Here is a 72,089-nt window from a genome sequence, read left to right as displayed (position 1 = left end):
CCTAGTTATCTTGGGGTTTACTGGCTAGATTTCTTTCTCAAAGATCAAGCCTTAAAGCCTAAAATCAAGCTCACTCTAGATCTCATGGATTGGACAGTATGTCTCTGCCTAGGCACCATTTAAAGGTTATTTTTTGGTCCCTCTTGGCTCACAATGAATGTAAATAATAACTGTTTCTCTTTTGGCCAGCAACCCTGAGGGTCTTCCCCTCCCAGTTTGATTTTTTTAACATAAGGGGACATCCCTTGACTTACTTTTTAAAGAGGTCTACTCACTGAATGGGGGTTGCCTCACTCCAAATGAGACCTGAAAAGACCTTAACTTAAAAGGGCCAAGGTCTCCCAGTGCATCCTGGGCCATCTCTAGTCATCCTGCTGGATATCTGGCAGTGGACCCAGATGACTCTGGGGGAGAAAGTGAGGCTGGTGATTTTGCACTGCCCTCACTCATGCAAATCAAAGTCAATTGCAAGTCATGTTATCATCTTCCTGAGGTCATGGTCCTCTTCAAGAACAAAAGACAAACCAAAAACCACAACCCACAAGTATCTAAAGCTGAGTTAAACAGAATGATGACATTTCAAGTGATCAGTCACCAATACATCAGCAGCAGCCAGTCCCATCTCTTCTTTGACTCTCCATATAGATAAAAAGGAAACATAAACCCTTATATTTGTCATTGATCACCCTTTCTAGCCTCAGCTCATTCTTAGCTTTAGAACTCCTTATTGTACTCTTAAAGCATCTTCCCATGCTTTTATATAATCCTTTCTTACAAGCCTTTATCATTCATTGGGCACCTCTGCTTATTCTGGGCTTAAGATTTCCTAAAACTATTCTTACAGAATCATGTGGTACTTTTAAAAAAAATTATCCTTCATTATCTGACTTTGCTTCAAAATTCTATGCATGTCTTTTTGAAATGAAAACTGGTTGATAAGTTCCTTATACAGCTATGAAATCTCTTTAAAAAGTTTTCTATTATGTCCGACATTAAAATTGTTTCTATCCATGTCATTTCACTAATATTAGTTGGCAATTACATAGCACTTTAAGGTTTTCAAAGTACTTAACATATATTATTTCATTTCATCCTCACAACAACCCTGATAAGTGAGTGCTATTATCATCCTCATTTCATAGATGAGGAAACTGAACCTGAAAAGGCTTAAGTGACTTGCCCAGGGTCACACAAATAGTAAATGTCTGTGACCTCACAAGTTCAATTTGACTTTAGGTTTCTTGACTCAAATCTGGAAACTCACTTTGCTACCTAGCTGCCTAGATCAATCCTGATTCTTTTTTGTTGTTGGTGTTTGTTTTTGTTTTGTTTTGTCTAGGCAATGGGGTTAAGTGACTTACCCAGGGTCTCACAATTAGTAAGTGTTATGTGTCTGAGGCTGGATTTGAACTCAGGTCCTCCTGAATCCAGAGCCAGTGCTCTATCCACTGCACTACCTAACTTCCCCCTGATCAACCCTGATTCTTGAGAGATCCTCAACTTACCTGTGCAGACTTTCCTTATAGAATTGTAGACCATAAGATACTACCTATCCTTTCTCTTAACTTTTGTAATTTACTCTCCCAATGTATTTATGAAGTGCCTACTATGTGTTAGCCCCAGTATTAAATTCTGTGAATACAAATATAAAAGATAAAACAATTCTAATGGGAGAAATAAGTATATACAAATTTATATACATATAAGGATATATATATATACAAGTATATACAAAAGTGAATAAACATAAATATTAAATGAGTAAAATCAAAGTACTCTGGAAAGAGGGTACTAGCAATTGAGGAGATCAGAAAAGGCTTCCTACAAAATATGGGTCCTCTGCAGTATATTAAAGTTATGATGCAAAGGTAGGGAGGGAGTGCATTCCAGGCTTGTGTGAGAGAAAAGACATAGAGGCAAGAGATTAAGTGGTTATGAGGATTAGAAAGAACAGTTTGACTGGAGTAAGGAGGATAGGAGAAGAGTAATACCTGATAAGACTGAAAAATAGGTTGGGACCAGATTACCTAGGGCTAAACAGGAAAGTTTATATCATATTTAATTCTAGATTAATAAGTGGCCATAGAAGTTGATTGAGTCACACATCAGATATATGCTTAACGAAAATTACTTTGGTAACAATGTGTAATATAACCTGGAGTTGGGAGAGGAGATCACTTAAGGAATGGAGACACATGAGGAAGCTGTTAAAATAGTTTAGGTGAAAGTGATGAAGGCCTGAACTGAATGGTGGCTGTGTGACAAGAGACATGATGAAATGGCAAGATTTGGCAACTGATTGACCATATGGAGTATGGGAGAGTGAGGAGTGTACATGAAACTTCAAATCTACTATGCACAACTTGCTATTCCTTTCAAATATACAACAAAATTATTATGCAAATTTCTTTTTTCCCCTTTTTCCCTCCACCACCCCTGCCCTAGAGTTGGCTACCATTAGACACAAATAGGTATTATATATATTATATATAAATATATGTAAAATTGTTCTATACATATTTCTGTTTATCAGTTCTTTCTCTGTATGTGGATAGTGTCTTTCTTCATATGTTCTTTATAGTTCACTTGAGTATTTATAATAGTCAAAATAACTTATTCTCTCAAAGTTGTTCTCAATTTCTATTGCTGTATACAATGTTCTTTTGGTTCTGCTCATTTCACTCTCCATTATTTTGTGCAAATCTTTCCATGTTTTTCTAAAATCATTGAACTCATCATTTCTTATACCATATACAAAGTATATTTGATTATATTTTGTATATATACATACTTTTAAAACATATGTGTGTATACACACACTTATACACACATGTTCTCAATACTTCACCACATACATTGTGGCATCTAACTATGCTTAAAAAGAGAGGCAAAACTTATTAAAATGGTATCACTGGTGAAGCAGAGAACACTTTTTTTTTTCTTTAAGAATACTGTCCCACATTTGGAGAGGCAAGGGTAGGGTTCAGAGATGCAGTTTTAAAGTTTTCAATTGTGCTAAAGGTACATACATACATACATATATATATATATATATATATATATATATATATAATGTATTTCATTTCTTTCTCACTTTAAGCAATTGCTTTTGGCCTCTCTGTGACTGACTTCCCTTAACAAAGTTTCCCTTTCAGCCTGTATTTAGACCTATTTTGTGAAGTATGAGCTCAGTCTCCCTCCAAGGCTATTACATTTCACCATTCTTGTGAATCCCTTATGTCTATGCAAATCAGGCCACAAGCAATTAAAGGAGGTATGACTAGGCAGTCATCCAAAAGCTGCTCTAGCCATATTCACTACCCTAGGTACTTCATTTACTGCTGGCATCATTAACCCGGATCTATTATAAATAAAACTACCCTGTGGAATTATTTTTGATGTTCAAGTTTAACATCAGGTCCTATTTGAGTACATTTTTCTATACAGCATATTTTCCCAAAGGTGTTAGTGTTATTGGCAACATGTAAGGGGTTACTGGACACAAGAATGGGAGAACCAATGTCCTCAGCATAATTTTTAGTACACTGCTTCAAACCCCAGAGATTGTTTATTTGGAAGATTTTGAAATGAAAGGATGACTTGTTTACTGGCTGCTAGTAACCTATCAGCACACGTCACATCCTTTGGTCATGTGGTTATCTTCCAAGCAGAATCCGAATGGACACCAATATCATTTGATAGTCTGTGTGAGTCCCTTGTTAGTCATTAAGTGTGAATGACTTCCAGCAGCTCCCAACCTTATCTGGACTCAAACCAGCTACTGTCCTCTGAGTTGAAAGGATATCTTTTCCTATTACCCAATCACTTGAGGCATCCAGTCCCCCACTTCCTACTCATTGTCACAGTCGGCATACAGCACGTACTGTTCTAGCAGGTGTCTAAAACTAGATCAGATTACTGATCACAGAGAATTTCACTTTCAAGCCACTCACCAAATACCAGTGGGAGGAAGCTATTCATGCTTGGACTTGAACTTCAAGCTTTTGAGCCTTCTGGTTCTCTAGCTTTCATAGATTAATTCATATTGATGTGAAATTCCATTCTCTAAGAGCACACATCCCTCTGCATAAGTGGATTTTAAGGCTAGCTCAAGAGAGAGAGTGGGAGGGAAAGTTATATTTATAACTCTAGCATAAACCTTCAGGTTTCCAGTCTATTCAAATAGATAATAAAGATTTAGCTTTTCCCTATTTTGTTTATGAAAATAATTTTTGGATGCTGTTTGTTTCCCCTTATAGACAAAAAAAAATTAAAATAAAACTTCTCAGGGTAACAATGGCAGAAAATGTTCACCAGGATTGCTTCATTTGCTCATCAGTTTTGTAGAATGTGAGTGAACTAATGAGTATAGAAGAAGCAGAATAAGAGAATTTAAAAGAAGATCATGCCATCAAATATCATCATTAGGGTCACATTTTATGCTTTGAAGTTCTCAGAGTTCAACATTTCTTATAACAAGCAGTAATAATACCTCATATCATATAGTGCTTCAAAATTTGCAAAGACACACACATACATACATATGCACACAATCATGCATATATATATATCCACATATCTGTGTGTGTACATATAAAAATATATATATATAGATTTCCATACCTGTATATTTTAAATATATAAAATAATTGTGTATAGATATATATGCCTACATAAGAATATATGTCACATATACATTATATATGCATATATTGCATGTAAAATTGTATTTGATTCTGAAAACAATCTCATGAAGTAGTAGCTATTATTTTGCTCATTTTAAAATTAAGTAACTGAGGCCAAGAGATGTGAGATGATTTGCCCTGGATCTCACTTGTAACATCTAAGGTAGCAAACAAAGCCATGCTTTCCTCATTCCAAATCTAGCACCCCTATCTACTATGTCACACTTCCATAGTGAATAAGCATTTATTAATCATCTATTATATGTAAACAGCCTTTGCAGTGTTAAATATTACACAGAAGGCAATGAAGAAGTAGATGGTGGTTATGAGCAGACTGAAGCATATAACCAAAGAAAAACTTGGAAGAACAGAAATAAAAGATGGCACCAAGGAAGTGTATGAGAGCAAGAGAAGGTGGGCTGTTTCATTGTTAAGAAAGAGGCAGAACAGATGAGCAGTCATAGTTCCACTGGTACCCTTGGGCCATCTGGAGAAAGCAAGGAAAACCTAGTTGAGCATATTAGGTGGGACCCCAGTGGAAAAGTTGTAAGAATTGCACAGGCTGGGCAAACAAGCATGTATGATTTGCAGTCTTCACCATCATAAGGAACTTTCAAACCACTGAGATCACAAATCCACTGAATAGATGGATATTCCGATATGAAGCACACTGTGCTAGAGCCTTAGGGAGAGGCAAAATTTAGATCATCTGCTCCTGTATGGAAACTATTGGCCAACATAGATAGCCAAAGGTAGCATAGATAGATTATAGTAGATAGAATGATAGACTCAGAGTCCAAACCTGAATTCAAACCCAGGGTCAGACATTTACTGGCTGTGTGATCATGGGCAAGTCACTTAATCTCTACTTACCTCAGTCTCTTCATCTGTAAAATGGGGATGATATCAGCAGCTACCTCCCAAGGTTGATGTGAGGATCCAATGAGATAATAATTGTAAAGTGCTCAGAACAGTGCCTGGCACATAGTAAGTGCTATAAAAATGTTAGTGATTGATACTAACAATAAATAAAATGGATATAACACTATTCTCTATTTCACTGGGCTATTGTGCAGCTCAAAAAAGATAATATATGTAAAACCTTTTTTCTGTTGACAGCTAGGAAACATAGTAGATGGAGTATAGTACCTAGAGTCAGGAAGACCTGAATCGTGTCTCAGGAACTTTCTATCTGTGTAACCCTGGGCAGATCACCTAACTTTTCTTGTCCTCATTTTAGTCATACAGTATCTGCCTCACAGCACTCTGATGAGGATCTAGCCTTTTGCAAACTTGAAAACACTCTATAAATTCTAGTTATATTACTATAATAATAGTAATATGATGAAAAAAATGACATATCTTGGAAACAAGATTTTGTTTTTTTAAAGAGAAAGTTGCTGCAAAGATTTTTCCCTGGTAACTCTTTTCCTTAGAATTTTAGCTTCATTGGTTTTGTGTGTCTAAAAGCTTGTTATAATGTTATGTAATCAAAATTCTTTATATTTAATTCTAGAGCCACCAGAATTGGGAGTAGCTAGATGGTGTGGTGAATAGAGTGCTGAACCTGAAGTCATGAAGGCATATCTTCTGAATTCAAATCAGGCTTCAGACACTTACTAGCTGTGTGACACTGGGCAAATCACTTAACCCTGTTTGCCTCAGTTTCTCATCTGTAAAATGAGCTGGAGAAGGAAATGCCAAACTACTCCAATAAGAAAGCCCCAAATAAGGTCATGAAGAGTTGGACACCACTGAGCAACCATAGCAGAAGAGTTGATTCGGTAGGAGATTCACATGATTAGATCTTTGTTTAAGGAAAATTACTTTGGAAAATGTCTTCTATGATATTTTCTATTTCTTGTTTGGCCTTGAGCTCTTCTACGTCAATAGACCTGAAAGATAGAGTAGGATGTTGGACCAAAGTCAGGAAGATCTAAATCCTGTCTTACTATCTTACTGTCTTACTATCGCACTTACTATCTGTGTGACTCTGGGCAAGTCAATTAACTTCTCTTATTCTCATTTTAGTCATATAATACCTACCTCATAGAGTTGTGATGAAAATCCTTGTGTTTTTAACTTGTTTATGATGTCACTTTTTATATCATCATATATCCACTCAAATTTATAATAATAAGAACTATTCCCCAATTAATAAATTTTTAAAGGAAAAGAACCAGACATTTTGAAAAGAATGTAAGATATCAGTAGCCATATAAAGAAAAATCCAAATCACTTAAAATTAGAGAAATGCAAATTAAAGTAACTTTTAGATTCCATATCACCCCCATAAAATGGGTAAAGCTGACAGAAAAAGGAAAAAAAAAAAGGCAATTGTTTGTGATGCCTTAATGCATTGTTGGTGAAGCTTTGAATTGGACCAGCCATTTTGGAGAGGAAATTAAACCTTTGCTCTTCCACCACCCATTTACTCAACTGTGATCATTTGACTCAGCAATATCCAAAGACATCACAAATGGCAAAAAAGGATCCATATTTACAGAATTATTTTTTGTAAGATCAATGAAATAGAAATGAAGTGGTCATACAATAATTAGGGAATGGCTGAAGTATATGAACATAATGCAATACTATTGTACTATAAGAAATGATGAAAGGTACAGGTTAAGAGAAACCTAGTAAAAACTTCTACATATTGACACAGAGTAAAATGAGCAGAAAGAACCAGTAGAACTATTTACATAGTAAGAACATTAACAATAAAAATGTGGGATACTTGACAACTTTAATTAATGCAATGATCACAAAGATTCTAGTGCATTCTTTATCTAATGTCTTTATCTACCTATTTATTAACAGAGAAGTGATGAACTAAAGGAGAGAAAGCATACATTTTCAGAAATAACCAATGGGAGGATTTGTTTTGCCTGACTATATTTGTGATAATGGCTTTCTTTTTCTTTTTCTTTTTTTCTCACAGTTAGAAGTTTAGGCAGGCAAGGTGAGGAGGCATAGGGTTAAGGTATCAGAAAAAATAAAAGGAGAAAAAGACAATAGGGTCATAGAGATATCTCTACTAAAAATTCAGAGAAGGGAACAGAAAGAAGGCCAGAAAAAAAAAACATAACAACTTTGAAAAAGGTTGAACTTCATATATATTTATTATACACAGAATAGCAAGCTGTATACAATAGAGAGCTGTGAAAATCTAACAAATTCAATGAGGAACTATTATTCCACAGGACTGATGAAGAAGAGTGTTCCCCTCACTCCTATTAGAGAGATCAAGTACAGAAAGTGACATGAATTTTTGGACATGATTATTATCATTTGGGCTCAGGAAGAGGAAACTTCCTGACTTCAAGTTCAACACTCTATCCACTGTGCTACCTAGCTACAAAATCAATTAAATTTGGAAGTGTATAGTGTGGGAGGCATTATTATAGAGCAAATATCCTGAAAAAAAATTCTGGGATTTTTAGTTGAAAGATATCAGAAGGTGATTGATAAGCTGGAAAGTATCCATAGAGGAAAAATCAAGGTAGTAAATGCCTTAACTTCATGTCATATAAGGAACAGTCAAAGAAACTAGAAATGTTTAGTTTGGAGAAAAGAAGATGTGGGGAGAACATGATAGCTATCTTCAAATGTTTGAATGGTTACCTTGTGGAAGAGTGATTAGACTTGCTATTTTTGTTCCCAGAAGGCAGAACCAAGAGCAGGGGATGGAAGCTACAAAGGGGTAAATTGAGGCCAGATGTCAGGAAAAACTTACTAATGATTAGAACTTTCCTGAAGTGGAATGTGTTGTTTCAGAGGATGAGTTTTCCCTCCTTGGAGGCTTTCAGGCAAAGGCCAGATGACTACCTGTTTGGTATATATAGTGGATATTCCTTTCTTGTCTGTATTGGACTAGATGACCACTTCCAAATACCGAGGTTCTATTATAGGGAACAATGTTGGGAAAGATGTAAAGGTGGAATGGAAAAGTTCAGGGCATAGAGTATATGGAGGGTAGTAGGGTGAGTTTGCAGTGGGAAAGAAGATGGTATTAGTTTGTGGGAGGTCTTGAAAACTTGGCTAAATAGTTTATTTAATAAACACTAGGTAATCACTTGAGTGTTTGGGGCAGAGAGAGGTCATGACCAGATATCTACATAAGGGAGATTATACTAGCAATGGCTTGAAGAGTAGATTGGAGTAGGTGGAAAGAACAAGTCGGAAGGCATGTAAGAAGGTGATGGTAATCATCTAATTAGGTGGTGATCAGGACCTACAATGGTGGTGCCAATGTGAAGAGAGAAGGGATTATGGAAATATAAAACTTAATCTAAACTACAGCAGCCCCAAACTTATACTGAAATAAGAGTAGGAAATAAAACATAATTAGCAGAAAACAAAACAAAAACAATCTACTACAAGTTTAAAAACAAAAAGCATGCAATGAGTTCTATTATTTCAAGTTTTTCTGATAATTAATCAAAAAGATTTAAAAAAATCTAGCTTGTTATTGAGAATTTGCAGCTACAAATTAAATAGTATTTATGCACATATACATTTGAATTAAGTAATATTCATTTTAAAAATCTGAAACACTAGATTTGTTTAATTGTGGTGTAAGCCTTTTTCTTTCATAGTTTAAACCAATCTTTTCCATTTCTCTTTACATATAAAGATTGAACAAATATCTGTGAATGAATAATGAATAAATACAAAAGCATTCTCTCTTTGGAATTGGAAAAGATGTCCAAAATGTGTCTTTCCTGACATTTATATTTCAATACTTGAAGAATGTATGATTTTGTCAGAGTGGGTTCTCCCTCCACCAAGGCAGATCATGAAACTTTTTCACATACAGTCACAGACTTAGTATTCTTAAAGCTGACATAATGCTTCAGTCTTTGTTGGGGCTTCTGGTGATAAGCTTCTCCCGACCAACCTAACAAGGCTTTTTCTTGGAGGACATAAACAGTCCTTCACAGGGGCCACACTTGAAGGTTTTCCAGCTTCTATGAGTCTGCCAGAGCTTGGTTTCACTGACATATCCTTTAAGAACTAAGAGTAACCCTCACAGCACAATGAAATATTGGGAGAAAGATTTCAATGCAAGTTCTCATTCTTGCCAAGATTTTAATAAGGCCTGTTTGAAAAAAAATGACAACCAAATTACTTAAGTATTATCAGGTTAAGAAAAAAGAAAAGACCTGACAGATAAATCTCAGGGCTTACAGAGTTATTTCAAAAATATTTTTTGGAAGTTTCTGTGTTCCATGCCTGGATTTTATTCCATTACAAATAGCATTATCAAAGAAACACTATAAATTTTCCTCTTCAAAGGTGAATCTGGAATTCTGAGTGAAGTCTGAAAGACACATGCTTATGATTTCCATATAATTTAGTACGTGTGATAAGAACACACTGGCTTGTCATCAAAACTGGCTTCTTTCTACCCTTTATTTAGAGTTTTCATTTGTTAACTCTAAATTTATGTCTCTCTCTCTCTCTCTCTCTCTCTCTCTCTCTCTCTCTCTCTCTGTCTCTGTCTCTCTTTTCCCACATCCCTGTCTTAACTGGTTAAACTGTCTATTTATTACATTCAAGCTCTGTATATAACCACCCCTTTTGTTGTACACTACAGGCTGCATCCAACTTCTTGCCTTCAAGATCTTTTCCACTGATTCTTTTAAGTTTGTGATGTTCAATGATTTGTAACTAGATAACATCATGAGAATACTGGTGTCAGAAAGAAGGACTCTGGTATTTGTAAGCAATATGAAATCCTGTAATATGCTGTGCAATTTTCTAAAGTAATCCAGACCAATGTCATCCTTTTATTCAAAGCTGGGTTCTTCATTGTCCCTATTTAATACCCGCCCACAACAGAGATACTGACGAGTTGCACAACCAACTGTACTTAGTCTGGTGAATTGGCATTTTTCATCTACTTCATTTTTCTTGTATGGATGCCTAGGCCAATCTCTTTCCAGTAAATATGGTTCTTACAGATTCTGATTGATATTGATTCAATTAGTATGATGCTATCCACAAGTGAGCACATCTGTAGAATCTCACCATTGATGAGAAATTACTCTCCATGACATATCCTCTAGGAAAAAGGAGAATACCCTAGGTGATCATATATCTTGCTGTTTGATTCCTCCCTGGTTTTGGATACAGGTTGTATCATTGAACAAGCTCATATCTATAGGTATCACTGAAGAAATTTTATATAAACTTAATAACTAGATGGAACACACATTGCTGGGGATGAGTCTTCAAGACTGCATTTTGCTTTAGAGTGGAGTCATTTTTTGTATGCCTCTGTGCAAAAGTGTGTGTGGGGGGGGATTAATAAATAATGGACAGCAGGCTCTTATAGTCAATAAACCTTTTGGTCAGTTGTATGATTGTGAAGGTGTGACCTGTTATCAAAAATCACATGCAATTTTACTTCATCTAATAAACTCCTCAAAGAAAGAATCAACATTTTTCATTTGAAGAAGGGCAGGTTTTTTTGTAGTATAGTTTAGAATTTCAATATTGTTTCTTCCCAGTATATTGCCATCCCAGTATAAAAGCTTGCTTTTTAGTTTCATTTACTCCAAAGAGAAATATTAATCCTTTGACAAAGTTATGGACTAAGAAGAGAAGAAAACAAAACAGGGTAATCAAGTGACTTTTTCCATCAGAACCTGAGTTCCCCTTCTTAGAGTAAGCAAGCAAACTTCAATTCTTAGTCACCATGTTGCATCCCTCCAGCAGAACTTAAACTCCCTCAATGGGAGTTCTGTATCATTTCTGTCTTTGTGTTCCCAGTGACTTGCATGGAGGAAGAGAGAGAATAAGCATTTATTAAGCACATACTACATTCTAGGCACTATGCTAAGAACTTTACAAATATTATCCTCTCAACAACTTTGTAATGTAGTTGATATTACTATCTCCATTTTACAGTAAAGAAAATTGAAGCAAATAGAGGTAAAGGGACTTGCCCAGGGTCCCACAGCTAGTAAGTGTCTGGGGCTGGATTTGATTTCTGATTTCAGATCCTGTGCTTTATCCACTATACCACCTAGCTTTCTAAGCACATTGTAGATTAAATTCTAAAAATGGATTGACTAAATAAATTTAACATGGTACAAAAGACAGAACACTAGATTTGAAGTAAAAAAAAACATTCATATTGAGACTTATACTTACTAGATGTTTTACCTTGTGCAAATCATTTAACTTCTTCAGTTTTCTCATTTATAAAATTATATATTATATATAAAATTATAAATTATAACATTTATGAAATTAGAGGGCTGGATTAGATGAGTTTTAAGGTTTTAGATCTAGATCTACAATCTTGGAAACAGGTAATTCAGAACTTTTTTTGTAGCTTCTTTCACTTGATCTTTTTATGTTTTATTATTGCTGTATTAAAATGTTCTTTTTTTTGTTACTTTAACCTTCCAAAGTTTGGACTCAAGCATCTAATCAGCTTTAAAACATATCACAGCTAGGTACGGGCAAGGCTGGGCCAGCAAAAGATGGTGTCCCCAAGGATGCTTGGGCAAGTGTACTCGATCTTCTTCTGCAGGACGTCTACATTTGCACTCATCATCGCTATGGACTTCTTGTTCTTCCAGTGGGCCTTTGACTAGGGCAGCAACACCATCTAAGACAATATTCATCATAGGAAGCAGAAGAAGCACATAAAGCACAAATATGAGGGAGATCAGCTGCTGGCTCCAGACCTGAGCTTGAGGCAAAGGGGAACTGATCCATGCTCCAGGGACAATAGCTCTCGGTGCAGAGAAGGCCCAGTCAAATGCTCCAGGTGACATGCTCATGGCATTCCATACTTAACTTCTGTTACGTCTGTTCTGAGAACCTACAAATAAATAGAATGTGAGTTATCTGTGGGAAAATATTGTATATGTACACATATACATATATATACATATATGTATATATACATATATATATATCTCACAAATTTATCTACCTGTATTTGACAAATAGCAATATATGTATGCAGTGGTACATATTATGAGTTCATTATGGAAAATTTTTTAATGACCTGGACCCTTTTCAATAATCTATGTACTCCTCCTTGATTCCCCTGTGTATAGATTAGAAGCCTCAATTCTGAAATATATTCCTTATGTAGAAGGCTCTTTTCTAGGCATTACCAATCAATTTTTTGAAGGCAGCAATGACATAAAACTTACCTTCAACAAGTTGATCATCCAAAAGTGGACACACATCCTTAATACTAATACATAGTAATATACATAATATAGACAGGGTAATTTTAGAGAAACCTGGGAATGCTTGTATGATTGGATACAGAGTGAATTGAGTAAAACCAAGGGAACAACAACAACATTATAAAGATAAACCAAAAGACTTAAGAAGACTGATCAGCACATTGACCAGCAATGATCCCAAGGGATGCATGATGGAAGATGTTACCTATCTCCTGATCAAGAGGTAATGCATTCAGAGTTCAAATGGAGACATGAATGTCTTTTTTGTACATAGCCAGTGTACGAATTTGATTTCCTCAACTATGCATATTTATTACAAGGGTTTTGTTTTTCTTTCTATTTCAATGGGGGGGGAGAAGACAGATTTTGCTAATTGAAAAATATAATCTTAAAAATACTAATTTGATAAACCTCACAATGGGTAATTGATATGATCCTGAAAATTTTGTGTGCTAATTCCAACTTTTGCAAATCAGGTATTATTAATTAATGTAGAAAATTTACAACCTATAATTATGAGGAATATAAACTTTTTGAGGGCAAGGACCCCCAAAATCATTTATCACTGCTCTTCCACTTTATTATCTTACTGACTTAATGACCTTGGGAAAGTCACTTAAGCCCTGAGCTTCACTTTCCTTATTTATAAAATGAAAACTAGGTAAATTAGATGACTTCTAAGCTCCCTTCCATCTCTAAGTCCAAGATCCTGTTCAAACTCTCCTTTTATGCATGAGGAAACAAAATCCCATAGAGGTTATTGACTTGCCCAATGTCACAGAGGTAATTAGTGGCAGAATGAAGATTTAGACTCAGACCCAACCCTGGGTCTCAATGCAGCCCGTTTTATGCTTCCCTTTATGTCCTAGGTACATTATTATCTATGTAGCAGCCTTTCAGTTTCATATAATGCAAGTTATCTTTTTTTATCTTTTGTATTTGCCTCTATCCATTATTTGGTTAAGATTAAATCTCCCACCCATAACTATGAGAAATTTATGATCTGTATTTCTTTTAATTTTCTTTCTATAGTATAATCTTTAATGTTAAGATCATGCATATATTAAGGCTATATTGTGGAACATATAAGGTGTTTATTTAATCCTAATTTCTGCCAGATTCCTTTCCAATTTTCCTAGCAGTTTTAATTAAATAAGAATTTTCCCTAAATAATTTACGTTTTTCACTTTATCAAACACTAGGCTATTGAGTTCCATTGCTTTGGATTCTCCTTTGTCTAGTCTGTTTCATTAATCTACCTATTTTTAAACCAATACCAGCTGGTTTTAATGACTGATATTTTTCATATGATTTGAGGTTATCCCTATCTCTTTATATTATTTCTCTTATTTTTCCCAATGAATTTTGTTATTATTTTATCAAGTTCAATAAAATATCCCTTTGATAATTTGATAAGTATAGCATTAAAAGTGTCTATTAACTTTGATTGTGTTGTCATTTTTATCATATTGGCCCAGCCATAAGCACTCAATATTTCTCCAGTTATTTAAGTTTTTCTGTATTTCTTTGAGCCCTTTGTAACTTAATCTATACTAGCCTTTTGTGTATTTTACTAGGTTGATCCCCAGACACTTTATACATTTTGTACTCAAATTAGGATTTTCCTTTCTATTATTACCTCTTGAATTTTATTATTATTCCATGCAAATGTTGTTGATTTTAAGAGTTTATTTTATAGCCTGGAAGTTTGCTGAAACTATTGTCTTAGTAACTTGGGTGATTCTCTTGGATTGTACCAGGAAATTTTCTTAACATCAATAAATAGAGATCGTTTTGCCTATCCTCTTTACCTATCTCAATGCCTTTAATTTTGTTCTCTTGTTTCATTGCTATTGCTAGCATTTCCAGAACTATATAAAATAATAGTGGGGAGAGTGGGAATCTTTGATTTACTTCTATATTTACTGGAAAAGGTTCTAATGTATCCTCATTGCATGATTTTTTTTTTGTTTTTGTTTTTGATGAATACTTTTCATGATATAGAAAGGTCCCTCTATGCCTATAGTTTTTAGGGTTGTTTACCATGAGTGTTGTATTTTGTCATTTTTCCCCTTATCCATTAAGATAACTATGTGATTTTGGCCGTTCTTGTTTATAATGTTATTAATTATGTTGATTTCCCCCCTAATATTGAGTCATCCTAACATCGTATATCCAATTTGGTTATAATGAATGATTTCTTGGATAACACACACTAGTCTGCTTGACAGGATTATATTTAAAACTTTTGAATTGATATTCATTAATGATATTGATCTATAGTTCTTATAATTTTGTATTCTTCCTTGGGTTAACTATAAGGACTATATTAGTCTCATGAATCAATTCTGGTAGGATGTCTTCTTCAAATTTTTGAAATAATTTGTGTCTATGGGTTGTTTGATAGAATTCTCCCATAAATCTATGAGGAGGGAGAAATTTTTTCTTTGGTAGTTCCTATGCAGATAATGATTTTTTTTTTCCTTTTCTGAGATTGGATTATTCAATGTCTATATTTGGTGTTCCTTTAGTTTTTTTTAAAGATATTTTTTCTATTTCTTTTGTGTACTCAATTTTATTTACGTGTAACTCTGTGTGATAGGTTCTGGTTATTCTTTTTATTTCTCCTGATTTTGTCGGGATTACACCTTGGATATTTGCTATTTTGTGATTTGATTTTTGTTTCTTTTTTAATAGGATTGGCTAAAAATCTATCAATTTTGTTAGTTTTTTCAAAGCACAAGATTTTAGTTGTATAGTTTTACAGATTTGTTTTTCCAGTTTATCTATTTTCATTTAGTTTTAAAAATCTTTCCTTTTGCACTTATTTTAGATTTATTTATTTGTTGACTTTCTGATTTTTAAAATTAATTCAGTTAACTAATCTTCTGTTTTGTTAATTTATGTTTTTAGGCATGTAATGTTCCCCCTGAGAACTAGCTGCATCCCAGGAATTTTATGATGGTGTCTTTTTCATTATAATTTTCTTTCACATAATCATTCATTGTTTCTATGATTTTTTGACCCACTCATTATTTAGGGTTTCATTGTTAAGTCTCCATTTGAGTTTTTGTCTTTGTTATAGTCCTTGAACTTAGTTCAATTTTTATTGTGCTATGGTCTGTAAGAAAGTATTTACTATTTCTTTCTTTCCCTGCTGAGATGTATAAATCTTCTTTAGTGACCCAATTTTGAAGACATCAGATGAGGAAACTGAGGCATACAGATCAACTGACTTGCCTAGGGTCAAATTGCTAGTAAATGTATGTGATCAGATTTGAACTCAGTTCTTCCTGACTCTAAGCCCTTAGCACTTACCTGCAAAGAGATTAATACCTGCAAACTGAAGTGCTCTATTGATTTAGGATACTGTACAAAGGATTATGGGTGACATAGCACAAGTATGCCCTCACCATTGAGCAATTTAAAATGGAAGTCCAGAACTAGTTGTCTAGTTTTCCCCATTTATACTCCATCTGAAAAGAACTACTGCTTCCACAGATGCTGATACCTTTGGTGCAAAACGCTTTAAATACAACCCAAAATGATGCTGTAGGAAGGCAGGGCAGGGAAGGAAGGAAAATAAGGAAAGAAGAAAGAAAGGAAGGAAGAAAAAAGGAAGGAAAAAGGAAGAAAGGAAGGGAGGAAGGAAGGAAGGGCCCTTGTCCCCAAGGAGGTTACTTTCTGTCAGGGGAGACAAGCATGAAAATAAGTACAATATAAAATAAAAACAATGTGTGTGTGTATGTGTGTGTGTGTGTGTGTGTGTGTGTGTGTGTGTGTGTGTGGAGTCACCAATAGCTGGAGAGGCTGGGAAATTGATCAAATAGAAGGTGGTACTCCAGCAGAGTTTTTAAGGAAACAAAGAAATCTAGGCAGCAAAGGTGAAGAGAGAGTGTATTCCAGCCGTTGGGGATAGACTGTGCAAAAATATGGAGACATGAGATGGAATATTTTGTATGAGGAACAGTTAAGAAGGCCAATTTGACTGGCTAGTAGCAAAAAGAGTAATAAAGTTGAAAAAGTAGGTTTCAATCAGTTTTTTGAAGTTCTCTAAAAACCACAAAGAAGAGTTTATATTTCAAAGAGGCGATGGAGATCCATTGGAGTTTATTGTGCAGAGGAGTAACATGGTCAGGCCTACACTTTAGGAAATTGTGGAAAAAAAATCCATGAGTACTCTTTTCTTCCAGTATTTCCCACATTGAAAGAAGTATCTGGTTTTAATTGCAGTACACCAATGCTCTGGGAATCAATAGGGTTGGGTTCTAATCTCAATTTTATCACCAGCTAATGCTGTAATTTTGGCCCAATCACTGAAACTCTCTGGATCTTAGTGTTCTTATCTGTAAAGTGAGAAGAATGGGCTGGATCACATTTAAGGTCATCAGCTTTAAAGTTCTGATAATATGATAAACACAATTCCCGTAAAATGTATTCTAGGGCAATTGCTATTTGTTAGCCAGCATTGTGAAGTTACAGGAGGATTGGATGGATTTTTTGAGTGTGGCAATCCTTTATAGATTATGCCCCTTTAATAGCAAAAGTTCTGGCAGCTCACTTACCAGGTAGGTATTTCTACTTAGAAGGAACTTCATTACCAAACTCCTCCATTGAGGGAGTCAGTGATTCCACAGTGTCCCTTTAACTCTGCAGGCTTTCTAACCATCCATCAAAGCACCTATTTGTCAGTCCGTTTCAACAATTCCAGAGGGAGTGGAAGGGGGAGCATTTTGTTTTCTGTTTATGTTCTGGAATCAGGCTCCAGATGAAGTTAAAGCCTACTTTTGATTTGCATCCAAACCCATAAGAGTTAAGAGCAGCAGCAAAGGTTTATTGAGATGAAAAAACAAGAAACCATTTGGTTTGGTCTGTGCTTCAGTGAGTCAGACAATCTACAACATGCAGTTTGACATTTACTTAAATTATTGTTATTTAATTATGGATTTCAGGGGTTTGGCATCTTTGTTCTTTATTGTTCTTTCTCTGCATGTAATATATAATTTATGGCCTTAGCTCCCAGAGTATACAAGCCCTTTGCTGGAGGAAAGCAGTTCATCACTGGATTTTGAGGAAACTTGGAGACTCCAATTGGGTCAGGTCCTCCTTTGGTGCATCAAAATGAGAAATAGGGTTTAAAAAAACTGTTTGCTTTCAAATGAAACTAATATATTAACATTCTTGGGGGGGGGGACAAAATGGGACAACACACTTTTTAAATAGACATTTCTTCAATAAAGCTGTGGTTTATTCATATGTTAGAATTTTATTACCCACTGTGATTTATACTTACTTTATCTAAAGGCTCATGGTGGCCAACAAATAACTTCTCATACTTTTGGAGCATTTTTTTCTGAAAACATAACTACATTTTAAAATATGGAAAAGTAATTTATAAGGGAAATGAAAAAAGCTTACATGGAAGATTACATAAAATACATCTGTCTTTTCAAGCCATTGAGATATATAAACAACTCATTAAAATCCAAAAATGCCACGGAGAAAGACAAAAGATTCTTTTATTGTAATGGGGTTTTGAAAAGTTGTCCTTTTTTGCTTTAGGAGAGGCAGGATTTTACTTCATTCCATAAAGGAAGATGTTGATGGGGGTGTGGGGGAAGCATATATAATTTTATAATATATATTATTATTAGAGGTAGTGTTTCCTTTAAAGGAGTTAGTGATAAAGGGAAAAAAAAGTAAGATAAATAACCATTTGCCAACTGACATGTCCTTTTGAATAGAAGTCCAGGTCTTTGTTTTCTGCTGCAAAGATTTTTCTTTTTATGTCACATGAAATTTTAAGATCACCTATGAATTTGGAACTAAATCCTTTACTGCCAAATCTGATTCCAATCCTCAAAATCTGTTTTTGTAATACTGCCAGCAGTGCACTAACTTTAAAAAGGTAGCCAGACATATTGGCAAAAATATATGTGGTTAATCAACGAAAACTATGTAGCAGTTTGGGAGCAATCAATCAACCTTCAGAAACTTTTAAGCATGAAGCGAGTGGCTGTGAAGACATCATGACTTGCTAGGAAATACTGAAATCAAAAGGCATAAGCAGCTGCTTTGGAATCCATCTCATCCTCTATTTTTTAAGTTTTCAAAGACTTGCCCCTTTACTATGAATTTTATAAGCTCTTGAAAGTGAAAACCTGGCAAGCTTACTCCTTCAGCTTACAGAGAAAGAACTGGTAATAGAGTTGGTAATACTATGTACTATAAAGACCCGCCAACTCCAACCTAGCCAGTTAACTATTGTTTTGTGGGCTCTTTACTGAAATATCTTATGGTGGATGTTAATTCAAAGAGAGGGATTAGATGCATGTATAATCACTTTCTTTATATGCTATTATAACTTCATTATATGTCATCTCAAACAAAAAGTTTATTACTTAAAAACAGTTAATGCTCTTCTGAAACTCACAATGGCAGTTTGTATGTTTGTTTCATCTAGGTCTGCCTGTGCAAATTTTTTTAGGCAAAGGCATTTACCCTGATGAGCTTTTCTATCAGAATCAAATTGATAATTTTATAACTTATTATTATTACCACTTACTTCCTTATTAAGAATTCTTGCAAATAAATTCTAACTTCTGGGAGGAAAAGGACATATTCACCTGGAAGTTTTCATATTCTTTGTAATACGCTTGAAAGTATTTTGAATGAAAAATTAGAATTTGAGGTCCAAAGTCAACAATATATAACTGTGTTACATGTCTTTGGCTCAGTATTAAAACTTGCATGCCATCTTGGGGAGATGAGAGGGGAGGGAAGGTGAAAAATTTAGAACTCAAAATCTTATGAAAGTGAATGCTGAAAACTAAAAATAAAGTAAAAAACAAAACAAAACAAAATAAATCAATCTTAAAAAAATATATTGCTAATTGACCATTCTTTCTAATCTTTCCTCCATCCAAGGCAAGTGTGTGATTCAAAATTCTCCCTTCCCTAGCCCCAGATTCTGAGCTTGAGTAGCACTCTTTTGTGGTACTCTTCTCCCACCCAAGTTTTCATTTACTTCTTCCTCCTTATTTTCCCCTCTTTGATCTTCAAGCACCCCTTAATGGGATACACTTATATTCTTATTGCATGTCCGATGTTTATCCTCCTTACTGTATTATGAGATAAGTGTTGGGCAAGTTTGAGTTCACTCTTTTTAAAAAAATCATATTTTCATTTTTTAAGTATTTCTGTCATCTTCCATCTCCCCTCATGGGAGGGGGGAACCCCTTGTAGCAAATATATGTAGTCAACTAAAACTAATTCCCACATTAACCATGGCCAAAAATGAATCCATGGCGGGGGCAGCTAGGTGGCACAGTGGATAGAGCACCAGCCCTGAAGTCAGGAGGACCTGAGTTCAAATCTGGCCTCAGACCAAACACTTGACACATACTAGCTGTGTGACCCTGGGCAAGTCACTTAACCCCAATTGCCTAAAACAAAAAAAATAAAACAAAAGAAAATGAATCCATGATTTCTCTTTTAAGAAGTGGATGGCAAGGATCATCAGTAGCCTAGAGATTGATCATTTCAATGATCTCCATCTTTTATCTCATTTTCATTTGAGTTTGTTTTTAGGTCTCATCCCCTCTTCCCATGAATATATTTATGCATATCTTAATCTTGATTTTGGGGGGTGGTTTCTAGTCAACCCACTCCTAGAAATATAATTTATGAAATAAGCAGTGATCTGTGGTGAGAGCAACTCTGTATCCTGAAATACAGTGCTATCCCTAGATAACATAATCATCATTTACCACTTCAAAGGCCATTTTGTCCTATCTTTAAACCTATGTCTCCTCTTACTCCTTTGATACTGATTATCCCTTGGGATTCATACATTGTCTTTCCTGTTGTGGCATTATAACCCTTTCTCAGAGGTTCTTCTCTTACTGAGCATTCTCTTCAGACAAGAATTATTAAGTTTCTGTTTCTCAGTAGAAATTTCCACTGTGGTAATATTCCATAATAGTACCCTTTCTTTTATCCTGTAGGGTAGGACCTTCTTTCCATTCCCCTCCCCTGAGTCACTTTCTGCCAATGCTCTTTCCTAGAAATCCCATGTTTCCTCCTCCAAATTTGTTGAGAAGCTGAAGAAATTATCATCTCTTCTCTTCTCACTTACAAGTTGAGTAGGGGTATATTTTCAACTCCTTTCTGTTTCTCAATTTCTTTCTTCCTCTTTGAGTGACTTTCCACTGTATTTTACTTGCCAAACAAGATATTGAATCATTCATAGAGAACCATGTAGCTTGTTAGGTGGAATATTAATTGAACTCTTCCTCTTTCCCTTCTCCTAACTCTTTAAGATCTTCTTACATTTTAGGCCCTAGGAACTTTTAATCATCAGTTACCATTCTTTATTCTTTCTTTTTACTCCTCCATTTATTTTTAAAAAGAAGGTCAGAAATATGAGAGTAATCATTTCATTGATAAGTATCTTCTTATTTCTTTTTTGGAATTTTTGTGATTTAAATAGTCTAAAACTTCCATTGTTGCTTCCAGAAATGCTTCAAATGCCTCTATGTGATTCATGGTCTAGGGATTTTTTTTTTTTTTTTTTTTTGCATCTTGAGCTCCTTTGCTTTCTGGAGTATCCCAATCCATTCTTTTCTTTGATTTATGGTGTCTGCAGAGTAATCTTGATTTATTCAAAATGAGATTCCTTCATTACTTAAGACTTTAATTTGACTTCTTATAAAACATATGATCTGATATTGAAAATATTAAATTTAACCACTCAATACCTTCTCTCCTTTTTCATGGACCTGTGGTTTATATCCATTAATACTTTGACTCTTTATTAAAAAAAAATTCTGGCCATTATTTTTTTTTAGTAGTAAATTTTTTTTAAAAAGATTGTTATCTTCTAGGTAGCTTATGATTCCTAATTTACATTTATGTTCTTCAAGGTTATTAACTGGCTTGTATAAAATTCAAGTATTCTTTTAAAATTGTATTTTACTTCTTTTTGGCCTCTTTTTATGCTTCTGTATTTTTAAATTCTAAAGATGTCACTATCTTTTCAGGGCTTCTTCTATTTTGGAAAAATTTATTTTATTTTCATTTTTTCCTGCTTTGATGGATCACATTTCTTATTTAATTTCCACTTTAATATCTTATTTTAAAGCTGTTCTTCTCTTTTGAATCATTCTGAAGCTCCTTGATGTTTATTCATGATCTTTTGGTAATCTGTAGAATATTTTTTTCAATGGGAGATTTTAATTTATTTAAGTTCATGGCACAATACTTATTTTACATGCTATAGGCTTAATTTGTTTTCTTTATTAATGAATTTTATTGCTGTTGTACCTACTTGGAATCTAATTTTATACCCAAACATTCTGATTTTATTTATTTTTTTTAGTTGGCACATTTTTCTTATATTCTCATTGGTATGTTTCTGGCATTTCTTCTTTCTCTTTGATACATCTTCCTTCCATTGCTGTGATGTATACTTTTTCTCCTTCATAGACATCTGGGCCTGAAAGGTCAACCTCCTTGAGTTTAGACATATAGAATCCTGGTAACATCCCGGTCCTTTGTAAGCTTTATAGGGAGAAGAGTGGCCCCATCTAGAATTCTAGTTCTTTGTTCCTTGGGCAGGGAGACCTCTTGCTCTCTAGCTCTGTTCTATAGCATCTTCCTCCATTATCCTTCTCTCCCAACATATACACACCCATACATACATGAAGAATTGCACTGTTTTTCCTTTTTTGTGGCTGGGCAGAATCAATGCTTTTTGACTACTTGTGTGGTGTAGGAATGTTTAGACTGAGTCATTACCAAGAGGGGACCAGACAGGAACTACTTTTATCTATAGCCTGAAACACAAGCCTGTGAATTGTTTGTTCTGACTGTACCCAGCACGGGTGTAATACTGGAGTTGGGGAAGAATGAATGGGGATTTAAATACATTTTAGTTCTTTGATGCTTTTTGTCCTTGGATGACATTTTATCTTCTTAGCTTGTGGATTTAGCTTTAATACTCATATATTTGGTTAATATTTCCTTTATTTGAGACTTTCAGTTTGTGGAGTTATATAGTAAACAACTAGTCTGGCATTTTGATGACTATATAACTCTTCAAAAATTTCTTTAGTGTATACTTAAGGTCATATAACATGATTTTTTAAAAATCCTGGATTTACCATTTACTCCCTGTATTCATTTGACTAAGTCACTCAGGTTCTATGGGTTTCAGTTTTGTCCTCTGTAAAATGAGGGGCTGGAATGGAACCTCTAAAGTCCTATATTTAGAGCACTGAATCTTACTATATTGAGGGCACAATTAATAATTTTGGCAATGGAATTGTTAGGGAGACATTAGAGCCTCAATATTAGGAGTAAGGGAAGGGATGGCTGAGTAGAAGTTAACCTAAAATTTAGTCACAGGCAGAGGAGGAAGCACTATATTATAATTTACCAGCTTAACTAATGATTTTGCTAATTAGGGGCTAAACCAAGTTGTTTTCATCTGCAGGAATATATATGCCACGAGCATTCTCTAAATTTTGATAGCATGGAGCAAAGTCCAGGTTGCCTTGAACTAGTTATGACTGTAATGGATGAATATTGCAAGATGTACAAAGCTTATATAAGACATATTTTCTTGCCTACAGAGCTTACTGTCCAACAGGGCTATAACACAAATAAGTAAATAACCATAATAAAAATACATGGTAAGTAAATAAGAGAGGTGAAATACCAAGTGTTAAGTGAGGAAAGGTCATGACCTATTAGGAGAATCAGGGAAGTGTGTAGCATCTGACTTTAACTTTAAAAAGATGATTGAATGTAAGCCCTTTGAGGACAGGGGCATTTTTTTCCTTTTTATTTCCTGTGTATAACAGTTTCATGCACATGGTAGGTGCTTAATAAATGTCTGTTAGACGTTTTTAACATGAATGAAGAGTAGAAATTCAACAAGTAGATGGGGGACAAAGTATTCTATGGATAGGGAATAAGGAGAACAAAAGCATGAGGGGATCACAGTTTGGGCACTAGGCATAGATAATTATTTGACAGAATCTATCTCCTCAAGGAACATAATTTTTTTTTATTATGGGAAATAAGACACAAAATACAAATAAGTCATAATTCTAATGTAAATTATATTGATTAATTATAAATAAATGAATTTGATAAGCATAAAGGAGAGGTCCAGAGTATAGCAGTTAAAGGGAATGGAAATCATTTTCAGTTGTTGGAGGGGTGGAGGTTAGAGAAGATTTGTGGAAGGTATGGTAAGTGAGCATGGACTTAGAAGGAGGGAAATAGAATTGGGTGAGGGGTGGCACTCTAGGCTATGAGGTTGATATAAGCAAAGTCACAAGAATGGGAGAAGAACACATAAAGGGATGGTAAGTAATCCAGTTTGTCTAGAACAAAGGTGGGGAACCTGTGGCCTCAAGGCCACATGTGACCTTCTAGGTCCTTGGGTGTGGCCTTTTGACTGAATCCAAGTTTTACGGAACAAATCCTTTTATTAAGAGGATTTGTTCTGTGAAATTTGAGTCCACTCAAAGGGCCCCATGTGAGGGCCTAGAGGGTCACATGTGGTTCCCCACCCCTGATCTAGAATAAGTGTACAAAACAACCATGGAGATCATCTAGTACAATCCCCTCATTTTAGTGAGAAGAAATCTTAGGTACAAGGGATAAAGTGAATTGGGCCAAGTCACAGAACCCTCCAGGCTTGTGACAGCCCTGTTTGAACCCATTTCTCCTCTCACTCAGTACATGACTTTTTCTGCTCCAGTGTAATGGCTCCTCCCTATATCACACTGTCCTGGAAAGTTGCAGCCATGCCCATAACCTATCTGGATAACTCAGTTACCCTTTCTGAGGAGGTATCTCTAAGATTATGATCCCATGAATATTTTCAATATCATTCTGCCACTTCTTATTTCCTCATCAGAGTAATTCTGTTCCCACCATATACCACCACACACCCCGTCTCAATTTAGATAAAGATAATTGGCTGATTATCTTCACGAATGAGGAAATTTACAGTCAGCTTAGAACTGTATAGCCACAAAAAGATTTAGATTGTAAAAATGCTGAACTTATTCTTTGAATATTGAGTCCAAGTTTTTAGACCATTTGTTTTTCTGACCTTTAAAACCATCTCTGGATTCTTGATAAACATTGAAGGAGGCTGAAGCTAAAAGGAGAAGGCTTTTTTTTTTTTTTTTTTTTTACCACACACTCCTTTTGCATGATTTTAAAGCTGCTAAAGTATTTTTGCTGTGGCTATAGAAGTGAAATGCTGGGAAACAAAAAAGCACAGGAAACAAAGCTAAGTGGTTTTCTCTCAAAATTTCATATCCACCTGAAGGACATCTCACCTGTGAACAGTGGTTATTAAGTTTCATTCATGAGAGTGGGACCTATAATTCATGAATGCTGCAGGTGTGAACCAACCTCTGAAGCCTTTTCCAAGGGAATGAAAGAGCGTTAATCATTATTCATGGCTGAGATATTCTATTTATTCTGTGGCAGCACAAGAATTCCTTTTTCTCTTCTGAATGCTTAAGACCTACAATTTTATTGTTATGGTCAAAGGCTTTGCAACAATGAAAGATTTCCCTCTAGAATTATGCATGTTTAGGTCTGCTCCTCTGGATAAGCTGATTGATTCTTTAAAAATAGTTTGTAAAATGACCAAAAGAATGTGTTCTTGTAAACAAAAATGATAAAGCATTTGCTTTTATTTTAAAGAAATTCTATGGGAATCATCTCATGCTAAAGATATATGAATGCCTTCTATCATAGGTCAAATAGCATTACAATGAACTCTGACTGCCAAAGTTTTTTTTTTTTTTTGGTTGCCTTGGAATTTGATTATTTTGAGTAGAGGTACTATGATCTAGCAGAGAGCTCACCAGATTTTATATCAAGAAGACTTGGGTTCAAATCTCATCTCTGCTGTTTATTGACCATATAATAGGCATAAATCCTTCTGCTAAATATTATTGGAAATAAACGGGCTATTGACAAAGGCCTGCCAATTGTTTTTGTTTTGTTTTTATAATATGGAGATTTTGATTGCATCTGTATTAGTCAGCAGCAATTTGACCTACATACCAAAAATCCAATTGGCGTTGCACATTCCTTCAGAGTGTTCAGGGTCATACCACCAGACAGGGATTTTATCCAGTAAAATTCATTCTCATTCCATTCCAAAATTTTTGAATTTCAACATTTTCCTACTCACAAACTATTTTGTAATATATTTACATATTTGATATCTGAATTGCTATGGTTATGACTAGAATTTTTCTTCCTTTTAAGACAGCAGCCAGGGTGAACACAGTTATATTTGTGAAGTGAAAACAGACTTTGGAGTCTTGATAAAACAAAATTGGAGGTTTCAAGTGGAGAAAATTACCTCATTTTCTTCTAGCACTTTAAAAATTTTATTGGATTCAAAAGACTTTACAAATGATTACCAATTTCCAAGTATAATATTTTAAAAAGATGATTATCTATTACCGAAGCATTTCCCTCTAGGAAGAGAGGGAGTTGTTAAGAAACTTCATTCAATAATTGAGCAAACTAGTATTATATTGCTATAATATATTATAGCTAATTATATAATGTTGTTATTATAAGATAGCAAATGAAACACTCTCTGTGAAATATGGTATAGCAGAGCAGATAGAATATTTCCTAGGAATAAAGATAACATGGGTTCAAATCCTACCTCTGATTCAAACTGGATGTGTTCACCTGCCTAAATTACCCAACCTCTCAGTGCCACCAGGCAACTCTAAGAATATAAAATACACAGCAATTCTGTCTCTGCTTCAAGAGAGAGACATATCTCTCTCAGAGCTCCCTTTACTAAGAAGATCATAGATCTAGATAAAATAATAATAATAATAATAATAATAGAATAGCTTATCCAACTCTTTGAATTAGATGATTTCTGTACATGAATTATTTTTCCTACTAAATTGACAACTCCTTGAGGGCAGGGACAGTTTCCACAGGACTGAGAAACAATAGTTGACATTTACCAAATTTACATAGAGCTTTAAGGTTTACAAAGGGTTTTATTCATAACCATTCTGTGAAGTAGGTAGCCTTATTATCTTCCTTATTTTACAGTTGAAGCTTGGAGACTTTGAATGACTTAAGGTCACATGTTTTCACTGTAGACCTAAAAGTGGAAGACCTCTCAGAGGCTATTTTATAGATGAGGAAATCAAAGCCCTTGGCAGTGAAATGACTTATCCAAGGTAACACAAACATTAGGGACTGAATTTGAACCTCTGTCCTCTGAGACACTGCTCTTTCACTTAGTAAGTCTCAGAAGTAGTATTTGAACCTTGTTCTCCTGACTTGGAGCTCTGTGTGCCTTTTACCATAACATGCTACCTCTCATAAAAATGTAACAATAGCCTCAGCCTTCCTGTTGCACACAATAGACAATAAATATTTGTTTAATGAATGGATGAGTGAATGAATCAAGGCATTTTGATAATAGGAATCTTCAAAGTGTTTGAGTATAGTCATAAAATATTTCTACAATTTTAAAAATTTTATTTATCTGTATTCACTTAGCAAGGCTATAGCTTGGTAATTACAAGGCTAAAGTAGGATTCTCCTAATTTTCTGTTAATTCATGAGTTTTTTTTTAATGATTTCATCCAAAGGCAAAACTAAAAAAGGAAGACTAAAGACATGCCCAACTGTCACAAATGTTTCACTATGAAACCAAAATGGAACCACAAATCTAATCTGGGGCACATTGGGTGGGAGTCAGAACCCACCAATTTTTCCTTATCCAGACACAGCAAAAAAAAAGATTTGTTCTGTGGTTCACTGAAAAGTTTTGGGGGGGTACAGAACATGTTTATTTGAAACTTAGCTAATGTAAGTGGGTAGCACAAGGCTAAAACTGAATCTTGAATAGTTTCAGGTTTTGTTTGGAAGACTTCCCACAATATCAGTCATTACCCCATTAAGCATCGGGCCAGCTCATGATCATGGTCACCTATTCTCTTGAAAAATTCTGCAGGCATTTTAGTGACCACAAATAGCCAAAAGAACATTAGTTTAACATTGGATCAAAATCACTGAACCTCAAACTGTCTCATGGACCATATTGCCAGGGTAGGGCATTTGGCTGCTACTGGTTATGAAGAAAGAAAATCATTTCACACTTACTAGTACTTCAATTAAAAAAAGGTGTAGGTATTCCTTTTTGTGGTTCCTTGCTATAAGAAATGAGATGTCTTCCACCCACCCACCACCCCATGCAGCAGGTAAGCGAGACAGTTAATTTGATTGGATGCTATGTGCCCACCACCAAATGAAAATACATTTTAAAATTTTAGATATTTTGTCTTAATATCACCTTCATGTCCTTCCTCCACTCCCTACCCAGAGAACCACCTTTTGTTACAAAGAATAAAGAAGAAACAAGGAGGGAGTGGGGTTGAGAGGAATTGAGGGAATAGTTCAGCAAAAGCAACCAATAACTCAACTAAGCCTGACTGCATTGTAATATTACATACTCAGAGTTCTCCTCCCCTGCAAAGAAGGGAGGGAAGTACATTTTTTCATTTTTTCTTTGGAACCAACTTGATCATTATGATTATACCATGTTCAATCATGTTTTTGCTGTTTTTTTCCAATTTACAGTGTTGCAGTCTATATATATATATATATATATATATATATATATATATAACATATATATATATTCTTTTCCTGTTTCTGCTTAACTTCACTTTATATAAGTTCATTTAAGTCTTCTCGTGATTCTTTTCATTCTTCATATTTATCATTCTTAATGGCATACCAATACTTTATTACATCTGTGTGCCACAATTTGTTTAGCAAATTATGAATTAATGGTCATCTACTTTGTTTTCATTTCTTTTCCATCACTAAATATACTGCTAGAAATATTTTGTTGTATATGGTACCTTTCTTTCCAGCTTTGAATTCTGTGTAATGTATGCATAGCAGGGTGCACCATTTATTATTTATATGTCCTTACTGATAAATGTCCAAGACTGTGGGGGATAGTGATATGGTATTTGTAGGAGCAGCTTCTAGTGAGACAGGGCTCCCAGAAAGTACCCAGGAACTCCATCACCAAACAGTAAGAAAAATTGAACTACATGGAGACATTTCTCCTTGCCACCTGGCATGAGCTTTGATTTTACTGTCAGTTGCTATCTCATTGATCCAGAAGGTTCCTAAGATTTCCTTTTTGACCAAAATGCTTCTCCTTTATTTCATTCTTATGTAGTAGCTGGTAACTGATTGTCCCTTGCTGGCAATTTTGCCACTGTATGAGCCTTGGCTAAGGTCATTTACTGCATATTCTCAGGGCTGTCCTAATCTTGACCCAATGCAAGTATGCATATTGCTAAATCGAGTAAAAATCACATTAGAACATATTGAACACATGTTCTCTTTCACTTGTCTAGAAATGTATTTTCCATTAAAACATATATGAGAGAGAGAGAGAGAGAAAGAGAGAGAGAGAGAGAGAGAGAGAGAGAGAGAGAGAGAGAAGGATTTCTAAGCATCACCAAATCCAAATATAACTGGAATGGAATTTGGAACTCAAAATTCAGTCTGAGTTTCTCCAAAATGTCCAGAGAAAAAGAATCAAACAGCTCCCCTACCCATTTTCTTAAAGTGAAGCAGAAATTGCTCTCAAATGCTAGTTATAAATGTGTAATCTGAACTCCAGCCACTCCACAGGGCTGCAGAAGAATTTATGATCTGCTAAATATTTCCTTTGTTCTTCCCAGTGGTAGCCTGCTGCAGCAATTAGACAGCAACCGGCTCCACATGGAAACTGGCAGTTTTTTAGAAGATTGGTGATCACAATTAAAAACCTCAGTGAACGGGATTGGGTCCCTTTGTAGAATCTTTGACTTCTGCATTTCTTTCAAATTCCCATTTTCTAAAATAATCTTTACTCATACCACTTTCTGCTCTTTAGTTTAATTAATTTTTTTTCTAAAAGTATGGCTGAAGATTGCCATTGTAATACATTATAAACCCATTCTGACTGACCCATAAAACTGTTGCCCATAGACTGATGAATTATTTTAGAAGTTATAGAAAAGGGTATTTATTTTTGGTGCTATTGTCTAAAGTACCTCTGACCTTCTCTTTTTCACTCTCAATGACAGTCCAGTTCCATCCTTCCTACAAAAGCAAGAAATCCTACTAATACAATTTTTAATTATCAGTAGGAGGCAGTATGACTTTAGTTTAGCAGGATGCAATAAACTCTGTGATTTGATATGGTTGTGAAATAAAGGAGAGTAACTCAATATATACCATTTGTAGGTTACTAGATTAATAAAAGTCATGTCCAAATCTCATCATGATATGCTACTACTCAAAACTTTTCAGTAGATCTTCCCATTGCTTATGAGAAGAAGAAAAAAAAATCCAGGTTGATTAGTTTAACAGCAGGGACATTCACAATCTGATAGCAGCTTGCCTCTACAACTTTATCTCACTGTCCTCTCTTTTTTTATACTATTTATATTGCATTGTTTTCCATAAAACATGTAGTTATTTATGCTGTATTAAGTTTTACATAAAACACACATGATGCTGTCCTATATCTAGGCCTTTGCCCAAGTTATTCAGCATAACAAAAATGCCATTCTTCCATGTATGGCCTGTTGAATACCTACCTAAGTCAAAACTCACCATTTCCATGATGTCTCCCCTAAATCTTCTTACCATAAATATTATATTTCTTCTTTGAACTCTTATAGTATATCATTCAGATCTTTCATATGCATTGACCATATATTATTTTCTATCATATTTATTTGTGCTCATGACTTAGTTGCTTTCCTTGACTGTAAGTGCTTTGAAACAGCAGACATATTATTTACCTTTGTAGCTCCTCAGTGATTTGGATTGATGTAGGATTAAAAAGTCTTAATGACACTGTAGGCTATCAGATTGTTTATATTCTTTTCTTGTATGTTTCTGTAGCTATAGTAATGTGTACTTTTTCACCTTAAACCATAAGCCCTGGGAAGACAGAGGCAATATCTATACTATCCTTTGCATCTTCTCATGGTGCCTGGTAAAGGACCCAGAACACAAGGAGTGCTGAGTCTTTGCTGATTAGCTGGATTAGATGTATAACAGGAAAAAAGAATAAATCTTAAGAAAAACGTTATAACCATAACTCTCAACAAAGCAAGCAAATAAAATGCCAAAGCAAATGGCAAAAAAATCTTTCCTCCAGTCTTTAGTCTGGAACTTTTACCCACATCCTTATTCTCGAGAAAAGAAGAACCAAAGGAACTAAATAACAGCCAAGCAAAGACAAGACTCCTCGACCCCGTCTCCTTCTGTCCTGACATTCTATCACCTTTGACCATACTTTCCTCCCCACCTTTCCCTTCTCCTCCCCTCTTTTCCTCCCTCTCCTCTCCTTTCCCATTTCTTCCTCTTTCTCCTCCCCCTTTCCTCTCCTCCCTCTTTCCTCTCCTCCCTTTCCTCTCCTTACTCTTCCCTCCTTTCCTTTCCCTTCAATTCTCCTCCCTTCCCTCTCTTTTCTTCCCTGTCCCCCTTTCTTAACTTCAATCTCTTTCTGTCTACTGCGGGTTCCCTACTGACTAAAAATATGGTAACATATCCATCATCCTCAAAAAACAAAACAAAACCCTTATTTGATCCATTTATCACAACTAACTAGCAACCCATATCTTTCTTCTCTTTTGTGGCTAAACTCCTTGAGAAGGTCTCTACAATTAATACTTCTATTTCTTTTCCTCACTTAACTCTCTTCACTCTGGCTTCCATTCTCATCATTCACCTGAAGCTGCTTTCTTCAAAGTTACATAGTGATCTCTGAATTGCTAAATTGAATGGTCTTTTCACATTCATTCATCTTGACCTCTTTGCAACCTTTGACACCTATCAATCATCCTCTTCTCCATGATAGTCTCTTTCTCTTCTCCATGGGTATTTGTGCACTTGTTTTCTCCTGATTCTTGTCCTACCTATCTGACTCTCATTCTCTTTTCCTGGAAATTCATCCAGGTCACACACCCCTTCCAAGGGTTTTTCCCCAAACTCTCTTCTGTTCTCTTTTTTTTTTTTTTGAGGCAATTGGGTTTAAGTGACTCGCCCAGAGGCACACAACTAGGAAGTATTATGTGTCTGAGGCTGGATTTGAACTCAGGTCCTCCTGACTCCAGGGCCGGTGCTCTATCCACTGCACCACTTACCTCCCAGTATTACTATGAGGATCAAATGAGATAATATTTGTAAAATACTTAGCACTGTGTCTCGCACATAATAGGTATTTAATAAATGGTCATTTCATTTTTTTCCTGGACCTTTACTATCAATTTTCAATGATTTCTTTATTTGATTTATTAAAATATTGCCTATCTTTATAATTGTGACAGGTATGTCACTATGATTTTTCCCCAATTTTTTAATGATTTAAAAATATTTAAATGCCTGGTATCATTAAAGATACATACAAAGACCTAAGGTTCATTAACCAATTCAGTCATATAGCTTGCTAATTTTCCCAACAGTTTTTAATAACTGAATAATGGTTTTAATTCATTCCCTATGGATCTTAAGTTTTTAATTTCTCAGACATTAATCTTTAGGATTCATTTTTTCTATTTTTATAATGTTCCATTAATAGTTTTCCTCTCTTCTTTTTCAAGTAAAATACAGTTTTTTGTAATTACTGCTTTTCTATTTTGCTATCTAGTAATGATTTCACAGTTAATTTTAAAACAATTCTTCTCTAAATTGTCATCTATTCTTTCCATATGTATTTTGTTACAATTTTGTCTAATTATTTGAAATAACCTATTCATGTCTTATTTAGCACTGAACTTAACCTCCAAATAGTTTGGGGAATATCACTGTTTTTACTATCTTTACTTGACTTAAGAACAAACAAGTATATGGCTCCATCTGTTCAGTTATTCCTCCATTGCCTTCAAAGTCATTTTTAATTATCTTCATAAGGGGTCCTGGATGTCTTACCAAGTTATTGCCCACATATTTAATGTATTTTATCATTACTGTCATGGATATTGCTCTTTCTATCAGTTTTACTTCCTTTTTTGGTGGTGAAATAGATTCTTTTTGTGGGTGAATCTTATATGACTTTTAAAATATCATTTATTATCTCTATTAATTTTTTGTTATTCTTGACTACCCACATTTGCTAGGCTCACAAACAATACCATTCAAATGAGAGACATTTAAACTTCTTTAATGTCAATGCATATTTCTTTCATTTCCTTTCTAAAACTATGCTACCTGTGCAATTGTCAAGTTTTGTTGATTTTTATTTTACGACATCTCACATCTGTTCCTTCTCTCCACTCACACAGCCACTATCCTAGTATAGGCTCTCCTCAGCTGTTACCTGGATTATCATAGTAACCTCCAAAGTGTTCTCCTTGTATTCAAGCTTGCATCTCTTCAATCCATCCTCCCCCATGCTGCAAAACTGACTTTCCTAAATCACTGCTCTGGTCAAGTATGGTAATGTACAAACTCTACTCCCTCACACTGAAAGCCTTTTACAACCTAGTCTCAATCTATCTTGCCAGGATAATTACTTTTCTCTTGCCCATCTCACAATCTACCTTCCAGACAAAATGACCTAGGTGTACATGACATTCTACTACCCACCTCTACATATGCAAGTCTGTGCTATTCCAGACCTCATGTCTGGAATTTCCTCCCTCCTCATGGGTGACTAGTTTCCTCAAGGCTCAGCTCAAGTGCCACATCCTTAAGGATGTTTGGCTTGATTTCCCTGGTTGTTAGTGTCACCACAAATCTCTTTGTATTTATTTCATATATAAATATTTTATTTACTTATATATCCCTAATAAAATGTAAGGTCCTTGAAGGTCTTGCTTTTGTATTTATATTCATAGTGCCCAGCTAATAATAAGTACTAAATACATACTAGCTGATTTATTGAGTGGAGAATAGGGGATACTGCTGTTTAACATCTGTGTTTTTTTTTCCCTAGTGTTTCTGCATTGAATGTTATATTTACTTATGATTTCAAATATATTGTATACATTCCATCATATAATGGAATTCTTCTTCTATTCCTTTACTGTAATGATTTTATTCTTTAATAAATTTTATTGCCATCTTTTTTCATATGTCCTAGATTCCTTTCTTTCACTGTATTTCCCTTCCTCTCCCTCCTGCAAAGCAATCTCTTATTAAAAAAAAAAAAGAAAAAAAGAAAAAAAAGAAAAAAGGGAAAAAATTCAACAAAACCAGCCTGTTATTGTTCTTGTTGTTGACCTGGAGTGGTTTGCCATTTTTTTCTCCAGGTCATTTTCAGATGAGGAAACTGAGGCAAATAGGGTTAAGTGACTTACCCAGGATCTCACAGCTAGTGTCTGAGGCTGGACAGGTCTTCCTTACTCCAGGTCTGTTGCTCTTTGTACTGCACCATCTAGCTGTTCCCCAAACAAATCTATACATTGAAAAATCTGACATCAAAAGCAATATTCCACAGTTCTGCAAAAATCTGTGGGGAGGTCTTAACATATTTACATATCTCTTTTTTGGGCTTAAACCTTTTGAAATTTTTAGCATTCATTTTCTATTATTTTATGGTTGTTTTTTCCATTTACATAATTGTAGTGTTGTATATTGCATTCTTGCTTCTGCTTACCTCACTTTACAACAGTTCATATAAGTCTTTCCATGTGTCTTTGTATTCATCATGTTTATCTTTTTTTAAACAAGACTATAATTTGTTTCCCCAACCAATAGGCTTCTGTTTGTTTCCAGTTCTTTGCTATCATAAAAAGTACTGTTACAAATACTTTGAAATTAATGACCTCAATAGCTAGCAGTGGAATTTCTGGATCAAAAGGTATGGATATTTTGGGTAGGTACCTTACTTGCATAATTTTAGAATGCTTTCTAGAATTGTATTAATTCACAGCTCCACACAACCTGTCTTTTCCTATGCATTAGTGTGACTGTCTTTCCATCACCCTTCCAATATTGACCATTTTCAAATTTTATCATATTTGCCAACTTTATGGTTGTAATGTGAAATCTTAAGGTTGTTTCTTATTTGCACTTCTCTTTTTATTAGTGATTAGGAGCATTCTTCCAAACGATTGGAAATAGTTTTCATTTCTTTTGAGAACTATTTGTTCAAATCCTTTGAACATCTATAGGAGAATGACTTTTGATCTTATCTATTTTTATTTAACTATGATTTTAGATACCAAACTTTTCAGAAATACTCTATACAGATGCTTTTTTTAATGCAACAACTTCTCTTTTGCTAGATATATTAATTTTACTCATGAAAGCTCTTTAATTTTGTATAAGCAAAATTATCTATTTTATTTTCGATAAATGCCTCTATTATTGGTTTAATTAAAAATTTGTCTGCTACACATAGCTATGAAAGGTGATGATCAACTTCTCTTCTAAAATTTTTTATGATAGGAACTTTAATATTCAGTTTGCATATCTGTTTTAAATTTATTGTGAAATATGTGCAAGTTGTAGTTCTAAGTCTAATTTCTACCAGACTACTTTCTAGTTTTCCAAGTCATTGTTAGGAAATCGGGCTTTTTTCCCTAAATCATTTATATTTTCAGATTTACCAAACTCTGGGCATTTGAGTTCCATTATTTCTGTTTTATAATATACTCTGAAGTCTTGAAGTGCTAATCTTCTGTTCCTATCATTTTCAGTATCCCTATTATTGCTCTTGCTATTCTATGTCTTTTATTTCTCCAAATTAATTTGTTATTATTTTATCAAGTTCCACAAACTGCTTCTCTGGTAGTTTGATTGTCATAGCATTAGATCTGTAAATTAACTTTGGTGGTATTGATATTTTTAAGAAATGGCATGGCCTATCTCTCAGCACTGAATATTCCTCCAGACATTTAAGGTGTTCTTTATTTTTAAGGACTACTTTGTAATTAAATCTGTATGTCTTTTATGTGCTTCCATAAATTAACTCTGAAATATTTTATTATTTTTCTAGTCATTTCAAAAGGGATATTTTTTCATATTATTTCCTCCTGGATTTTGTTGTTATTATATAGTGATGTTGTTAGTTCCAGTGGGTTTATTTTGTAATCTGTGACTCTACTGAAGATATTATTTGTATCAATTAGTTTTTTTTTGCTGATTCCATAGGATTTTCCAAGTAACCCATCATATTATCAGTAAATAGGGGTAGTTTTGGCTAATCTTTGCATTTCTTAATTTTTTTTAATGTGACTACTGTACTTTACTCAAAGCTTTCTTGATATCTAATGATTTGATCATGTAGTCTTGATTTTTCTCTTTTTTTTACTTCATTACATTATTACATTGAGATTTTTTTCCCTGGAAATTAAATGACCCTTGAATTGACTTTGTAGACTCAACTTGGTCATGATGGATTTTCTTTTTGTAATTCTATTTTCAGATATTTTATTTAATTTTTTAATTAATATTAATTAATGATACCAATTCATAGTTTTCTTTCTCAGTTTTGTATCTCTTTAGGTTTGGTTATTTAGGTTACTATTCTTTAGATTTAGGTATCAGTATTTCTTTTGGGGGAGGATTTGGGTAGTTGAATATTTTTCTTGATATTCAGAATCAATCTATATTTATTCTTTAAACATCTAGTAAAGTTTTTCTTTGAGTCTGTCCGGGACTTTAAAAAAAAGTCAAGATAGTCTGTGTTCTGAGATTAGTCAATTTGGTTGTATAACTCTTATTTCATTAGTTTAGGCATTTTATACTTTTGTAGATACTCATACATTTTTTTAGATTTGTGAACTTATTGGTATAAGGTGGTGTTTTAATAATTACACATTTTTAATTTCTTGGTATCATTTTTTCCTTTTTCTCTAATTTCTTAATTATATTTTCTATAACCTTTCTCTAATTTAATGATTTGGCTTTACTTTCTTATTTTTTAAAAATTAGATTTATTAATTTTCAACTTAGCTAATCGTTAAAAATCAATTGTTTATTATTTATTTTAATATTCTTATATCCAATTATAATTCCCTCTGCCCTTGTCTTTGATGTTTTTCCTTTTCTATTTCCTTTCTGTTATTTTTTTTGCATTCCTCCTTTTTAAGATAAAGAATCAATTCATTAATTTTCTAATTCATGCATATGGACTTTCAGTGATATGAACTTGCCTATAAATTTGCTTTGCCACAGTACCATAGAGTTTTTTTTTATAATTATTGTCATTATCTTTGATGACAATTTAATCTGTTACCATTTGTATAATTTCTTCTTTTATCAAGTCATTATTTAATAAATCACTTTTTAGTTATCACAGAACCACATGTCTTTTATCTATTTCATTTGTGTTTGGCCATTTTATTATACTGTAGTGTATAAAAATATAGTATATGGAATCTCTGATTTTTTTTCTATTTGCTTGTATTTTTTATGGCACAACTGATCAATTTTTATGTTAAGTGCTTTGAATTCTGTAATTAAATGCATATTCTTTGCTTGTCATTGAATTTTCTCTATCTTTCCACTAAACCTAGTGTAGTATTCTCAATTACTATGATTTCTCTCTCATTTCTATTTTTGTTAGAGTTATATACTGACAATGGAGTGGCAGAATATTAAATTATTTTTAAAAATCAATTCCTTGCCTCTTTAGAGAATTATGGCTTTCCTTTAAGAATTTTTCTACAGATTTATTAGTTACACATATTTAAGATTTGTAGTCTCTTATTTTTCTTTTTTCTTAAATTTATTTATTTTTAGTTTTCAACATTCACTTCCACAAGATTTTGAGGTCCAAATTTTCTCCCCATCACATCCCTCCCCCCACTCCAAGATGGCATGCATTCTGTATATCCCTTTCCCTAATCTGCTCTTCATTCTATCTCTCCCCCCCTTCTTTTATCCCCTTCCCCTTCTATTTTCCTGTAGGGCAGGATAGATTTCTATACCCCATTTACTGTATTTCTTATTTCCCAGTTGCATGTGAAAACAATTTTTTTAACATGTGTTTTTAAAACTTTGGGTTCCAAATTTTCTCCTTTCCTCACTCGCCACCCACCCTCATTGAAAAGGCAAGCAACTTGATACAGGTTATACATGCATAGTCATGCAAAACACTTCCATAGTAGTCATGTTGTGAAAAACTAAGTATATTTCCCTTCATCCTATCCAGCCCCCCATTTATTCTATTTTCTCTTTTGACCCTGTCCCTCCTCAGAAGTGTTTGTTTCTGATTGCTCCCTCCCCAAATCTGCCCTCCCCTCTATCATCCCCCTGCTCTCTTGTCCCCTCCCCCCATTTTCCTGTAGGGTAAGATAGATTTTCATACCCAATTGAGTGTGTATGTTATTCCCTCTTTAAGTCAAATCCTATGAGAATAAGATTCACTCATTCCTTCTCACCTTCCCCCTTTTCCCCTCCACTGTAAAAGTCTTTTCTTGTCTGTTTCATGTGAGATAATTTACCCCATTCTACCTCTACCTTTCTCCTTCTCCCAGTATAATCCTCTCTTACTCTGTAATTTTATTCTCCAGATATCACCCCTTCATCTTCAACTCATCCTGTGCCCTCTATCTATCTATATACATACATATAATTTTTTCCCCTCCAAATGCCCTAATACTGACAAAGGTCTCATGAGTTAGAAATATCATCTTTTCATGCAGGAATGTAAACAGTTCAACCTTAATAAGTCTCTTATGATTTCTCTTTACTATTTACCTCTTCATGTTTCACTTGAGTCTTGTATTTGGAAGTCAAATTTTCTATTCAGCTCTCATCTTTTCATAAAGAATGCTTGACTGAATGACCATTTTTTCCCCTGAAGGATTATACTCAGTTTTGCTGGGTAGGTGGTTCTTGGTTGTAATACTATCTCATTTGTCCTCTGGAATATTATATTCCATGCCCTGCGGTCCCTTAATGTAGAAGCTGCTAAATCTTGTGTTATCCTGATTGTGTTTCCACAATACTTGAATTGTTTCTTTCTGGTTGTTTGAAACATTTTCTCCTTGACCTGGAAATTCTGGAATTTGGCTACAATATTTTGAGGAGTTTTCCTTTGGGTATCTCTTTCAGGAGGTGATCGGGGGATTCTTTCCATTTCTATTTTGCCCTCCAGTTCTAGAATAGCAGGGCAGTTTACCTTGATAATTTCTTGAAAGATGATGTCTAGGCTCTTTTTTTTTGATCACAGCTTTCAGATTGTCCAATAATTTTTAAATTCTCTCTCCTGGATCTATTTTCCAGGTCAGTTGTTTTTCCAATGAGATATTTCACATTGTTTTCTATTTTTTCATTCTTTTGGATTTGTTTTACAGTGTCTTGATTTCTCATAAAGTCACTAGCTTCTAATTGCTCCATTCTAATTTATTTTTTTAAAGGCAATTGGGGTTAAGTGACTTGCCCAGGGTCACACAGCTAGTAAGTGTCAAGTGTTTGGTCTGAGGCCAGATTTGAACTCAGATCCTCTTGACTTTAGGACTGGTAGTCTATCCACTATGCCACCTAGCTGCCTCTCCATTCTAATTTTTAAGGAAGTATTTTCTTCAGTAAGCTTTTGGACTTCCTTTTCCATTTGGCCAATTTTACTTTTTAGGGCATTCTTCTCATTGGCTGTTTGGACCTCTATTGACATTTGGGTTAGGCTATTTTTTAAGATGTTATTTTCTTCAGGATTTTTTTTTGGGGGGGGGGTTTCCTTTAGCAAATTGTTGACTTGTTCTTCATGATTTTCTTGCATCACTCTCATTTCTCTTCCCAGTTTTCCCTCTACTTCTCTTACTTGTTTCTCAAACTCCTTTTTGAGCTCTTCCATGGCCTGGGACTGATTCATATTTTTCTTGGAGGCTTTGGATGTAGGAACTTTGACTTTGTTGTCTTCTTCTGGTTGTATATTTTGATCTTCTTTGTTACCAGAGAAAGATTCTATGGTCTGACTTTTTTGGACCTTTGTTTATTCACGATCCCAGCCAATTACCTGAGTTTTAAACTCTTTGTTAAGGTGGGGTCTGCTTCCAGTGTGGAGAATGTACCGTTCCAATTTTCAGGGGTTTTGTGCAGCTGTTTTCAGAGATACTTCTAGGGACCTGTAAATTTTTAGTTCTTCTAAGGTGGTATGATAAGGGGCGAGATGTTTACTTCTTTCCTGGCCCATGCTCTGGTCTGTGAGTGACCACAAGCCCTCTTTTCTGCCTTGGAACTGGGAGGAGGATTTCCTCTCCACCACCACTACAAGCTCCACCACACCAGCCCTCCTCCTCACCCCAGGACCACCACCCAGAACTGTGACCCAGATCTAAGGACGGGCAAAACAAGAGAATCCTGCACCAGCAGAGAGATTCCTGCAATCCCCCTCTAATCAGTAACTTGATTCCCCCTCAGTCTGTAAGCTTCCGCCACTCCAGGCTGAGCTTGGGGGACTGGGGTTCAGACCACGTGCTTCTCTCTCTCAACATAGTCACAACTTCTAAGTTGTCTTTGGTGTTTGTAGGTTGAGAAGTTTAGAAACTGCCACAGTTTCCTGCGATTTAGTCCTGTGAGGCCTGCTTCAGGTTCGCTGAGGCCTGCCTTTCCCACACACCAATGCCAAACTGTGCTCCTCTTCCAGCCTGGAGCAATATATCTTTCTGATCAAACATCCAAGCTGTCTTGTGCTGTAAATTTGTTTCACTCTCTCTTTTGTGGTTCTTGCTACTTTAGAATTTATTTAGAGTCATTTTTTATAGGTATGTGGAGGGGTTTGGGGAGAGCTCAAGTAAGTCATTGCTTTTTACTCTACCATCTTGGTTCTGCCCCCATCTCTCATTTTTCATACATCATTTTAATACACCAAAAAGTCCTTCTTTCCCCATTTTAATACTTCCTGCTTTAATTTACCTTTTTTTTTCTCCCACCTTTCCATAGTTTGGTAGAAGCATGGTCAATTATGGGCAATGCTTTCATTTTGAATGTTTCAATCTTTTTTTTCCAATATGCATCTTCATATTGTTGGATAACACCTTTTGATTCATTCTGTTAATCTTTTCCATTTTATTGGTGAGGTTAGCCCATCTATATTCATCATTAAATTTTTTGAGGTAGTTTTTTTCCTTCAATTATTCTTTTCTAGATGAGTACACACTTTCTTATTTTTTTTATTATTAATCAAAATCTAACAGAAAAAAAAAAAAACCTCCAGATACTTTTGTCTTATATTCGCACCTATGTTGGTTACTTTGACTTGGACTTCCTCTTTATCAAAGATAGGAGCTTGGCTTTGGGGAATCCTTCCTCCTGCTTGCTATCTTCCCTACTCTACTTCTCTGAAATAGCCTTATGAGATTATAGTGACTTAGTGCTATCAAGACTCCTTCATTTCATCAGCAATTATTTTATCTCAATTCATATACATATATATATATATATATACATACACACACACACACACACACACACACACATATATATATATTTGGCTGAGAACCTTTTTTGTTGTTCAAAGACTTCTTTACAGTGATTATCTCTCACTATGAACTTTTTTTTTTTTTTTTTGCATGAGGCAATTCGGGTTAAGTGACTTGCCCAGTGTCACACAGCTAGTGAGTATCATGTGTCTGAGGCTGGATTTGAACTTAGGTTCTCCTGACTCTAGGGCTGGTGCTCTATCCACTGTGTCATCTAGCTGCCTTGTCGCTATGAACTTCTTAAAATCTAGTTGTCAAAACTCTCATATTTGGGCAGAGACAAGATGGAAGAGCAAAAAGTTGTAACTGACAAATCTTTCATAAAACTTCTACAAATGAGCACAGAAAACATCAAACGGAATTCTGAAAGAGAAAGCCAAGAAAAAAGTTACAATGAGTCTTTCTATTCCAGGGTGCCTTAGGAAGATAGAGGTCTGCAGACACATGCTATTGGCATTGGCTGAAAGCACAGCATGATCAAATTGGCACCAGGTTGTGGCTGTGGCAGGAAGCATAAGTGGGGGAAAACATAAGTCATAGACACTGCAGTAGCTCTAGCACCCAGGCATAGTAAGGGAATGTAGTACTTCTTCAGAAATACATCTAAGGGTACCCTTATTAGAGCACTGGGCACAGGATAGGGTGCCATTTGGCAACTGTCAGGGTGACTCAGGTGTGACTCAGTAGCACCAGTAATAGGGATAATCAGAAGAGAGGAAAGTTTGGATGGAGAGATAATGAGTTTCATTTTGGATATGTTGAGTTTGAGACTATAAGGAATCCAGTTTGAGTCATCAAGAGGCAAAAGTCCTTAAAAGATATCAAGATCTGCCACAGACTAGCTTTGTCCTTTAGCTTCTTGATGTTTATTTCCTCATCTATAAAGAGAAACATTGGAGTCTGAGATCATTTCTATTTTTGACATAATCCAATCCCAAAACTCTGATTCTATAACTCTGTATGACTCACGAGTCTGGAAGCAGCAGAACTAAAGAGCAATAATTGTCCTCCAAAAGTGGCTGGAGGCAAAGGTTAAATAGAAGATAAGAGAGATGTTGCTTTGATGGGATTTAGGGTGAGGGGTATATTCAGCAAGCAGCTCTGGTCTTGGGATGGGGATTTGCACCTGATCTTGCCATTGATCCCATGCTAGGTAATGGGAACTTTTGAATGGCTAAAGCACTGGTTGAAATGATACATTGGACATAGGAGTCTGGGGACAGGGCTTTGCAACTGGGTATATAATTTTGCAGGCTCCTAATGATGGCCCATGTTCAAGAGCATAAAGGGGAAGGAAAAGAGAGAACTATCTCTTATTCCACTCATAGAAATCCAATAACAGGGGTTCTCTTAATAAGCTCTGTATGGGCATTTCTCCACCCAGTCCATCATGTTGTTGTTCTCTCCCATTAGAATGCACTCAAGAGAGGACTTGTACACTTATTACTATTTAGAAGTAGCTATTTGCTTCATATTAGTTAATATCAGATGAGTACTCACTTTTTCTTCCTAATTATTTTGTTTATCTTCATATTCTGGTCAAGGCAATCTCAAAGATTCCTGGGCATGTTTACCTGTGCTCAGCTTATGAAATTGCTTCTGACTTCTATTAAAGCCACATGTGTAACTCCAAGGGTACTGGCACAGAGTACCACATGGTTAGATTTTGAGAAAGTTTTGGTAGTTTGTCTTAAATAACTATGTCAGAATAAATGGAACCCAAACTGTGAATGCTTAATGTTTTATTTTATGTCAATCTTCTGCACTGTGTTGTTTGTACAAAGTAAAACCTTCGAAAGAAATTTAGTGTGTCTGCAGCCCCATTGAGTAATTCTCAAATACAGGGGCCAGGTAACATTTTTAAATAACAAAAACCTTAACACTAGATTTTATTTTAATAGTGGTTTTCTTTACTTTTTTAAAGAGAATATGGGGATAAATAAAATTAAGCTTCTCATAACTTGAAATAACTAAAAACCTTTTATAAAGATGTTTTTGATTAGAAGATATTGAGTAGTAGATTAAATGAACAGACAATAGTGGGTTTTTATTTGTTTTTTTAAATTTTTTTCAGAAAAGTCAGTAAATTTTTAAGTCTGCAATTTTTGAGTAAAAAAAGTATTTCAAAGCAAATTGGGAATGTAAAGAATTTGTTGATGACAAAATGAGAAAAGATGATCCAGCATTTGTGTAAAAGGTCTTTGGATCCTTAGATTGCACCTTTTTTAATGATCAAATTCTATTCAGTTCAAGATTCAGCAAGACAAGAATACTGATTCTTGAGTGAAAAGATCTGGGTTCAAATTTCACCTCTGACTCTATCTATTGTTGTCGAGTCATTTTGGTTGTGTCTGACTCTTCATAAACTCATTTCGGGGTTTTCTTGATAAAGACACTAGAGTGGTTTGATATTTCTTTCTCTAATTCATTTTACAAATTAGGAAACTGAGAAAATTGGGTTAAATGACTTGCCTAGGGTCACACAGCAATAAGCATCTGAGCCTAGATTTGAACTCATAAAAAAGGAATCTTCCTGGTTCCAAGCCCAGTACTCTATTGATTGCAAAACCTAGCTATCCTTGTTCCATCTTTTACTTTGAGCAAGTTACTTAACTTCTCTGGACCTTCTTTCACTGATATGTGAATTGAGAGAGTTGAACTGAATGGATTCTGAGGTCTCTTCCAGCTTTAGATCTGTGATCTGTGAATCCAAAGAGCATTTATTAAAGAATTATGATGCATAGTCATTGTGTCCACAATATGAAGGAAAACAGACCCAGCCCTCAATAAGCTCACATTCCATTACACAGATAAACAAATACAAAATACACTGAGTAAATTTACATTAGTAGTTGAATAATAATTTCATTTATTAACAAACTAAACAAAAGTTCTTTAAGAAACACCCTACAAATTCTGTTAAAATTCCCTGCTGTGGGTATTTTCTTCCATTTACTGGGGAGGGGGAAACTGTCATGGTATTATTTATTTGTTAAGAAATGCAACAATGAAATGAAGTGAGCGAAGTGTGTCTCATTTGGACAAACTAGGCATCAGTAGCTTGTGCCATCAGTCTCTGATTATTTTTATACTTTGTTTGACAGACGCTTCTGGAAACGTCTTCTAGTTTTACGTCGTCAGCACAGCTCCTAGGCAAAGTTCCTTACGTATCTTAAAATGCTGTTAAGCTGACTGGCATTTGCTCACCCCCATCTCTATAAGAATCATGGGGTCTGACTTGGCAAGAGGTCCCTCCTTCCTTCCTTTTTTTTTCTTTTTTAAAGCCAAGCAGCTGCCTCTGAATGCAAGCCCATCTGGTCTTATTTGAGGGAAAAAAACAGGGGGAAAAATTAAAATCAGTTCTCCCTAATTAGAGGAAAATTGTGTGTCAACAATTGAAAGGTCTTTTCCTACTTAGGGTCTGACATTTCTACAAAGAGCTTAATTGCTTGCATGGGCCTGAAGGGTTATGTTCCTTTTTTAAGCTTCATGTGCTCTCAGCCAAATACTCGCTCGGACATGCTGCCGCGAGTAGTTTTTGGATCACCAACAGCTCTTGCTATTTTAGGCTGTGTCACAGTTCAAAGATGTAATTAATGTGGATGATCCTGACAGTCATAATTATGACAGTTCTTGCTTTTGATAAGACTTTATCTTAGGCACCTTCTTGCCAAGAGAATCATCAAGCGAGTTTGGTATCTGGGGAGACGTCTAGAGGAAGGCAAAGAAAGTTCCATGTAGAGGACAAATGTACTCTTCTTAATTTTAGGTGATAGGGATAGGGATAGGGATTGGAGTTTATTATTTTATTGGTAAAGGGGATTCCCTCTACCCATGCAAGTGGGCATTCTTAAAGAGATGTCTACAACACTGAGCTTTCAAGTGCCCTGGGGCCCAAAGTCCGTTTGTGCCAGAAGTGGGACTTGAACCCAAATCTTCCTAGTTGCAAAGCCATCTCTTTCATCAGGACTGACTCTCTTCTCATGTTTTTATTTACCTAAAATTTTTAGTAGTCCGACCAAATGTATTAAAAGAGTAAATGTCTCAGTTTCACATGCACAGCCTATACATATATACATACATACATACATACATACATACATACATATACACATAGTCATAAATTTTCTTTCTCTGAGAAAACCAACATCACTGCACTGTGCTTTTGCCTCTGTTACCTTTTTTTCCTCCTTTTTTTCTCTTTTTTCTTTCTTTAACTCCCTTATCCCTTATAAGAAACCATTTACCCACTGTATGACCATGGACAAGTCACTTGACCTCTTTGCTTTAGTTTCCTCATCTTTAAAATGGGAATGTTATAGTACCTACCTCATAGGATTGTTGTTGGTGACCCTATTTGGGTTGTTGTTTTTTTGTTTTGTTTTGTTTTGTTTTGCTTTGTTTTTTTTTCTTTGACAAAGATCTGGAGTGATTTTTTTTTCCTTCTAAAATGAGGAAACTGAGGCAAACAGGATTAAGTAACCTGCCCAGGGTCACACAGCTAGTAAGTGTCTGAGGTCTTCTTGACTCCAGGCCCAGCACTCTATCCACAGCACTACCTAGCTGCCAGAGGTTTATAATGAGGCTCAAATGAAATAACGACTGTGAAGTACTTTGCAATCATTTGAGGATAAATGAAGGAAACTGGGTCTGTGATTTAACTGGTTCCCTCAGTTGAGGGAACACTCCTTATCTCAAATCAGGTCAGCACCTTCTCGGCCAGTTAGTCTTAGAAAATGGCCTAGACCACTCCCGGAGCAGTGGAGAGGGTGGGGCCTGCTGGAAGATCTGACTTGAAATGCAGCCTTGTTACCTAAGTGACCTTGATTAAGTGCCCTATTCTCTGTCTCAGTTTTCTTAGCTGTAAAATGGGAATAATAATAGCACATACCTCCCTAATTTGTTGTGAGGATCAATGAGATAATATTTGTAAAGTTCTTAGCACGGTGCCTGACACATAGGAGATATTTAATAAATGTGTATTGCTTTCCTAAGAAATTAAGTGACTTGCCTAGTGTAACATGATCAATATCTAAGAGAGGCTAAACTTGAATAAACCCTAAAATATTATATAAATGCCACATCTTATTTTTTCTCACTTTTCAAAGGCTTTTCTCAGACCCTAAAGTATAGAGTCCCTATTATCTACTCAAGTAGAGTTAATAAGAAAAAGTCTAGGAGGCAGCTGAGGAGGAGGTCCTTCAAAATATCAAAGAAAAAAAAACATCAGGGTACTAATTTAACTCACATCTATATATTTGTCTCTCTAACTATATATAGAGAGACATATATAGGAAAGAAGGAGAGAGGAGGAAGAGAAAGAGAGAGAGACAGAGAGAGAGAGACAGACAGACAGACAGAGGAGCAGGCAATATGCTGTCATGAAAAGCACACTAGATTATTAGTTGGCAAACTTGGGTTTTTAGGGTCTTGCCATGGCTTCACTGTATGGCTTCACTTAAGTCATTTCACTTCCCTTGGACTCATTTCCTCATCTTTAGAGATGAGAGGATTAGGCTGGATAATCCCTAAGGTCCCTTTTAGCTTCAGTATTTCTTTTTCTCTGGGATTCTTAATTTGTTAATTAAAAGGAAAAAAGATGATTTTTCAAATGAGATATTTGTAACGTTCGGAGCACAGTGCCTGGCACATAGTAAGTACTTAATAAATACTTATTCCTTTCTTTTCCTCCTTTTTATAATTCAATATCTATCTGTGGCCTAGTTCTGCATTGCCACAACTCACTCTGGACACTAATATCCTACAGAAAACTCTATGAAAATAAATTCACATTTTATTTGATTCTATTGAGTAGTGCATTATAATGAGATAATATCTACACTTGTTTTAGGATGACGTTTCTGAACTTCTAGATGCAACATAAAAAAACCCCCAAAATTGGCCCTAGTATTAAACTTAAAATTTGCAGAGCTGGCTTCCAAATCCATGGGATTATAATTGATCATTTTTGTTTTGTCCTAATACTTTGTTTGTTAGATTTTTGCCCTGTGGATCTTAGGGAAAGTTGATGTGCAATAGGATTTTTTTGGGTAGCTGATTTTTATCCATGTGTTTATTTCATCTTTAGAAATTAGGCAGCTGTCATATAGGAAATATCTTGTTGAATTAAGAGGACTGTGTTCTCCCTTCACCTGCTGATAACTTAATGTGTTGTCTGGAAAAAGTGACTTAATTTCCTAGTGCCTCATATAGCCTCATCTGTAAAATGGAAATAAAAGAGTTTGAAAAATTTGACCACGTACAGATTGAGCTTATCACTACGCATTTCTCCAAGATGATGAAGAGCTAACAGGGAATGGGCACCCTTTTGCAAGTGGTCAGCACTAACTTAAATCTGAGCATTCACAGATAGTGTCAGACTTCAGTTCAGTCAGATCAGACCTCTGGAACTATGAGCTATGTGATCAGGTGCCTGACTCTCTCAGATAGTGTCCTGGACACATGAAAGCTGGACCAGAGGTACTTAGCCTCAATGCATTTCCCCAGCAAGGCTGTAGTGGCAAGGTTGCAAGGACTGCGAGAAAGTAAATTTGCTAATTCACATCCAACCTTTGGCAAAGGCTATTAACCTGCCTATAAACTTTTCAAGGATTGACGATAGTACCTGTTCTTCACCATCTCACAGGATGTTGTAAGTAATTGAGATGATCTTTGTGAAATTCCTGGAGCTACTTGGAACACGTTTAAGGTATCATTTATAAATGATTATTTGTTTTCTGAGGGGGAAATTCTCTGCTTGCTTCTTTTTACGTTCAGTGACTTCTTGTAATGTAGTTGGCTTTGTATATGATCGAAATGTTTCTTGACTTCATGGCATTAGACATTCAGAATATTTAGTAAATTGCTCTTACCTTGGGCTAGAAAAAATTAAATAACTGCAGGAAACAGTCTAGTATAAATGCTCCCCAAATGAAGGCTCTTTAAAAATTAATTCTAAGGCAGTTGCTTGGTTTGTTTTTAAAGAATATTTTAAAACACTTTCTTTGCTTTTTGTTGTTGAGTATGTGTTTCCATTTGTTTGTTTTTGCTTAGATGAGTTTTTGTGTAGTATAGGCCCTAATTTTGAGACATGCACATGAAAGTAATCATTTTCATAAATGACTACGTATGTGTATTCTAAGCAAGGAAAGGAATGGAATTCATCTTGACTCAGACACAGGTCTCTGTGAGTAAGCAAAGCCACTTTCTGGATCCGCACTGCTTTCAAAAACTCACGAAACAATTCTTTCTTGTGGAAATCTTAAGAACCAAAAATTTATGCAAAACACACATTCGTGAATGTGATTAATTTAGAATTCTGAACACTCCAATGATTGCCTAGCCCCACTGAATGAAAAAAGTTAAATACTGATTTTATGTTCTATATTTCTGGCCCATAATAATCCATAGGGAACATATCCTAACCATTTTCTTCTTGCAGAATGTACCGTAATCTAGATTCACTATACTTTAAAAAAGCTTCGGATAAGCTATTTTATGAGAGCAACTACATAGAAATTTATTGTTTGTGGAAAATTCAAAGTATAAAAATACAGAAAGTGAACACAGCATTTAACAAAAATTACCATTATGTATTGGGGAAAGTATCAGAAAGTAGAATCAAAGCAACTCTTCCCTCAAAGTCATTTCTTACACCATGATTCAGAAATAAGAAGGTGAAAAGGTCATAGAATAAAAAAAAACTTCCTTGAAGCTTTCTGATTCTTAAAAAGAAAAGGAATGAAAGCATTTTATATGTTTTATATATATATACATATATATTATTTCTCTTTTTCTTATTTTCAATTTTTGTTTCCTTTAAAATATATTTCCTTCTATGCTTCCTCCAAAGACTGCATACAATAAACCCATTTGTTATCTAAAAGCCTGATCTTGCATGAATCACACGTCTTTGTCAAAATCTTGAGGTTATAAATGTGAGGCTAATTGAGCAATCTGACAAGCTGAATACACGTAAGTGTTTTATAATATCTTTCAACACTTGAACTATGGCACATTTAAAACGTCAGAATATTCCAGCAAGAGGAACACGCCACCCACATCACCCACCCAGTGCTGATAAAGCTCAAAATGTGTTTGTGGATTTCTGAGTGGGGACTGGCAGCGAATGTTGGCCTATTCTTAAATATTTATTTTCAACGGTGCTTACATGATGCCAGAACAACTTGTTGAGAAGTAGAAAACTCAACTAATCAGCTGGTTACTTTGATCACAACATGCTAAACCATTGACTTCATAATAGAATCTTCAGAATGAACTTCCAGAAAAGAAAAAAAAATAAACAAATAAATTCAAAATAAAAAATTAAAAGGTTTTAATGGCTTATTTTATTTCATTTTGATAACATTACAGTATGTAGTAAGTGTCTTAAACTTTTGCCTATCCTCCTATTTCAACAGTTACTGTCTATTGTTGAGATATAAGAAAATCCATACTTACAAAACCTTAGATTTAGAGCTGGAAGAGTCCTTTGAGGTCATGGAATCTCATCCCCTTATTTAAAAATGAGAAAACCAAGGCCAAGAGACTTGTCCAAAGTCACACTGCTAATAAATATCCAAGACAAGATTCAAACCCAGCTCCATGTCTAGTTCTCAGTTTATTTTACCATTTCCCTCTTGATAACATATTTTTTTGTTTTAGGCAATTGGGGTTAAGTGACTTGCCCAGGGTCACACAGCTAGTAAGTGTCAAGTGTTTGGTCTGAGACCAGATTTGAACTCAGGTCCTCTTGACTTCAGGGCTGGTGCTCTATCCACTGTGCCACCTAGCTGCCCCGATGATGTATTTTTAAAAGAACAACAGAAGGGATAAAAAAAAGCATGACTATTGAGGAAAAGAACCCTTTCATCTTTTTTTTCTTCATTGCAATTTCACTGGTGAGAGAGTTCTTATTACATAAATATCTTAAGGTAAATTCCAACCACAATAAAGATAAATTTCCATTAAAACATTTAATTAGGATTATTAGGTGACAGAATACTTGAGAATCATTATATCTGGATTGATTAAATTGTTCTGTTCTTCATGGACAAAGAAGAATAGGCCCTGTGTGGCTTTGCAGCTCTTCATCATGGGATCATAGGTTTATGGCTAGAATGGACATTAGAAACTATCTTGCTCATCATTCTCATTCTAGAGATGAGGAATCTGATGACCTTATGGATGAAATTATACAAGGTCACAGGTGGTAAATGGCAGAACTGGGATTTGAACCCAGGTCCTCTTACACAAAATCCATTGTGCTAAAGCTGCCCTTCCATCTGACCTGAATTTTCTTTTGAAGGACCTTGGAGAAATGAGTCAACTTCTGTTGGCCTCAGATTTTTCATCTGTTAAGTGAGGGGGTTACATTATATAACCTCTACAGTTTCTTCCAGATCTGAATCTATTGGTCAGTGATCACATGACCTTTCCTTTAATATAGATATTTTCAAGAGTGACTCTCATTTGAATATTCATTTAATTAATGTTCTAGTTGAATTCCATGAAAAAAAAACAACAAAAGGCACCAGATTTACCTGACCCATATCACAGACATCTTAAGTGTTTCTATAATAATTTGATACCTTTTCTGATAAGCAACCTATGTTAAAATAAATCTAGTGTTACCTATTCAATAAATTTATGAATTTTACTACTATGAAGTGCAGAAAATATCTTTTTTTTCCCAAAATTAAACATTTAAATTCATTTATATTTGAAGGTAAAGAGTCTTACTATGTAAACTAACTGTTAACCCTAGTGTGAGGGAAAAGACTTCTAATTACCCAACACAGAGACTATTTATTACACTTTCGTGTCCTGCTGAAGTTGCTGTTTGTAGAATTGAGGACATTTGACTGAGCTGCTCCAGAAGAATGAGTGACTTATTGTGTAATTTTCCATCATGCTATAAAGATAGAAAAGAAAAGAAAAACAAAACACCTTGATATCTGTTTCTGAGGAAAATGGGGGTAATTGAAAATGTGTGTGTGTGTGTGTGTGTGTGTGTGTGTGTTTTCTGAAAATTGTTATCCTCAGGAACATACAACTACAGAACAAGAGTCTGGCCAGCTCAGTGTTTGGATATAGACGTTGAATTGCTTAGTAGGTAAGACATCACATAGCTCATGTTATAGTCACTAGTTCTAGTAATTGCTTCTAGTAACCCCTATTGCTTGTTCTCCTGTTAACAACTTTTGATCACCTTCTTTCTGCTGCCTCTTTCAATTGCTCCCTCATTCCCCTGTGACAATGACCAATGCATTGATAATCACTGTTTCTTGCCCTGACCCTCCCAATAGCTAAACATGTAGATTTGGGCCTGATTTCTATTCCAATGGATTGTCCTGGTTTTCCTCAATGCATATTCTGTTGAAGACAAATCAAAATAAGGAGTTTTATAAACCTGTAGAAGTTGTCCAAAATAAAGGGAATGATGTTCCATGAGAATAAGTTTGTTACTACTAATAAAAATTAATGTTTATATACACATTCCATTATGTCATTTGTTCCTAGTGTCCACCAGCCTAAACTACTTTGTATGTAACTACTTTGTAATGTTTGTATTTATTCATCACATATTAATTCTGTACATATTTCTATATTCACTTGTTTTCTTCCTTAAAGTAAAAGTCCCTTGAGACCAGGGATGGATGTTTGCCTTTCTTTGCATTCCTAGTGTCTAGCACACAGTAGGGGCTTAATAAATAGTTGTTGATTGGTCCTTATAATAGCCTTCAGGTAATTATTAGAATTATTAATTCTATTTTACACTTAAGGAAACTGAGGCTCCCAGCAGTGTGACTGACCCATGGTCATACAGCAAATAAATGGCAGAGCCTGAATGGCGCCCCTGGGCCTTTGATTCTGTTCAAGTCTGGTGCGCTCCTTGTTATGCCAGGAACTGAAATGAAAAGCAAGCTTCATAAATGCAAATGGAAGAAAGATGCTTAGACTATATCCAACTATGATAGAAAAAGAGCTCAATAAGTGAACTGAGAGGAAAGACAACAGTGAACTATATGAATAGGAGCACAATATGTGGTAAGTGGGAGGTAGATTTCCTATTAGACTCTGCATTGGCCCTACTGAGCTTTGAGTTGCACGGCCAATTTGAGAATCTATAGCTAAGGATAGACATAGAAAGTTTGGAGGTTTTAGGAGAGAGACCTCAAGATGGTTAAATGATGTGAAAATAAGACTTATTTGAAAAGATTAAAGGCAATGGGATTATATAGCTTAGAGAAAAAGTGAACTAAATAGCAATTTAATAATGGTAATAATAGTATAGGACAATCTCTCACACACAGGATAAGATCTTGTTGCTGTTCATCTCCATGAAAATCAGAAAAGAAAATGGACTTGGGTTCATTTAGAGGGGATTTAGGTTAGTGATGAGGAAGACTTCCCCCAAAGATTGTTAAACATTTGGAAGAAGTTACTGAGGGAAGCTATGGAATCTTTTTTTTTTAGAGGTCTTAAAAATAGAAGAACTTCATAGTTATGGGAATGTGTTCATTGTAGAATTACCTGCAAGCTTACAGAGAGGCTGCCTCCTTTTTCAAACACATTCTAAATTTCTGTTTCTGTGAAAAACAAAATTCAAAACAATTTATACAAAACTTAGTGTAGCAAATCCACACATAGGCCATTTTTTTTAATGCAGGGAGTGCCAAACCTTTTGCGAGGAAGAGTTATTTTTTATTTGACCAAACCTCATGGTTAACATAGAAAGGGAAGAAGGAAAGGGGAAATGTTCAGAAAGTTAAGTCCTTATTGGGGAAGGGATGATATTTTCAGGGGCTTATTCTGCCTTCTCCCCACCCACACTCCCAGGAATCTCAACTAACCTGAGTTAGTGAAGTGTTGTAGCAACACCTAGTCTAGAGATCCAGCAGGTCAGCCTTTGAGGTTTACTAGTAGCTCACAATCCAGTGGAGGAAGATTTTTGTTCCAGTGGAAGTCTTTATTTAAATTCCTGCCTATCTGCAAATAAGTTCATTTCCACATGTGCACCATAACATATCTAAATATAGATCCATGAGAAAGTTACCGAGAAAAGAATTATATTTATGTGTCAATATGATAATTAATTTTAAAAACAAGAGACTGTAAGCTTAGTCTCTTCTGCCTATAGAATTTGCATAGGTTTTGATTCCCTTAGGTGGTGCAGGGAACCTAGTATGAGGAAAAACTGAGTTAAAAAATTGTCTTTGACATGACTAGCTTTGTGACCCTGGGCAAGTCACTTAACCTCTATTTAGCTCATTTTCCTTCGTCTATAAAATGGACATGATAGAAAGCCTGCATCCAAAGGTTATAAGCATCAAATGAGATAATATTTATAAAACACACTGCAAACCTTAAAGTGATCTATAAATGTTAGTTATGATTATGCTTATATGCAATTGAATCCATTAAGAATAAACTTGGAAATAAAAAAAAGCATTTCAAAGCTTAATATTTAGAAAATTAGAAGCAGCTAAGTGGCCCATGGATGTAGCACTGGGCCTAAAATCAGCTAGGTAGTACTGTGAATAGAGTGCTAGATTTGGAGTCAGGAAGACTCATCTTCCTGAGTTCAACTATGGTCTCAGACACTTACTGGCTGTGTGACCCCAGGCAAATCATTTAATCCTGTTTGCCTCAGTTTCCTCATCTATAAAGTGAGCTGCAGAAGGAAATGACAATCCACTTTCAGTATCTTTGCCAAGAAAACCTCAAATGGGTCACAAAGAGTCAGACATGATTGAAAAACAATATTAACATTTAGAAAATATTTTGATGATTTTACTGGCTACAGTTTAATGTCTTAATCTAACCTAAATGTGCTTCACACTTTGATACGGCTAAAATTTTGGATCCTTGAAATCACCACTAAATATTACAATTACCAAGAATTTAATTATTAATATTCATGCCATTGTTTGACATGGTTGAGGACTAGTGGATTATGTGGTGGGAGAATATTTTACCAGAGACTGTTGATAGTGTAAAATGTTCCTAAGATGTATGACCTGCAGTAAAATATGGTGGCATATTCACAAAGTGCATGCTTTAATACATAGCCAACAGTTTGACAAATGTCATTTAAAAAAATCAAATACACTGGAATGTCTTTATAATGTTTTCCAGGGAGCTGGAGGTTTTTCAGTGTTATCTGATCCTCTTTGGGCTCTTGTCCAGGATTAAAAAAATGAATAGTATAGGCAGGAAAATGTTAAATGGAGGCATATTGTGATGAATTTTCACTATATAGTATTTGTTTTAAAGGGTTTAACTTAATATATAGCACAGTGAAACTTTATTTTCTCATGCATAATGGATTAAAAAACTTAGTCCCTGGAAAACATTACCAGTGAGTTGTACTGAGTAACAAATCCATATAAAAGTGCAGCTAGGGTTTTTTTCCCCCTCAAGTTCCGTTTATTTTTTCATCGCTGTCCTGAATGGATTTTTAACTTTTAAATAGGTCCCATTTATTCCCAAATAGACATCCTTACTTAGAAGGGAATTTGTAAGAGTACAGATGAAATTTCATTACCATGCATATGGTCACACCTTGTCAGATTTGGGTCCTAAATTTCACTGCAGTATTGATATTTGTGTACATTTAAAGTGACACGATTTGGCAAAAGAACAAGTATCTCTTTTTTGAGTTAGTGGTGCATATGGTGATGACTGACCATGTACTACAAGGTTAAAACAGTTTTAAAAATGGCTTGCTAATGTGATAAGACCAAGGCTCGTGTTTTTCCTAACCTCATTTTCAGTTGGCCACTAAGTTCAGCCAATAGGTGAACAAACACTGTGAGCTGACAGAAGTAAGCGTTCTTTACTCAAATGTGTGGGAAGGTCAAGACAGAAGGAATGTTTAGAAAAGGTTGACTCTCATTTTTTGCAATAGTCCTCCATTGCTTCAGAACTAAGTCATTTTTAGGTCTTATTTTTATTTTTCTGTAAGTGATTTAAGGTTTGCAAAGCACATTATATATGTTATCTTATTTGATACTCTCATGCACTCTGGGAAGAAGGTACTCTTATTATCTCTATTTCGCAGATGAGGGAACTGAGTTTTAGAGAAAGTCAAATGACTTTCCCAAATTCACATGGCAAGTAAAATATCTGAAGCAGGACTTGAACTATCTACTCTGCCACCTAGCTGTTTAATTTTTTATTACATTTTTATCACATTTTTATTATATTATTATTTTGTGTGTAGCAAAACTAGAATGACAAATCTGAGCTTCCCCATCCAAAGAGTCTAAATATGTTAACAGGATCAGAAAAGTAGGTTTGAATAGAAATATATTTTAGAGAAGACTTTTTTGAGAACAGAGGAATCTGGGAGTCCTTTACCATCATTATTTAATTCCTACCAAAAAGAGAGGGTTTAAGAGTGAAGAAATTGCTTCTTATTCTATAGTGTTGAATGACTGTGGGTATGCCTCTTTTGTATGTGGATGAGGGTAGAAATTTGGCCCCTCTTTTTAGCTTTCATTGTAATTATTTTTCTTTCCCATAGAGTTTAGAGAGTTTAAACTTTTTTTTGGCTTGGTCATTGTCTTATTGAGTAAGTTCACATGGTTGTCCATACCAAAAATGATAGCATTTCCATATTACCTTTCTTTTCTTCTTATTCTCCATTCCTAAATCATAACTTCTATGTAAAGTTTGTAGAAAACTTGGTTCAGTAGTAGAAGAAGAAATCTGTTCATTTCAGTTCTTTTCACAATCAGTGTTGATTCCCCTCAGGCAAACTGGCTATTTAATGCTTTGTTATACAGAAATCAGTTTTCATTTACTAGTACAACTTTAGCTTCATTTCTTAGTTAAGCTCATCTCATACGTTAATGGTAAAAAAGACAAACTCTCTCCTTCTCCTTCTGTGCTCATTTTGAAGTGAATCCCATTTTTAAAAGTTTTATATTTATTAAAATATAAAGAATTCTTTGAGAATTGAAATCACCAAGTAAATATATATTATTTAAGGGTTGATAGAATGTTCTTTAAAAGGCAATCATTTCCAGGAGCAAAAGATCATGGGATCATTGATTTAGAGCTAGAAATGACCTCAGAGGCTGTTTAGTCCAGCTCCCTTGGTTTAAAAATGAGATCCTAATAGGTTGTGACTTGTCCAAAGTCATACAGATAGTAAATGACTAGGGGGGATTTGAACTCAGTTATTTTGACTCTGAATTCAACATGTTGCACTGTACCATCCTGTTATCTCATTTGCTAAAAACATTTTTTTTAATTCCTCCTGAATTTTAGGAAAACAGAAGACACACTGAAAAAAAATCAACCTTATGTTGTTTAACATTTTTAGTCAATAACTTGAATAAAGTCCTAGATGGTATTCTTTTCAAATTTTCTGATTACACAAAGCTAGGAAGGGTAGCAAACACAACATATGGAAGTCAATCCAAAAAAGTATTTGACAAACTAGAATTGGGCAGAACCCAAGAAGATGATCTTTGATAGATATAACATGTAAAGTTTTATACTTAGGATACCCACTATCTGCCTTGGTCAGGGTACCTCTGAAATATTGTGTTCAGTTCTTTTTTTATTTATGGAATAAAACAAACATTTCTATAACATAATATAATAAAAAAGATGATTGCACATGTATAACTTGCCATTCCATTTAAATATATAATAAAGTTATTGTATAAATTTCTTTTTTTCTCCCTCCCCCACACTAGAGATAACTATCAATAGATTCAAATGGGTATATATATATATAAATTATTCTATATATACTTCTATTTATCAGTTCTTTCTCTGGATGCAAATACCATCTTTCTTCATATGTCTTTTATAGTTAATTTGGGTATTTATAATAGTCAAAATGACTTATTTGTTTAAAGTTTTTCTTAAAACAATATTGCTCTTACAGTATACAATGTACAATATACAGTATACAAGGCTCATTTTGCTTTTCATTATTTCATGCAAGTCTTCCATATTTTTCTAAGATCATTGAGTTCATCATTTCTTATAGCACAATAACATTCCATCACAATGATATATCACAACTTGTTCAGCTATTCCCCAATTGATGGGTTTCCCCACAATTTCCAGTTCTTTTCTATTGTGTTTAGTTTTGAGTACCACAGTTAAGGAATGACAATGATGCACTATGGAGCATCCAGAGAAGAAAAACTGGTCAATTAAGGCCCATGTTATATGAGAATATTAAAAGAACTGGTGATATTGAACCTGGAGGGAAGACTCAGGGGAGACATGACAGTTGTCCTAATGTATTTGAAAGGCCAACAAATCAAAAAAAGCTAGGCCTCAGAATGGCAGACCAGGAACAATAGGTGGTTGTTGCAAAGTGGTAAATTTAGTTTTGATATCAGGAAAAAACTTTCTAATAATTAAGATCTAGTCATAAGTGAATGAGCTTCTCTGTAGTTAGTGAGTCCCCCTTCATTTAACACAAAGGATAGATGACTAACTGTGGAGTAAGTTCTAGCAGAGATTCCCTTGTGGTGTGGGTTGCACTAGGCAACCACTGTGGTCCCTCCTAGCTCTAAATTCAGTTATCTTTTACAACAATATTGCTAATAATTTACAAGTATTACTTAACTGAGCTTCACAACTTTTCCACCTCCTTGGAAACTTCCTTTTCCTATGTCTTCAGTGCTAACTGAAACTCTTTTCCCTCAGTTTTTCCCAGAGCACATTTTCTGTATCTCTTCTGCCTCCCTTCTATCCTTCATTACTCCCATAGTACCATGTGTGTGAACTCCTTGTGAGTAGGGATCGTGTCAAATAGTATGGATCCCTAACATCTAGCATACGTGCTTTGCACATGGTAGGCACTTCATAGTTGCTTGTTGAATGATTATATTACCTTTATCTGTATACATAGTATATTCATTCTTCTCTAGGATGAAAGCTACCTGAGATTAGGGTCTGAGTGGGGCTTTTGAATGAATCCAAACTTCACAGAATGAATCCTTTTCTTAAGGTGATTTGTTCTGTGAAGTTTGGATTCAGTCAAAAGGCCCCACTTGAGGACCTACAGGGCCACATATGGCCTTGAGGCTGCAGGTTCCCCACCCCTGGTTTGAATCAGTTATGCTTGTATTCCAAACATCCAGTACAATGCTTTTCATAGAACAGGCTCTTAATATTTGTTGAATCAAATTACAATTAAGGTCTCCATTTTACAAGTGAGGAAGATTAATCGTAAAAAAATTAAATAACTTGCTGGAGGCACTGACCAAGTGTCGATGAAAATATTGGAATAAAAACACAGGTCTCTTGTTTCCATATTATTTCCATGACCACATTTGGATGGAATAGCTCCTTTTGATATCAGGATAGCATGTTATATAAGTGTGTTAGAGAAATGACCAGTTGGGGCTATCATTACCCAAATCAGAAGGCACAGTCCTCCATTTGAAATGCTGGAGAGATAGAAGATGGTTCTTATGTAAGCTGTAAATAGTTACTGAAAGTAAAATTGCACTGATGGCCCATGAAAAATAGTCAAATAATTAAAATAATGCCAAATCAGCCGCTGTTGAAACATTTAGGTCACATTTAGAGATCTATTCTGGGTTTTTGTTGATTGCAAATGTATACCTATTTGCAGGTTCACACAGGACATAACATAACAACACTTCTAAGTCCTAGGGCCAGGTTATCCCATGAAAGGTAGTCTAATCATTTCCCAAGAAACATGAGCTGGCTAAACAAATAAACTAGTAATCTCCCTTTACTGTATATATTCAAACTGTACAGTTTCATTTGATGATGTGTTCCTGTTTTTAAACTGTAAGTAGTGGGGACTTTTCAATTAAAAAAATAGGAAAATGTCTGTAGGGAACAGAAAGTCAGGAATTATTAAAAACCCATGGTCCATTATGTTTTGAGACTGTGCATAGAGATTAAGCAACATTTTTGTTGAAAGACAAAAGCAAAGCCCTTGGTGCCAAGAGGAAATGATCTCTCAGAAAGGAAATGATAGGTTGAATAGCTTTAGTTTACTTTCACCTCTGAGATCTTGGTTTAAAGCCATCTCTGCTATCCTTGACAGAGTAAAGTAAAGGAATCCACTGAGACTGAAAACTACTGTGGGAACTGTGGTCTTTGCACAAATTCAAAAAAAGTTAATGGCTATATAAAAAAAAAAGATAGAAACAAGTGTTTCTACAACTGTATGTTTGGGGTATTTTATGATCACATATTTGAGGGGGGGAAAGTTCAAATAATATGGATCAGAACTTACAGGATATTATTGAACTTGAGGAAACAAACATTCTTATGCTTTTTTTGATTCAATCAGCAGAAATAAAGTCCACTAATTATGACCAACATTTCATAACATTTCATTTATGTCTCAATTTATGCCTTTCTTTCAAATGCATATAAAGGAGTCCAAAAGAACAAATTCTGGTTAGATTATGATCCAATTATTTATTTTACTTTAGGATTTTATAACCTAACATATTCTACAGTCATATTTAAAAAAGAATTTTAAACATATCATGGTATTCATCCATGGGACCAAATTTATGGTAAATGGTCTCGATGAAGAAGAGTAATGCATTCTTATATCATTGTGAAAGAAATGGTACCTTGGTAAATAATATTAAACATTCCTTGTCAACAATGATCAAGTCTGGTAGGTTTAATAGTAAAATTTATTTCAACTCACATTTGTAGCTTTATATGTCAAAATACAAAAGAGGTTAGGTTTCCAATAAGATTGTAACATCTTATTAGATGTTACATTCCATCCCAATGGAAATGTCTGTGTACACAAAAATGTCTAAAAATGCACATAGGGAAAACTAAGCAATAGAAATAGTATTGCTTAGCTGGTTTTTCCTATGAGTAATTTTTATGTTTAACATACATTTATATACATACAGAGACATACCTCTCTTTTTCTCTCTATTATAATGGTGTGAACAATAGTCCATCTATATCATATGCCTGGGTATGTGTGTTAGTATGACTACAAGTTGTAGAGAAAGCACCAGTCTCCATTGCTAGAAGGAACTCCTCACCAGATATTTCCTATGCTGTTGACATCACAGAAAGGCATGGGGTAGGAAGAATATAAAAGTGAATAGACATACATACATGAACATCTATATACACATACATGTATGTACATGTACATATACATATATGAACATACATACACACAGAAGAACAGTAAAATAATCAATGATTAATTTTGATAAATAGTAAATAATACCAACCAGGGTTGTAATATGGGATGGTCATCAATTTGGAATTAATGGAAGACGTTTGACTCAATTCCTAGATACTTGTGTTAATGTTAATATTTTTTCCATAGGTAAAATGGTGAAGGTCAAGTTTGTCTGTAATTCCCTCAACCATAACTCTCTTTAGGTAGGCAAGCCAGTCAAAATGAGACAAAAAGGCGCCTTGAGGGAGAGACATTTTATGGCAGGCAAGTTGAACTATCCTCATCACCTCAAACACTATCTCCGTTCAGACTTTGTTGGAGAGTATTACTCCCAATTCTTGGGACCTAGCCTCAGATAAGAAATATAAAAGACACTGTGTCACATATTGCATTCAGAGAAGTATATCTTATCTCAGTAGTAATATCCATCATTTAGCTTACACATTTGTGTCTTTTGTTATAAACAGTATCTAAAAAGATGAGTACAGTTTTAAGCTTTAAAACCTTAAAACTTCACTAAGCCTTTTTCAGACTCCATGTATTAAATAAAGGGAAAGAGGGAGAACCTGGTTCAGAGTCAAAACTCCTCTGAGTTGACATCAAATATCATAACCAAACTGAAAAAAAATGGAGTTATGGCCTAAAAAAGTGGAATTGGAATGGAATAAATATCCCAATCCTAACTGTCATCCCTTGCTACCATGTATACCACTAGAATAATGTGATACAACAATGTGGTCATCAAAACCAAAAGCATATCCTTACAGAAAGTCTCAAAAATGTATTAGCCCACAGCAATTTTTATCAGCCCAAAGAATTTTCTCCAGTCTGTCCTACTTCTAAGAGGACTTTACAGTTGGTATAAAAAACCATAGTAATTCCAAGAGCAATGAGTTATAGTTTTGATTTTTACAATATTCTTATTTTCTTACTTAGACAAAAATTTATTATAAATTAATCCAATTCCACAGTTATTTATTAAGCACTTACTATGTACAAAGCATATACAAAAATATTACCAGGACAATTGCAACTTGTGTATCAAAATCTTTTGAAAATTATGAAGAAATATAGGAATTCTATGAAGAATCAATCAATAAGCATTTATTATGTGCCAGATGCTAGGTTTTGGGAATATTAACACAAAAGTGAAATAATCCCTACCCTCAAGAGACTTGCATTCTATCAATGGAGACATTAGGTACATATAAAAGTCTATAAAAGACACATGAGGAGTAGACTAAAGGTAACCTTGAATAGGAAGGACCTAATAATTGAGGGGATCGGGAAAGGTATCTTGCAGAAGGCAATGTTAGAATGAAATCTTAAAGGGAATCCAAAAGGCAAAGGTGAAAAGGAAGAACATTGCAGATATTGAGAACAGGAGCCAGTGCAAAGGCTTTGAGATGAGAATGTTGATCATGAAAAGTAGAAAGTAGGCCACTAATTATAGATTGTATAGAAGGGAAAAATATGTAAAGAGACTAGAGAGGCAGAAAGGGACCAAGTTATGAAAAGCTTTAAATACCAAATTCAGGGCTTTTTAGATTAATCTGGAGATCATGGGGAGCTACTGGAATTTTTTTAAAGAGGGATGAGAGTTGACATGATGAGATTTGTGATTTTGGTTGTTTGGAGGATTGTTTAGAGTTGGGGAATGGCTTCAGACTGGAAGGCCAACTACCAGGCTATTGCTAGTAAGTGGTGATTGGGGCCTGATGGTAGCATAGTGGTTGTGGGAGAGGAGAGGAAGGAGACGTGTTAAAGAAATATTGTGAAGATATGATTGGCTACTAATCTGGGCTGAGTTACTATAAAGATAACAGTAAGGTTGTGAACCTGGGTGACTAGAAACATGGTGATGCCATTTATAGGAACAAGAAGGTTTGGAAAGAGGGAGGAACTTGAGGTAGGGTGGTATGTTAGTAAGATCCTTCAAATTTCAATAATATATGCTTTGATAATCAGAGAAATTGATATAAAAGTGGACATACATGAAGATTTTAAAAAAGCAACAACATTTCAGTATATGTGGCTAAGGAGTAAGGAATAAGAGATCAAAAGCTTAGCACAGTGTCTGGCAGATAATAAGAATTTAATAAATGCTTGTTGATTGATGGATGAAAGGCTTTTAGACTACACAGAAAACCTCTATATACAATGAATACTTTCTTTGAGAAAATGGCTCTGATATGTTGGACAGGGAAAGCAGCAAAGAATACTATAAAAATGAAATAATTATACTTTAACAAAAAGGAAATGACTCCTTAATGATATGGGAGTTATTCCAAAATAAACTGTGTCTAGTCAGACCAACTTGTTAAAGCAAAGTTAGTACAAAACTAGAAGTATAAAAGTGGAGAAAAGATAATATGTGCAATAAGAACTTCTTCCTGACCTATTTAAGTGTTATTGAAACAGAAAAAAATTAAGAAATAGATAAAATAATGGACATTGACATAGATCATCACCATTTCCTATGGAAATTTAACTAGTATAGGTCAATTATTGTGATGAGGATACCCACAAAATTTAGAAAACGTTTTAATCAGCACACACTTATGTAAAGAGAAATATTCCATTTGAGGGTAACCCAAGTTTCTAATAAATATATAAAATATTGCAGCAAAAGATGAGAGAAGTCACCTCATCTAATGATGGGGTTTTCAATATGTTTCACTCTTTTGTGAGTGTGAGGGATGGAGAACTATCAAGGGTGTCATGTGGCTGCTGCTGCCTGGCAATTTTATTGTTTCTGTTCCTCTAGCCTCTAAGATTCTATCTGCATTGACCAAAACTGGCCAGAATTGAAAAGCAAACTACCAACAAAGAGTGTAAGGAATGTTTTTACCAGGGTGAGTTCCATCTAAGAACAGCCATCTATTCATGAACTGGAAAGAGTAGTGTTGGGAGGAGGGGTGTCATTGTGTAAGAGACATTTTTTATTCCCTACATAGCTCTTGCCTGTCAGTTTCAACTTCAAGGTTCCAGATACACAATACCTGTTTTTAATATTTCTCCCCATTTCCCTAGGTGTCATGACAAGTTTAGTAACATGACTGGGCTTGACCATTCCTTTAGTTTTGTTTTTTGTTTTTGTTTTTTGTTTTTACTTTGCTTTGTTTTAATAAACATGCCATTTAAAAGTTAATCATTTGAGTCTAATGAATGAAACTGGGCAGTTAAGAGCAGGGCACTTTAGACTATGGAATGAGGCCTGAGAGCTGAGATGAGAGCTTTTTTTTCTTGTATTAATAATTTCAGAACATATTTTAAGTTATACTCATAGAGCTATACTGGACTTGAACCCAGCACCCAGTTGTTATAAGCTGTGAGAGCTTGAAGCAGCAGTCTAGGAGTTCGTAGATTAGCATCCTCTGATGAGCATCGATGTTGCATAGGTGTCTTTGGGAAAGTCTGTACATGCCCTCTTCTTGACTGTTGGCTTGACTGTAGGGCTACCTGGTGCCTAAATTATATGCTACCTAACTTGTCATTTAATTGATTGATTGATTAATTGGTTGGTTGGTTGGTTGGTTAAAGGGACAAATTCCTTTTCTGTAGGTTGTAGAAAGAAAGGAGCTGAACCAGGTATGGACTTCCATTGTTTCTGCAAAAGGATAATGTATTATACACCTAGATCATACTTACTGTCACTCCTGGAAGAAGCAGTGGGAAGCAAAACAAGTTTAAAGAAAGTTTAGTGTGAGACACAACTAACCAAGGGCAAATAGGATGAAATTGAGAAGCAGCAATCAATCAAAAAAGGGGGGGCAGAGAGGGGAGACCTTTAAAGATTTTTGCAAGAAATTTTTCAGGGTTAGGGACAGTAAAGTTGACACTTCTGGACTCTGAAATTAAACCTGAATGTGCCAATATGATATGGAAATGACACTGAAAACAACAAAGATCAGTGAATCAGATAGACTAAATCATGTCTATACATATACATACACACATACACATATATCTATATTTATAGCTATATGTGGGGTGGTCTGGGCTCTGGACAACATAATTTTGAGGATATTGTGGTGATCAATTCTCATGATTCCTCAAAAAGTCATGGAAAAAAATCTTAAACTTTATTATTACATATAACAAAGATAATATTAACAATTGCTGAACTCATGCCAACTCTCCAATTTCTATATTTTTAATGAAAAGAAGGAATAAACATTTATATAGGCCCTTCTATGTGCCAAGTACTGTGCTAAGTGCTTTTTAAAAAATATCATATTTCATTTGCTCCTTACAACAACCCTGTGAGACAAGTGCTATGTTTATTCCCATTTTATAGTTGATGAAATTGAAACAAACAGAGGTTAAGTGACTTGCCCTGGGTCACACAGCAAGTTAGCATCTGTGGCTAGATTTAAAGTCCAGTCTTCCAGATTTCATGTCCAGAACTCTATCTACTAGGATATCAGTACCTTGATAGTAAGAATTGCTTTTATACTCCCAGGGGCATCCTTGATGAATGCATGAGAAGAGAACAAGAAGACTTTTTATTTATTTTATTTTGGCAAGACAATCAGGGTTAAGTGACTTGCCCAGGGTCACACAGCTACTAAGTGTCTGAGGCCAGATTTGAGCTCAGGTCTTCCTAACTCCAGGGCCAATGCTCTGTGCCACCTAGATGCCCCAAACAGGGAGGCTTTTGCAAATGATAATCTACAGCCAGACACGGTGGTATACACCTGTAATTCCTGCTACTGGGGGAGCTAAGACTGGTGGACTGCTTGAACTAGGGGGTCTTGAGCTTTGTTGTGCTAAGGTCACACTAAGGTCAATGAAAATGCCTTAACCTTGAGAGTGGGGGGTGGAGAGACTGGGTTGCCTAAGTTGAGGCAAACCAGTCCAGGTTGGAAATGGAACAGGTTGAAGCTCCTGTGCCAATCAGCAGTGGTATTGGGCCCATGAGTGGCCATTGCACAATCAGCCTTGGCAAGATAGAGACCCAGTCTCTTAAAAAAAACAAAACTATTCTCTACTAGCCTAAATTCTACATAATACAAATAATGTTATTTGTTTGTATTATATACATATACAATTGGACTAAAAGATTCAGAAATCAAGATCCCATTATGCCTTTTATTTGTTAATTATAAAAAGTATTTTATTTGATGTAACCAATATTGCCTTAAAGATTCTATGCCACGAAAGTTTCTGCCATGGATACGTCAAAAACTTTCACAAGTCCTTGGAAGATATAACATGGATAAATTTGTTGATACTATGATTAATAATATAATCCAGGGGTCGGTGCCCTGTGGCCTTGAGGCCACATGTGGCTTTCTAGATCTTCGAGTGAGTCCCTTTGATTGAATCCAAACTTCACAGAACAAACCCCCTTAATGAAAGGATTTGTTTTATAAAACTTGAACTCAGTCAAAAGTCTGTACCCAAGGACCTACAAGATCACATGTGGCCTTGAGGTTACAGGTTCCCCAACCTGATAGACATATATACACACAAACCAGGAAGATGTATATCCATTAATTGCACATAGGTGATGAGGTCCTCTAAATAGTTCTGTTTATAGATGTCATTGCACTCATTATAGTGGGCCCCAGACTGCTGAAGAGCTCCCAAATAATTACTAAGTTCAAAAGAGTTTGGCTTATCTATCCATACAGGAAAAACCAAGTGGGTAGAGACTGCATATTGTCTAGATCGAGATATGCAACTGATTGGACCGCTCAAAGAGCCTGTCTATGAATATATCTATTTTGTACAGATACTGCATATGGACAATGAAGAGGAATGAACAGGACAAAATGAAGAAGAAAAGGTTTGTTTGATCTTTGGAAATTTTACAATATTTTTAAATACTTATAAATTTCTTCCCAAAATAACATTTTTTCCCTTTCCACCACCAGTATAGTTCTGATGATGCTATGTCACCAAAATTCATGAAATACTACAGTTTTTGAAAAATTCAAATACTCTAAGACTGTGATAGATGAGAACAAGCCACAACATATTATCTAACACAGAACTGCATCAAAAGTGGTATAAGGGATTTTTCAAGGAGACATACAATTGGAAGTGGAAGCTATGGAATTAGTGAAGGAAAACAGATAGAGAGTCTGTATGTTCAACTGGGATTCAAACACTGTTAAAAGATCCAGAGGAAAGGTCTGACTCAGTTGGTAAACTCCATTTTGTAGGGTTTGTGGAGGAAACACATGAATTATACTGAATGAGTGAGCTTGGAAGGATTAAAATCTATACAGAATCATGTGTGTATGACTATAAGGGGTATGAGAACCCTTCTGGTGTGAGAGCTTTCTGAGCCATTTTCAGGGCTGCTCATCCACCTTTGGTGTCCACCTCTCACCCAACTCTTACCTGTGGCTCCGTAAAGCTTTAGTATGAGTAGCGGCCACACTTCAGTAAAACTTTCTTGGCAGACTAGCTAAACCAGGTTAAGGTTAACCAATAGGCCTCAAATCAGTCAGTGAGTTAGGGGATGTCTACCCCAAGCATGTGAAGACTTCCAATGGCAATGGGTGGATGAGAACAATTTGTTCCAATGCTCATAAAGGCAACTGAACCAGGTGCTATGGAGTCTTTAGAGTTTGCACAGATGTTGAAGACACCGAGGTCATCCACTGTGTCCTGGGCTATTGCCAGTGGTCTTGGCTTTTTTCTTGCCTCTGGACTTCAATGCCTCTGAAAGGGTGAGGCTGACAACTTTGTGCAACTCTGCCTCACCTAAATCTGATTTACTCGCAAGTTAAGACATAATCCATGATTTCATCAGTCCTCTTCGAAAATGAAGGATGGACAACAATATCAATCTTTCTATCTATACAACTTGATAGGTCACCTATATCAATAAGATCATAGATTTGTCAAAGCCTGGATTTGAATTAGGAGATCTTAAAGATTATTTAATTCTATACCTTTCCCTCACCCCACTTCCTGATTGTATAAGTAAGGAAATTGAGGCACAAAGAGGTTAAGGCTCAAGATCACATAGTAAATAGAAGAGCCAGGACTAGAACTCAGGTCTGTCTTCTCATTCCTAAACCATTCTTCTTTCCATTAATCTATCCCAGGAGTGGGGAACCTGTGGCCTCAAGACCACATGTGACTCTGTAGGTCCTCAAGTGTTGCTCTTTGACAGAATGCAAACTTCACAGAACAAATTCCCTAAATAAAAGGATTTGTTCTATCCAAATCAGACTCAGTCAAATGACCACACCCAAGGACCTAGAAAGCCACATACAGCCTGAAGGCTCAGGTTCCCCACCCTTGGTCTATTCTATCTCCCTTACAGAAGTTCAAAATACTGGGAAATCAAATATATGATGTTGTCTCCATTAATTTTTTTTTTTAGCACTACTTGTTTCAAAAGCCTATGTAATCTGCCAGCAGCTTTGTCACTTATATGTAATTATTTCAAATTTGTCATCATAAAACCTTTATAAAAGTCTATGCTCTTACACAGTTTCTATTTTTATATTTATACTGTCACATCTCAAATTCTTCTTTCATTCGCTGCTTACTGAATCAACCAGGCAGTCAGTCACACTTAAATAACATCATTTATTTCTCTTTGTAATGGATGGTCTTCTATAACATAGACAGTGCTCTCAGGTTCACTCTCCTCATGAATTATTAGGTTATCTTACCATCAATAACTGTCAGAAAGAAATGAAGTACCCAGTGCAAAATTTCCCCTTGTGATTTAAGAAAAAGATGGAGGAGAGGAAGCTGTCAAATGGTCTCAGAGGACCTTAGAAGTGAGAAAAGGGAAGAAATAATGCTTGAAACATTTATTCTGGTATTAACATAGACAGGGTTAGAAGTTGAGGGACACGAGAGAAAATAGGTAGTGGGGGAATTTGAAACTACAACGGAACTAACACATTTTTATAACTTTGGGGAAAGTTGATGGAGGGAAATAGTTTACATAGCACATATCACCTTTTTATAATTCATCATATTCCCACTTGCAAATATAGACTAGTTATCTTGAAACAAGAATATAACACAGAAAAAGGGTAGCAGAGATGACCCTCGTCTGCACAGTTTGGAAATTCATGGATATTCATAATTTATTGTTGTTCCCCCTGTTTTTTTGGTGGGATTTAACAAAATCAGTGTTATATGACTCCTATGAGCCAGTATTCAATTAAAATTGGTTTATATAAGCCTGCTTTATAGTCAAAGGAATAAACTAAATAATAATTGGACTTGAAAATTTTAACCATCAGAAGAAAATACTCTTGTCTTTGTCCTTATTTGCCCTTTATAGAGAAATGAAGAGATCTTCTTCCAACCCCCTCTCCCAGCCACCCCAAGCAGAGTTGTTAAAGTCACTTAACCTAGAGGGTCTTGTGGAAGGTCTCTCGGAGTTTCTAAGGTAGCCCTCATTATTCTAAGGGAAAAGGAAGGAGTGTCCTCAGACAACCAAACAAATAGATGACGCAAATGGTCCAGGGTCTGTGTATAATCAACACTGGCCAGTGCCCTACATGACCTTACAGTTTGCTGACTGTCCAAAGCTAAATGCTGAAAAATTTTAGGTATGGAGTAGTAACATGTAGAGGATCAAGAAATGTTTTATCTAAAGAAAAACAAATAAAAACTCTAATTATTAATGGGGAAAATTCTCTATTAAAAAAGACATTTGTTTCCACTTATTTAATTCATACATTACACTAGGGAAGATTTTGCTTTATAATTTTTTTTGACAATTTTAAATATAATTATTCTAAGCATGACTTTACTTTGACTACGTCTTTAAAGGAAATCTGCCACTAAGTATTAAAAAACTTATTTCATTCCAAATGACTTCAAATAATCCAAAATATTTATTCCTAAGGGACACTTATCAGTCTCCAGCTGGGTTCCTGAAGGAGACTGACATTTGAAACCTACAATTAAAGTTACCCAATGCTAGCTAGTACTCTTTAAAAGACTAAAGGGCTTTACAGTACCCTATCAAAGAAGCTCATAACTAACTTATTCTGCTTACTGCTGTATAACTAATAAAGTGCTGAAAGTATGCTGGTGGGATTAATTTCTTGACACTGATTTAACATTCCAGGAATAATAATTTTCAGGAGCCAAAACTACATTGTGCAGTAAAATCAGCATATTTAGATAATAAATTTAAGGGGTAAAATGAAATCACCATGAAAAGAAACTGTCTTAATAGAGATTCGTGGATTGGAACTTTGGGGTATTTTATAATGATTGCTTTTTTTTTTTTTGCTCCCAGACCTACTGTCAATTAATGAATAACTGAACTTGGCGAGCATTATTTACATTTTAAAATCATTTCTTCCAAATGAATGTTTACAACAATATAAAAGGCATGCAGACTTCCAGTGGAGATAGGATTCTATACAGAGTGTCAAACTTTCCTGCCTTTCTAACTTCCATATTTCTGTTGTCAGCATCATCATCCTTATGGTCATGACATTTTGCAACCTTTGAATCATCCTTGGCTCTTCTATCTTCCTCACTTTTCATATCTAATCAGCTACCAAATCTTGTTGAGTTCATATATGCACCACATTCACCTCTTTTCTCTACTTTTACAGCTCTTAGCCTTACACTCAGCCACTACAACAGTTCAGAACCTCATCCATTTTTGTCTGGACCATTGCAATAGTTTCCCAATTGGTCTTCTGGCCTACTGTCTCTTCCCTCAAAAATCCATTATCCACAGAGCTACTAAATTTATATTCCTAAAGCATAAATCTGACTATGTAATTCCCCTGTTCAACCAGCTCCAGTGACTTCCTCTTGCCTCTAGGATAGCATAAAAATTCCTCTGTTTAGCTTTTAAAATCTTTAATAATTTTGGTTCTACCAACCTTTCTCCTTCAAATACTCTTATGTTCCATTGAAAATCAGGTGCTTGTCAGTGTCAGTAAATGACATTCTGTCTCCTGTGCCCTTGCATGAACTGTACTCTGTGCCTAGAAGGCAAACCCTCCTTACTTTAGTTGATAAAAACCCTAGCTTTCTCCAAAGTTCTCCTAAAATATCAATTTCTATGCTACACTTATCCTAATTCTACTTCCCACTCCCAGTTGCTTGTGCCCTCTCCAGGAAATTAATTTGCATATATTTTGCATTTAAATTTCTATGTACATGTGGTTTCCTGCCAATAGAATGTAAGCTCCTTGAGGACAGGGACTATTTACTCCCTTTATCTTTGTTTGCTCAATATATATAAATAGACATTTAATAAATGGTTATTGAGATGAATTCTGAATGGTAAGTACTTAACAAGTCATTTGCCCATAGTATGCATATGTAGATCCTCTTATGTGTAAATATGCATATGTAGATCCTTTTATGTGTAAATAAAAAACATTCTGGATATGCATGTATGAAGCAGCTGTCCACAAGGTAATAAATAATAGTACTGGCTCTGTGGTTGAAGTATAGGCAATGTAAGATAGGGCTTCCTTATACTATGAAAACAGGATGGTCCAAACTCATGACTGTTTCAGGACTCAGTGCAGTGCAACAATTAAGGTTGGGACGGGGGAGAGATGGAGGTAGTTTCCATATGCAGAGTTCAGATAGAACCTGGATGACCATCTCCACCAGATGTTATAGAAGAACTTCCAGAATTGTGTAGGACATTAGACTAGATAACCTTCAATGACTCTTCCCATTCTAATAGCCTATAATCATAAAAACAGCAAACAATTGTCTTCAGCATTTTAACCCCTACTACTCAAATTCCATTCCTATTGCTAATAACAGACAGCCCTTTTTGCTTTTCACATTAGCAGTCATAACCTCTCACTGTCTTATCCCCCTCCCATTGCCCTTAATGCTAACTTAAATCAAATTTTGATAGTATTAAATATTAGGTGAATAAAGCTGTGAGGTTCTCACCCTACCCCCATAGTGGTACCATGCATATATTTGAAGGGTCATACAAAGATGAAGCTTAACATAGATTGGATTATTTTAAGAACATATGGGTAAGAAACTAATTGGAAGTAGAAGGGAAATAATGAAGAGATAAGTGAAGACTTCTAAATGAATTTGAATAATGTTTTTGCAAAAGAACAAGAGCAAATAATAAAAGTCTCTTTAAATCCAGAAGGAAGAAGCAACCCTGAGAATTAATGGGATCATTGAAGGCCTGATGAGAAACAAAAAGCAGATAGTGACAGGAAAAGTTCTCTGATCTGGTCTTTACTGAGGAAAACTCCATCAGAAATTTGGACAAAAACTTAGAAATTACCTAGTTTGACTAAGAATCCTCTCTGCAACATCTCCATGAATTTATCCACTCTCTCCTTGAAGAACATCTACTATATCCTCAGGACAGCTCATTGCTTGATAATTAGGAAGCTTTTATTTCTATCGAATAAAAAAAATGCCTTTCTACGATTATTTCCCTTACTCCTAGTTTTGCTCTTTGCCACCATGTAAAAATAATTCTAATTGTGGTTATGTATGACATCCCTTCAAATATTTGAAGACAGTTTACATCTTACCTCTAAATCTTCTCTTCTTCAGACTT

Source organism: Vombatus ursinus, unplaced genomic scaffold (genome assembly GCF_900497805.2).
Source record: "Vombatus ursinus unplaced genomic scaffold, bare-nosed wombat genome assembly UNPS02009132.1, whole genome shotgun sequence".
Taxonomy (NCBI): domain Eukaryota; kingdom Metazoa; phylum Chordata; class Mammalia; order Diprotodontia; family Vombatidae; genus Vombatus; species Vombatus ursinus.
Note: the sequence above shows the minus strand (reverse complement) of the source record.